Source organism: Microtus pennsylvanicus, chromosome 15 (assembly GCF_037038515.1).
Source record: "Microtus pennsylvanicus isolate mMicPen1 chromosome 15, mMicPen1.hap1, whole genome shotgun sequence".
Taxonomy (NCBI): domain Eukaryota; kingdom Metazoa; phylum Chordata; class Mammalia; order Rodentia; family Cricetidae; genus Microtus; species Microtus pennsylvanicus.
Window position 1 is genome coordinate 2,306,831 of NC_134593.1, and position 71,340 is coordinate 2,378,170.

Below are 71,340 nucleotides of genomic sequence, written 5' to 3' on the forward strand. Positions count from 1 at the left end.
TAGTCCCCCCTCTCTCCTTTCTTCCCTCTCCCTCTTGCCATGTGATGCTATCCACCTTGAAACCCTCACTAGAAGCCCATATCATTACTATGCTCTGAGATTCCCAGCACTGAGGCGAACAAACCTCTTTTCCTTATAAAGTACTCTATCTCAGCTGAGCGGTGATGGCGCATGCCTTTAATCCCAGGACTCGGGAAGCAGAGGCAGACAGATCTCTGTTTGAGGTCAGCCTGGTTTACAGAGCTAGTTCCAGGACAGCCAGGGTTGTTACACAGAGAAACCCAGTCTCTAAAGAATACTCTATCTGAGACATTTTGTTATAGCAACACAAAACAAACCACAACAACCATCACGTATTTGCTCATAATTCTTCAGTTTACAGCATAGCTGGCTAGGTTCCTTGTGACATCACCCGGGGCTGGGACGTTCAAGACTTGTCAGCTTGGCCAATCTCACCACATGGTTGGAGGTAGGTTTCTTCATAGCTCGGGTCTCAGGTCTCGGGGTGCTTGAATTTCTTAAATTGTGATCACTCCTCCCACGTCCCTCCGCTACACCCAGCACAGAAGTGTCAGGCTTGCCTAACATACGTCCAAAAGTGACAGAAATCCCCTATTTTATAGATCAAAACAGCCCAGGTGGACTGGAGATGTAGCTCAGTTCTAAAGAGTTTCTCTTCCCAGAACTGCAAGACAAACAAGCAAATAAAAGCTAGCCACGTTTAAGGAGGCTCCTCTTGTTGGAGGAAGTAGCCAGTTCTCATTGCTATCAAGTTAGCAAGGGAAAGATATTTATTTGTCTGGGGCATCTGGCCAATAAGCCTGCTCCATCCTTCACAGTGGAGGAAGGTAGGCAACTGAAGGGGGAACTCGTGGGTGAAAGAAGCCCTCCTGTTCAGAGAAATCAGCCTGAGGGGAATTCCTGCTGGGACTTCACAGAGGTGCCCCAGCAGGATGGAGCTCAGGAAACCCAGTGTGCACCCAGACTGGGATGGCTCAGCAGTTTAGAGCCCTTGGGGAGGATCTGAGTTCTTTCTAGCACCATGTTGAGCAATTGGCTATTGCCTGGAACTCCAGCTCCAGGGGTTCCAACATTGTCCTCTGGCCTTCTTGGCCATCCACACAGGTGTGCTATACACATATACACAGAGGGGCGGGGGCACATAAGTCAAACTTTAAAATATTTTTTGGTTTTTTGTTTGTTTTGTTTTGCTTTTTGAGACAGGGTTTTTATATATAGCCTTTGTTGTCCTGGAACTCACTCTGTAGACCAGGTTGGTCTAAACTCAAAGATTCACCTGCCTCTGCCTCCCAAGTGCTGGGATTAAAGGCGTGTACCACCTCCACCTGGCTCAAAATATTTTTTTAGTGTATCTCTATTGCCCCTTCTCCTTTCTCCATTATCATCCCACCTCCATTTCTGCTACTTCTGACCATGCCCCAGATCTTGCCTGAGGCCTTGCTCTCCTGGACCCCAAACCAAGACACCAGATTTCCTTGTTTGCAAAAATACCCTTCAGTCGGACTGTAAAATACTGCATCTGTCTGCTTCAACTTGTTGAGCAATCCACATAGGGATGGGTGTGAAAGGGCTTTTTATAAACCAGGAGGCCAGGCACAGTTGTGCATAGCCAAGGAAGGCAGGGGCGTTCCGGAGACACACCAGAAGTGGGGTGGGTGGTGGTGGAACGGAGCTTTGTTCCCATCATCTGGAAACACTGAACAGTAAAGATGGGGAGATGCACAAAAGAGGTTTGGAGCAAACAGTGCTCTCAGGTGGGGAGAAATCGGGTATGCTGTGCCCTGGTCCTTCCTGCCTTCTAGACTCAGGTGACTTGGCATAAGATGAGGTGACTCATCAGGCCACCTCATTCTGCCACAAGGTCCCTCAAGTTCATCCACCTGGCTTTGTTGAGACTCGCCCTCATGGAACAAGCTTTGTCCCTGCTTTGGCCTCTGCCCCAGGAACAGAGGGACTTGTGGGACATTCACCCTGAATTTTCCAAACACCAGAAAGCAGAGCCCCTCTCCACACGGCCAGGCCCTGGTGGGAATGTGGACATGAGCAATCCAGTCCTGGCTACCCCCAGCGAGTGGCTCTCTGCCAGGGGAGAGGGCACAAGAGTAGGAGACAGGAAACTTGAACAGGTCACAGCAGTTTGAACAGAGTTGGTTTCCTGAGGGGACATTACCACACAGGGAAAGAAACCCAGTCCACACTCAGGGAGGGGTAACTAGAGGCTATGAAAAGTTGACAGCAGATAGCTCCATGAAGCGCAGGCTGGTGGAGAAGTGGGTCGGTGAATAAGATGACACCCTGGAGAGTCAGACTAGCTAGCACCTAGGGCCTGGGTCAGTTGGACCTGGCTTTCAAAATTGGGAATCTGGGGCCAGCAAGACAGTTCAACAGGCACTTGCTGTCAAGCCCTGAATTCGATCCCCCAGAACACACATGAGAGATTTGTGTCCTGTAAATTGTCCTCTGACTTCCACAAGTATTTCCCCAAATAAATGCTTTGTTTGTTTTGTCAGTTCTTCAAGACAGGATTTCTCTGTAGCTTTGGAGCCTGTCCCGGAACTCGCTCTGTAGACCAGGCTGGCCTTGAACCCGGAGAGATCCACATTCCTCTGCCTCCCCAGTACTGGGATTAAATCAGGAACTTGTTATTCAAGCATAGAGAGCAGATGGGCAGGGCTGAGACTAAACATGGGGGTCCCCCAAACCATGGGGGTTCTCCAAAGAGAAGTTGTCTTTCCAGAGACCTCTCCTTGGGCAATCTGCCCAACCTGCCCACTGTCTCCCCAAGCAATCATCTTTGCTTTTTCCAGGATGAGGTGACACCTAAGTAGGTTATTCTCTCCTCTCTGCACCCTGGCATAGTGACTCTTCTGGGGTCTCACAGGAAGGCAGAAAGGCAGTTGAGACAGAACTCTCCACTTCTGGCCTCCTTGGAAGTCAGAGCCTCAGTCACCTCCAACAGAAGCTAAGGTGTTTTCCTTATCAGATCAGGGACTGCCAGCGGGTGGTGTGAGGAACAGGAACACAAGCCTGGGCAGGTGTTTTCTGCCACCTCACAGCTGTTTGAACTTAGGGAAGATTACTTTCTTCGGCTTCTTCATTTGTAAAATGAAGTTAATAATACGTTAGGCTTAAAAGGTGTAGATAAAAGAGATCTTGAAGCTTTCCATCACGGTGGATGGTGGAAAACATGTGTCTGTGCGGTGCTCAGCCACAAATGAGACATCTGTAGCATGTTCCCAAGGCTCAGAGAACATTGTGGAAGAGGGGGCAGAAAGATTTTAAGAGCCAGAGGTCAGGGAGAACTGGAACAAACAGTGTCCTTTGGACATGACAGGGCCATTACATGCATAAACTCAACAAGATAGCAGCCTGCACAAGACCCACACAAGATCAACCCAGTCAATATTCCAGCATGGATGGGGTGGGGGCTCGCCAGCCTCCATCACTGAGGAGCTATTGACATCTGATGACTACAAGGGGAGTGGCCCTTGGTAGGTCCACCGTGCTCCAGTGGGTGGTCTCCCACCCAGATGCACAAATTGGACTCGGTGGGTTATTTTTTTAAATGAGGTTATACGGGGCTGTGGTGGTGTGCACACTTTTAATCCCAGCACTCAGGAGGTAGAGAAAGGTGGATCTCTGTGAGTTCAAGGCCAGCCTGGGCTACAAAGAGAGTTCCAGGACAGCCAGGGCTACACAGAGAAACCCTGTCTCAAAAAAGGGGGGACAAAAATGAGGATATGAAGTAGGGAGGGGAGTGAGAAATGAATTTGGGATGAGTTCAGGGAAAGAATAGGGTAATATTCCTAAAGCAAATAATAGAGAAAATATAATCAAAACATGCTGAATGCATGCATGAGATAGTCAAAGGATTGATGAAATGCTGTGGTTTGTTTTTGTTTTTAGTTCCAGGAGCTGGAAAGAAGGCTCGGCAGTTATGAGAATGCACTGTTTTTGTAGAGAACCTGAGTCCAGTTTCCAGCACTCACATCAGGCAGCTCAAAGCCACAAGGGATGTGATGCCCTCTTCTGGCCTGCACAAATACCTGTAATCATATGCACATATTCACACAAGATACGTATATTTAAAATTAGACACACATAATTTAAAATTAGAAAATAAATCTTAGAGAGGAAGACAAAAAGACTAGGAACTACCAAAACAAATGAGTATCAATACCCATCACACACTCAGAAAACTGACCAGCAATATTCTCACTCCCTGGATGCAGGGCCATTTGTCCATCCCACCTAGCAGCGCTAAAAGTGCCTGTACCTCACCCAGTACAGAGCAGTTGACCAGTTAACAGTGACTGCAGAGCAGGGAGGGCAGCCATACTGATGGAGAGAAGGGAACTATCTCTTCTGGAGGCAGCAGGGAAGCAGCCTGTTGGAATAGGAGAGACACCAAGGACTTCCACTGAGTCTGTGGGTCTCACTCATCTGAGACACTGGCCTAGGAGCTTCAGTGGGGGCTGGCCCTCCCAGCCTCAGCCCTTACAGTATGCCCTTTCTGTCCATGACCACTCAGGAAGCTGGGGAGTGTAGGGCTCTCCTGTAGCTGCGGTTCAGCCCCTCCTACTTGTTCAGAAAGCCCCAGATTAAGTTTGACCACAGGAAGAACACAGCCTGACCCTCTAAAGTGTATGTTCTGCAGTGTCTGTTTCAGCTCTGGCCCCGAAAGTCACTCCCTGAGTCCCAGTTCAACTTCTCAGGGCACAGGAACTGCTGCTGTTGGGGCAGAAGGGTTATGCTAGGTTTTAAATGGCAGCTATCCAAGGATTATGTGAAGCAAACTCAAGCAAAATAATTTCCAATGCAGCTGTACAAGTTCCTTATAGAAACCTCATGGTGACTGTGAAGATGACTCGGGGTTAAAGTGTTGCAGTTGGCTGCATCTGTGGACCATGCTTTCGTAAAGATGTTCCTTCCCCGATGCCCCTGCTTTGGCCTCCTGAGCACTGGGATTACAGGTATGAGCAACCATACCAGGCAGTTTTTGTTTCTTCAAGACAAGGTTTTTCTGTGAAGACTTGGCTGTCCTGGAACTCACTCTGGAGACCAGGCTGGCCTTGGAACTTAAGAGATTCGCCTGCCTCTGAGTGGTGGGATTAAAGTCCTATGTGACCACCACCCAAACCTGGTGAATTTTTTAAGATTTGTGTGTGTTTATGAAAGTGAGCATGTATGTACAGATTGGTCAGGACTTCTCCAGAGTAGTTCTCTTCTTCCATATAAAACCACACCGGTTCCGTTCTGTGCTCTACTCACTTGGCACTACGGGAACTAGGCTGAAAAGTTAAAATCATGCACACACACAGACAGAGACAGACAGATGGGGCCATGGGAACATCCTAGACACAAGAATGCCCACCTTAAGGTGCTCAGGAGCAGCTTATGTAGGCCTCTGGCCAAACCCCAGCTCTCGGGATCTTTCAGCTGCAGACTCATCAGAATCCACTCCCCTGCCATCAGGGTCTTGTGCTCAGAGCAGCTGCAGACTGCTCAGAGCAGAGGAAACAAGTTGTTTACAAGAAATTCAGGGTCTGGGGGTCCAGTCCCCAACACTTCCACCCTAGTGTTTGAGGCAGGGTCTCACTATTTCTGCCACTGTGCTGTGCATAGGAGCTTCCATCAGATTCTCCTGTCTCCAGCTTTCATCCCAGCAGGATGCTAGGGTGAGAATTAGACTCCAGCCTTTAAAAGTTGGCTTTTTAAACTGTACTCTGGGGATCAAACTGCAGTCAGGGCCACCTGGCAAATGTTTCTACCTGTGAGTAATCTCTCAAACAAACAAATAGAAAAAACAGGGTGTCCATGCCCTGGCTATATGCACACTCCTTGAGTTGGAAAAGTCCTGATTCACCTCCTGGTGGTGGGAGGTCCTTTCAGTGATGTCAGACCTACCACAAACCTATGAGCCATCTTCTCATCCCATCACAATGGCTGTGGACAGGCCAGGAACTGTGCTGCCTGGGTTCAAAGCCAACCTCCCCATTTTTACTAATGTTTACACAGCTGTGCCTCAAACACCTGTCTGCTTCCTGCTCCATTCACTTTTAGGACTGAACCACTGCAAGGTGAAGATTTGTCCTTTGTGCTTTGTTGGGTGTTAAATCTGGAAAGGTTATCTGGAAGCTAGTGAGGGGCAGACTTGGCTACCACCATCCTTACCTGTCCTGATGAGCCTTGTCAACTTGACACTATCTGAAAGGAGAGCTTCCACTGAGGAATTGCCTAGATCAGATTGGCCTATGGGCACAGCTGTGGAGGACTGTTTTGATTATAATTCATGAAGGAGAGCTCAACCCATCCCTCGGTGGTTCTGGACTGTATAAGAAACCCAGCTAAGTGTGAGGTATAAGTGAAGCCAACAAATGATGTTCTTCCATGGCTCCTGCCTCCAAGTTTTTAGCCCAGCTTCTCTTGATGATGGACTATGGCCTGGAAGTGTGTAAACCAAACTTTTTCTCAGATTGCTTTGGGGCAGGATATTTGTGACGGCAGCAGATAGAACAGATTATCTCCTCGGCCGTGCTCCCGATGCTCTAGCCTGAGTTCTTTTTTTTTTTTGAGGTTTTACTTATTTTTTTTTATTAAATTTATTTATTTATTAAAGATTTCTGTCTCTTCCCCGCCACCGCCTCCCATTTCCCTCCCCCTCCCCCAATTAAGTCCCCTGATGTCTGTCAGTAGGTCAGAAGGATTGTTGTAGAGCAAAGGGTGCGGCCATCAAGAACTCAGGCTTCTCCTAGACTTACTAGCCTGAGTTCTTGATGGCCGCACCCTTTGCTCTACAACAACCCTTCTGACCTACTGACAGACATCAGATTGTCCTAGGTCTTACATCAGACTGTCAGAGTCTCCCGGCCCATCCCACCCACCCCACCCTGCTCCCAGCCCCACACACCACACAGTAAGTGGGCTTGTTCATGTGTTTTATTGTAAAAATGTTAAAATAAATTACATCTGCCTTCACCACCAGGACATGTATACAGTGTGGTTAGTGTGGCTCCAGAACATTCAACTTAGGACACTGTTCACAGGAGCCAGGCTGTCCCTCCCACCCTGAGGCCAACGTGGCCTCTACAACCGCTTAGAGAATGGTGGAGGTATGAACACACACCTCTCACTGACATCATGTATGGGGCTCTGGCCCTATATGCCCCTCGGTAGAATATACATGGCAAGGGAAGGGGCTGAGGCAGGTTATCATCTCCTGCCCAGCACCCAGTGACCTGCAGTGGTGTTGTCCACACACACACACCCCCAGCTCTGCATAAGGCCTTGACTGGCATTACCACAAAAGAACAAGCTGAGTTGGAAGGACAACAGAGTGCCCTCTACAGACATCCATCCCACTTTGCAGGGACCCTGTTCTTTATTGGCTCTGAAGTCAATGACAGATTCTGGGTATAAAAAGAACAATTCATTAAGAAATATTAATAACAAAAACCATTTAGGCCAGAGCAGGCTAGCTGGAGGTTGAGCATCAAGGACTTATACAGCAGCTAGTTTCCAGACCTCACCAGGAATATCTGGTCCAGTAAAATTCACATTTTCTTTTTTCCCCAGCCCAAATGCGCGCACACACACCCTACCACCACACAGTGGTTTAAGAAGGGAGCTCAATTCACAGTTCTGTAAGCCAAGATGTGGCCTCACCCCATAGGACCCACTAAAAGAGGGGTGAGGGAGAGAGGCAGTGAGGGAATCCTCAGGGAATGAGATGGTGGGTTGGGAGTGTGGGTGCCCAGACTGGGGCTGGGACTTGTACTTCCATTAGGAAGGGGCTGAGGGACCTGGACTTCACGTCTAAGCTCCCTGACCATGCCCGGAGTACTAATTTCCATAGTCACCCATCTTTCTCCTGCACCCCCAGGGTACAGCATTGCTGTTGCTTACAAAGGTAATCTGAGACGGGACAAGGCTCTGGGACAGATAGAGGACCCTCCCCCCCCACACACACACAGCCCCTGCCCTGAGGTTTGCAGTAAAGGGCTTGCTGGGCAGAGCAGTGAGTGGATGAGCAGATGGGTCCTGCTACTACCAAACCCCATCATACCTGTGCCTCCCCAGAAGACTCAAGAACTCCTACATGACAACTCTGGGTCTTACAAGCTCCTCCTTCCAAATGCCTAGCTCAGTGCCTGGCACGCAGGAGGTGCCCATTAATACTGGTGAACTCAGAGAACCGTGTGACAGTCAACCAAACAACGGGGGAAGACTTAACCAACAGACATAGGACCTCCAGGGTGAGTGCTACAGCCTACATGCCTCGAGTCAGCAGATACAACTACCTACATGGCAGGCCCAGGACAGCAACCTCCCCATGGGCGCTGTAGAATGGAGGCCTGTCCTGGGCCGACACCACATCCCATGGAAGCAAGCAACCAGCTGGAGAGGACAGAGGAAAAGCAGGGCCCTGGCTCCCCATCTCATTTCCAGGGCCCTCTCCCCAGGGATCTGGCCATCACAGGACAACCCAGGTGAGGGGAAGAAGCCACTGGAGAGCAGGTGGGGAGCCTGGCCTGCCTCACGTGCCTCTAGGGCTATCTGTCTTATTGTACTCGTTCATCAGCTGCTCATAAGGCACAGAGAGCTCTGACTCGGTGCTGGTGAAGGTGGACTCATCTGATGAAGGGAATTCACCCGTGTTCAAGGGTGCCTCAGCCACAGCCTCCTGCTGAGGCTGCTCCTTTGAGGCCAAATTGTCCTCCATGGAAGACTTGGAGGTTTCCTCATCTGAGAGGCCTGTTTCCTCATTTTCAAAGGTAATGTTGGCATTTTGGAAGATGAGCGGATGATAGTCCAGGGCTTCCCATGGCTCAGCCTCCTCACTGATACGGTCCAGTTGGTTAATAAATACTTCAGAGCCTGGGTAGCCATCTTTGGGAGCCTGCGCTTCAGCCTCCACACCAACTGGCCTCGACACATGCCCTTTGCTTCTGAGAGTCTGAGATACCTCTTCTAAGCTGGGCACTCGGTTTTTGGAATAGACCACCAAAGGTACCAGGGATGCAGGGATGTCAGATAGTCCATCCCCTTGAGGTCCCAGCCCATGTCCAGATCCTGGAACCCTCTCCCCACTTGTTTTCATTGCCTTCTTCCCAATCTGTTTGATGAGGTCATTGTAGGTCTCCTCTTTTTTGGAGAGGAAGCTAAAGATGTTGACGTCTTTGGAGGCTGTACTTCCAGCCATCTGCAGGGCCTTCCGGGAGTGTGGGGAGCTCTCAAAAGATTCCTTTCGCCTCCGCCGCCTCTTCTTAATGGCTTTGTGCACTTCCACAAACATGCTGACCTTCCAGTTGACAAAGAGGGACAGCCAGGCCAATCCCAGGTAGATCCAAAGTTCCACAAAGTAGCGGTACAGGGCATGGTAGTTGGCACTGGGATTCACACCTGTGAAGACAGGAAGCCCAGAGTCAGCAGAAGCCTACCAAAATGGCTGACACCGTGCTGTCCTAGTAAACCACACAGAGCACAGTGTCAAAGACAAGACCTGGGGAGACAGCCCAGGAGGACCCGAGCTCCAACATCAGAATCCACGTACGGACAAGAGCGCTGGTTGTCCTCTTAGAGGACCCATGTTCGATTCCCAGCACCAACAGAGCTGCTTACAACCATTTGTAACTCTAGTTCCAGGGGCTCTGACACTCTCTTCTGGCCTCTTCAGGCGTCAGGCACACAGACATACATACAGGCAAAAATCCCCCTGTATTTTTTTTTAGTTATTCATTCATTTATTTTTTGCTTTTTTTTTAAAGAATCCACGTGAAAGGCCAGGTGTTAAGGAGCACAGCTGTGACACCAGGCAGGGCCCTGAGGCTGACTGGCCAATCACCGAGTCTAATAGATGAGCTCCAGGCTAATGAGATTCTGTCTCAAAAGACCCAAGATCGGAGGGCTTCTGAGCAAATGGCACACTTGAGTGTGCACACAGGCATACGTGCACAACAGAGGCCTAGACTACGTCATCTATCTCCTTCCTGAAGGACTGTGGTTCCAGCACAGCCCAACTCTAAACCCCAGTTTCTCTAATTGCAAAAAGTGGGAACTGAGGCTACTTTTGAGTTGAGGGGAGTTAAAGGGGCTCTTGGGGCGACTGTTAACTAACCAGCTCACGCGTATGCATTTTTCTGCTCCTCCCAGCCAGGGAGCACGTCTCAACTCAGTTAAAAACGGAATGGAAACTCAACATTGGAGGTGCTGGCAGCCTTAGATGGTGAGGGACTAACTGATTTACTGTGAATGATGCTGATGGTTGGGTCAAGATGACCCAGGAAGCACTGACCTGGCAAGAACCACTCCAAACCATCTTTACCCTCCTCCAAGGTGGAGTCAGCCTCCCTATCTCTGCTCTGTCAGGGTAGCTCTTTGATTGATTGGCCTGGACGGCTCCACCATTCTGCACACTCCTCTGCAACACCTTCACCTCACGGCTCCAGAGGTTCACCTTTCTTCTAGAATTAGTCAGGGGACGCGGCTCACTGGGTAAAAGTGCTTCCCTGAGGACCCGAGTTTGCACCCCAGGACACTTGGTAGAAGGAGAGAACCAACTCCTGAAACTGTCCCCTGACCACCACATGCACCACAGTCTTTGTGACTTTCTATTAGCAGCTAGCTTGACCTGCATCCTGCCTTCTAAAGAGGGAAGTAACTTAACTGAAGGGCCTAGAAGAGGCAACCTCAACCTCCAGCCCTTATTAGGGTCTTTCCTGGAGCAGGAGCTAGAGCCCCTGACTGAGGAGGCACCCTGATCTGAAGGCAATCTTGCACAGGGCTTCTGATTACAAGTAGAGTCGGATAATGGCAGCAATGCAGCCCCAACCTCACATGGCTGATTTCTACCCTCAGCGCCCAGGAACCAAAGCAGATTCAAGTGTGTAACTTTTCTTACGGACCACTAAAGAAAGGAGGATGGGTCTAGTGTCTCACTGGAGCTCAGACGTATGGCTAAAGGTACCACAGGCTCATCCTCAGCAGGCTCTGGGGCCCTGAACTAAACAATGATAGGGTTGTGCCTGTAACTTTGTGTTCAGACAGCAGGCGGGTCCCAGGAAGCTGGGGTCAGAAGTGTTCACTGTAGCAAGCGTCTTGTTCCCTCCACCCACTCAGCTGCCCCCTCGCAGCATTCCACACAAAATGGGGCACAGGCATGACCTCCACTTGCCCTCTGGGCAAAGCAGCTGGCGCCGTGACCTCTGGGAGCAGAGGTGGAGGTCAAGAGGGAGGGGCACAGACTGACATAATTAGGAATCAGGAGGCTGTGCAGGATGTAGGCACAAGGAACTGAGCATGGGTGGCTGGGACAGGCGCAAGCCCTCCCACAAAGGGGACAAAGAACCTCTTCACTGCCTGTGGGGATTAAGCAGAGGAGGAGGGCAAGGCTGAGGGGGCAGGGCAGTGGGGAGAAGGCCTCCCTTGTCTGGGAGCCACCCTGGTTCAGCTGGTGGTGTGTGTGTGGTTGCATACATGCAGAAGGCAAGAATCCAGCTGTGGCTGGTGTGTGTGTGCGTGCACACACGTGCCTGTGCTGGGGGGGGGGCAGGGCAGGAGAGAGATAAGGATATTTATAAGGTACCGTCGTCAGACTGAAACTGGAGATGGTGATGTGGCAGAGGTCGGGGGAAGGAGGAAGGGACTCACCAGCCACAAAGTCCCCAAAGCCAATGGTGGAGATGGTGATGAAGGAATAGTAGAGGCCCTCAATGTAGTTCCATTCTTCTGTCACCATGAACACAAAGGGCGGGATCACCAGGTGGACCAGGACGCCCCACACGATGAAGATGGCTGTGCATGTGATCTGAGCCTTCCGCTGGTGGAGTGATGGGAAAGCATGTCAGCCATGGGAAAGACTCTAGGATCCCGGCTGGGACACAGAGCCCAAGGTGCTCCAGCAGACCCAACAGGACGGCCGTCTTCTGTAGCAACACCTTCCTCCCCTTAACTGTATCTAGGGTTTGAGACATACCAGACTCACTCCTCTCCTCGTAAGAAACTGGCCCAGCCTCTTGGCACGTCCCCCGAAGAACTTGCCCAGGGCACTGATCCACGTCAAGCACAGCGGCACCCCAAAGAGACCATAGAAGACACAGAAGAGGCGCCCAGCTGGGGTCTTGGGAGCCACGTTGCCATAACCTGAGGGAAGGTAGAGTCAAGTAAGGGACACATCACAGCCACGATTATGGAACCACAGCTGGGTTCTTGCCTCCTGTGTGCATGCACCTACACACACACACCACCACCACCACCACCACCACCACAGCTGGGTTCTTGTCTCCTGCGTGCATGCACTCCCAGGCCCCACACCAGCTTCAGAAGGATACACACTTTAAGATAACCTGATCCTGTTCTAGTAACATAGATATTTAGGCAATATTTCCCTTGATCAAGCTCTGACCCTGGTCATTTTTACAACTATTTCTACACTAAGGGCTTTGTGTCCTCCATTATCCTGGGAGCTCCCTGTGGACAGGCACTAGGCCCACCATCATTAGGTACTCCACTCGCTCTTTTGGTACTGTTATGCAAATGAGACAGAGATGGCCTGCCCTCAATGATTAGACACCAAGAAGCAGTGTGGAGAACAGACTCCAAAGAGGGCCACTCCTAATCCCTCTGCCTTTATGCAAATGCTCATGTCAAGGAGCAGAGTCTATGAATCTGAGTATCAGTGACTTGGTTGGCCAGAGAGGAAGAAATGATATGGCAGCTGAGGCTGGAAAAGCCCACTGCTTCTCCCTGCCTTTAGGCACTTCGGAGATTCTTCCTTTAGAGTCTAGCTGCAGAGCCACATGCAGAGGCCCTAAGTGTCCAGCCTCAGCCAACAGTCAAACAATGGGTCGGAGAAGACAGCATGGACTCCAGGCCGGTGGGGCAGTCACTATTTGATTGCCATATACTGGAGAGCCCACACAATAACTGTCAGCTGAAACTAGCCAACCCCCCAAAGGTGGAAGACTGTAACTGCTTTAAGCCACTGACTTCTAGAGTGGCCAGCCACATAGTCAGATAATATTGGACCTTTGGGCGGTGAGCAGTCTAGCTAACCTGTGTGGCTCTGGCCACCGGACCATGCCAATATTGCTACCTAAAGAGACCCAGCAGAATTCAGAATCCAAGTAAGGGCTGGATGGGTGTGGTGGCCTGCCTATAACATCCCAGCACACAGGTAGCAAAGACATGGGATCCCTGGAGCAAACTGACTAGCTAGATTAGCCAAAATGGTGAACTTTTGGTTTGGTAGAGACCATGCCTTAATACATAGAGAGCAATCAAAGAAGATGCCAATGTCAACCTTGGACTCCCACACATACAAACACACATGCACTCACATGCATGCATACACTACGCATACATACATATGCAGAAATAATACAAATACCAAGTTCAAATCAGGACCTATGGAAGTAGTTGTACAGGTATAACCAATTACCCAGGACTTCCTAAGTCCTTCCTAATCAGGACAGGGTAAAACTGTGTGTGTACTTGATAGCCAACATGGCTTCAGTCACCTAAGCTGGATTCCTCCGAGGTTCTGAGGAGTGAGGATGTGGACATGGGTATACTGAAGGTTTAAGGGGACTCACCAATGGTGGTGATGACCGTGGCTGCAAAAATCATCGCATTAGGCCAGTTCCAGTTGTTGAAAGTCTGGTTACCTGTAATGGCCACACCCTGATCTGCAGCATCAGACACCACCTAAAAATAAACAACAAAACACGGGGAAGGTCAGGGCTGAAATGATTTCTGGGTGCTAGAGAGGCAGCTCAGTGAGAGTCCTCCTTGCCTGGCATGCATACATACTCTGAGCTCCATTCCCAGCACAGCATAAACCTGGCACCATGGCACACTCTTATAAAAGCTGATACTGAAGAGGGAGCAGGAGGAGCCGGCGGTGGTGGTGCTCACCTTTAATCCCAGCACTCGGGACAGAGGCAGGCAGATCTCTGAGTTCAAGGCCAGCCTGGTCGACAGAGCGAGTTCCAGGACAGCCAGGACTACACAGAGAAACCCTGTCTCAAAAAAACAAAAAAGAAGGGAATGAACTATCAGGATCAAGACCATCCTTTGAAGTCAGCCTGGGCTATCTGAGACTCAGCAACAACACACCTCAGAGTATCTTCACTTAACCAATATCAAAGTTCCTAGCAGTGCCGTTGCTATACAGCTGAAACACTTTATAGAGAGGACAAGGAAGGTTGAATGATCTACCCAGGTCCACGTAGCTAGGGAGAGATGTGAACTAGGCACTTGGCTCCAAAATTTGACAGAAACGTGTTTCCAAATCACCCACAAAGCTAAGAAAGCTTTTACCACAGGCTGCCAGGAAGAGGGCTTTTCGAAAGAGTTCCCTGGTGGTGTTGGTCCCAGGACTGAACTCCAAGAGCTCCGTATGCAATGCAATTGCCTTGGAAGTCTCCTATACCTAAGTCCTCTATGGCCTGGGAAGGAACTCCAACCGTTTTCCCTGTGGGACAGCCACTGAGTTCAGCTCTTGGCCAACGATGTGTGTCCTTGTCCTTGGGGATATGCAAACCAGCTAACCATCCTTCCCCCTAAACACACACACACACACACACACACACACACACACACACACACACACACACGGGGGGGGGGGGATGCTCACGTGACCTTCCCCGAAGAGCCTTTCTTCTCTCTGCCCTGGGATAAGCAACTGTTGGGGCAGAGACAGATAAACTGGTGCTGAGTACCCTTCAAGGTGATCAAAACTGTGTTACCAGTCCCACAGAGTCCCAGTAGGCAGGGGGCCCCTGGGCATTCTCAAAGCACCACACCTGCTCCACAAACCTCTATCCGCCTTACTCCAAACTTCCGCTCTGCCCATCACTCAGCTCTCATCCAACCCATGGAGCTGTACCAGCTGCCAGAGCTGGCACCCGAGAGTCCTTTATGGGGAATGGGGGGTTTCAAGTTCTGTCATTCAAGGTCAGCCCCAGGGTTGACCCATCAGACTAGAGACCAGAAACTCAGCCAAATTTCCTATAAAATCCAAGCCAAGGACAGCAGGGAACAGCGAGAGCTAGAAACAAAGGCAAAGTGGAGAAGCCATCATTTCTAAGCCGCCCGAAGCATGACTGAGGTTTGGAGGGAAGGAGGGAACGCATGGATGGCTTCGAAGGAATGCACAGTTTGCAGAAGCAGCAGAGGCCGTGTAAATGGATCTGCGTACTCAGTGAAGAATTTTCCATGATGACATGCCTGCCCGACACCCCATCAGACCACAGGCCGCTTGCTGTTCTACCTCCCACTGTCATTCCCAAGCCTAGGAGACATGGGAAACAGGGGCTCTCACAGTGACATTACCCAGGGCACTTGGAGGTGTAAGCAGTCTATGTATATGGGCATCTTAGATGCTAACAGACCTGTAGGACCATCCAACAGGTTCTTTCTTCAATTCTGGGGGATTGAGCCCAGGGGCTCACACCTGCTGGAAGATAGCTCTGGTAACAAGCCACACCTCAGCATCCAATTTTTAACTTTAAAAATCTATCTGAACAAGAGGATGAGGAAATTCTAGAGCCCCACGTGTTGACATTAAACAGATGAGGAAAAAAGGCAGAGCCATTTCAGCCCCCACCTGTTACCTCAGATAGAAATCTTAAGCCAGACAGCCTGAAATAAAACAAAGTGTGCAGGAATGGGGGTGTGACTTGACTGTAGAGTGCTCACCTCGCCCAGGTGGCACACTTGCCATCCCAGCACTTGGAAGGTGGAAGCAGCATTAGGAGCTTAAAGCCAGCCTACGGTAGAGACTCTGTCTCAAAAACAAATAAGCAAGGAGCTAGAGAGAGGGCTCAGAAGTTAACAGCACGTCTACTCACGGAGGATCCAAGTTTGGTTCCCAGTCCCCACATCAGGCTGCTCACATCTGCCTGTAACACCAGATTCAGGGAGATCCAGTGTTTTTGGCCTCCAGGGACACCTTCATGCATTTGCACATACCCAAATGCACACACATACATAGAATTAAAATTTATAAAAATCAGGTTTAGATAAATAAATAATAGCACTCAGGAAATAAAGGGAGGTGAATCTCTGAGTTTGAGGCCAGCCTGATCTATATCACAAGTTCCAGACTAGTTAGAGTTATATAATAATAACCTATCTCGAACAAACAAACAAACAAAAACCCAAACAAGCAAATCAATCAATAGAATGCCTTTGATTTGGATCTAAAATGACATTGGGTTACCACCTCTGATCATTCCCATTGAAAGATGTCAGAAAGCAAGCTGTCTGTGTGTTTACAAAAAGAAAAAAGGGTAAATTCTAGATATTTTGTTTTTGAAACCATCTCTCTATGAAGCCCAGGCTGATCTCAAACTCAGTTTTCCTACTTCAGTCTCCTGAATGCTGGGCTTCCAAGTGTGACTTCCATCAACTCTGACTCCTGAAACCTTCTGGGAAATGTGAACATTTGGAAGAAGTTGAGTACACTTCCTTCACTGAAGGGTGCAGAGCCTCGATGTCATGTGTAAGGCTCCAGAGCCAGCAAGGCGATCGATCTGCAGTCAGCTTCAACAGTGCAAACTGGAGAGAGGAAGAGTGTCTCAGCCCATTCACAGGCAGCTCAACATCCCTAAACAGGACTCTCATCACCAGCCAACAGAGGACCCCAGGGTCATGCCAAGGCCTGGCTTCTACAATGGTTCCTTTCATTTACTCAATGGCACAGCCAAGTCATCAACAACTTACCACTCCCTTGGGCGGAAGATGCAAAATTAAGAACCAGTGCAGAAAGGGAAGATGACCTTAATACCACAGTCAGAATTAATACAAAATGAGTATATTTTCAGTCTTCACACTTTGAATCGGAAAAGGCCAGTGGAGAAGTGGAGAGGACTGGAGCGATGGTTCCGTGTTTGCCAGGTGGGGGGTGGGGGCTGTTGTTCCAATCTAGCTGAAACAGTAAGTTCCAGGTCCATTAATTGACCCTGTCTCAAACAATGAGGCAGAGACAGAGAAAGACACTCAGTGCAGAACTCTGGCTTCTACTCGTACATTCATATACCACCACCACACATACATATGTGCGAAAAAGAAAAAAAAACTGAAAAAGTTAGCATAGGACGAAGGGGAGAGTCCCTGGTCTCAGCTGACCACAGATCAGCAAACACCAGGGTGAAAAGTAAACCCCGAAATGGATTATCTACCCAGGGTTGGAGATACCAAGTTCATTGCGTTTCAGGGTCAGTTCCACTCTGTGCTAGGCTACACACATCATGTAACCAAGAGCTGACAGTCGAGAAGAGCCACCAGGGAAGCTTTTGCAGAGAACAATCTGCCGCTGCAGTTATCAGCTCCTGGTACTGAGAAGTCCACCAGGGAATTACACACACACACACACACACACACACACACACACATATGAAGAAAGCTCTGCTTTCTGGAAGGTGGAGAGACGGTGTTCCCGGGGTGCATTGCATGTCAGGAGGGGGATACAGTTGTCAACAGACAGGATCTGTCTTCTCACAGGTTTTCTCTCATGGCTGACAGAGATGAGGCTGTCATGACATGGATGGCAGGCTTCAGGATTCACGGACAGCCCTACCCAAGATGCCTACCCACTCAAAGGCCACCTGAGATTTCGAAGTCTTGAGAAAGAACTAAACAGCCACCCAACACAGAGTTGAAGAATACAGGAAGAAGACATGAAGAATGGCAATGCTGGCCTTCCTGCCCTCACCCCACTGGTGGTAAGTCTTTCTGAATAAGAACTTGCAGCCTCAGCCTCTCCCTCCCTGGGTTAACAAGAGCCACGGCTCACCTGCTTTCCCTGTGACTTGCCTGAGTTCTCCTGAGTCATCTACCAAGGACAGATATGGAAGATATGGAAGGTAGGCCTCTTCTGACTCAGAGTCCCTAACCCCATTAACCTTCATGAAGCCTTGCAATGGTGGGAAGACACTGCTGTAGAAGGGTGGCAAAAGGAGTAGATGGGCACACAAGGTAAAGACTTGGACATCTGTGTTTAGAATCTGTGGCAACTCCAAGCTTCCCTCCCTCCACTGCTTTAACAGACCTGGGGCTCTCCAGTGCCCCCTCTCTGTTGCTTCTCTATGCACCCTTCTCAAATGTGGCTGGTTTGGAATCTGCATGGCTCCATGCCAAAGCTGGAACAAAGATGGGGGTGGGGAGGGGATGATCACAGAATGGGACAGAGTGTTGCTGTGGCCAGACACCCATTTGCTTGGACTTTGACACATACAGCACCCGCCTGACTCTTCCCAATTCTGCCAGTCATCACTTGGCACAGAGCTGAGTCTAGATGTGAACTTGGGGAGGGCCAGCTACCCATGTTCCCACTGTGCAGAGCCACGGTTCTGCTGGAGACACATGGCTGGCCATGGCTGGGATTCCACGGGGTAAGGAGGAGGCCTGAACCAGTCTCCCAGAACAGAAGGGCTGACCCAGGATGGAGGTCATTCCTGGGTCAGGGGAGGGCCATGGGGGAGTCAGACAAACCCTGTTAGACAAGGCGTCCTGTTCTCAGGGTTAGGGAAACAGCTTTCACCGGAGGAGGTGGCCCCTGTTCATTCGCAATACTCTTTAACTTGGCTCCTAAATTCACAAGAGACAATATTTTCATTTTCTGCCTAAGCCTGGAGGACGATAGAGAGAGGGGGCTGAGCCTGCACAATCCAGGCCAGGCTCCTGTTTGGAGACGGAATTGAGTTCCCCACTTGTCACCTTCATCATAAAGCCAGTGTGATTTATTGAGGTCTTACTACATGCCAAAGGTTGTGCTCAGCATTTTACATGCCTTTTAGCTCATTTAATGAGGACAGAATTCTGCTGGGAAAGACACTATCATTTTTTCCACATTGCAAATGAGAAACCAAGGCTGAGACAGCAAGGAAGTAGTAACCAGAGGTCATGGTACTAAAAGCTACAAGGCTGGGACTAGAACCCAGGGTTCTAGTCACGGTGATCCTAATCCCATCCCCAACAGAGGATGCAGGAAGGACTATGCACAGTTCCCCTCCTTCCCATCAGCTGAAAAAACAGGGCCCTAAACCCAGCGTGGCCACTCCCATTCAGGCCTCCAGTAAGCCAACATCTATGCCCCGACTATGAATTACGGACACCAGCCACGCACACCATCACACAGTTTAGGACGTTTCTTTGCACAGGGCAGGGGAAACTGTGGCTAAGGCATGAGCCACATCCATCTAACCAGCAATCATGCAGTTATGCAGTCTTGCCTGCAACTCCTGTGGCCACTATGGCTTCCCAAACATAGAACCCTCCTCTACTGTGTAAGATACAACCCAAGTAACTGGCATCTCTTCTTGCCCCTGCAGAGCGACAACCTATGGTGCTCTCCAAGTAAGAACCAGCATCTTTGCACTCTCCTTGGCTGCTGCTGGATCCCTTCCCACGTTCGCATGGTCCCACTGGCCTGGAAAGCCACCTCACCTGCCCAGACTGCAGACGCTGAAACCATTCAGTTTCCTCTCGGTGGCTCCTCCAGACACCATCTCCTAACTGTGTCACTCTTACGCTGATATTTGGGCACATATGGGGACAGGTGCTGATCAAAGTACTTAATAAAACACTTTGTTCAGTGAGTGGCTGCGCCTTGAAAAGCAGGAACCACTATTAGTCTATTGTTAAGATGAGAAGCAGGCTCCAGCCCAAGGTCAGTGGTGGAGCTGGGATTCGAACCCAGGTAGTACCACTATAGTACAGAGGGAGTGGGCAGGACACGTGTTAAGTTGTTCGGTACGATGACGCCAGGCTTATAACACATCACCCCAGGTAATAACTAAGACAACGTTAAATGTCACCAGAAAAGGCGGGTCCCCTGCCATATAAGCCCCAAGAAGGGAGAGATTTTGTCTTCCTGGAGCTTAGGCTCTGCCTAGCATAATATAGCTGCACAATTAAATACTGTTAAGTGAGTATGGATACAGAATGGGGTTCATTTGTCTTCTGATGCCTACACACCCAACATCTTTGAGGATTGTTCTAAAGTAGTTTGCTTTGCTTTTAGGTAGGAACTCATTGTGTGGCCGTGGCTGGCTTGGAATTTGCTATATAGACCAGGTTGGCCCCTGCATCTCTGTGCTAGGATTAAAGGCTTGCACCATCATGCCCGGCTATAATTGCGTTTTAAACAATTTTATCTACAACAAAGTAGAGATTTTTGTCCATTATAAAAGGGGAGATGCAAGCCCCAGAAATGGTAGGGTGTTCAGGATAAGGCTGAATACTGGGGTGGGGAAGACTGATGACAACCTCTCACTGAGGGACAGTGGTTCCCCCAATCTAAGGGAAGGGAAAGGAGTCAGCTGGAGAGGGGATGGGGGGGCAGAGACAGAAAGAGCAAAGGAAAGGCTACAAGACAGCAGAGCAAGCAGTGAGTGAGCTAGGGGTAGGGGAATACCCATGGGGTGACCAGATTGTCCTTCCTGCAGGAAGGACACCTGACACCTCCGGAAACCCTCACAAAGGCGGTGGCTATCGAAAGACCAGGAAAAGGAAGGAATATAGAAGTCAATGAAGACTGATGTATTTACTACCAGCCTGGCACTTCACTGACTCCTTGCCAACACCTCGCTCCACATACACTCACCCCTAGTCACAGACAGTCCACTGTAGCGATGACAGACTGAGTCATCTCACTTGGGAGTGAGCTGGACAGGGTCTCTCAAAGGCCAGCAGCCTTGGCTAAACTACTTGGCTGCTCTTGGCCTGTATTTTCTGAACACACGAGGAGCATCCAGGACCCAGTGAGAGTTGGCCAAGTGTGTCTGTCATCAGCATGACAGGCTCATCTGTCTTTCTCTGTCTAAAGTAAGAGCACAGACACTGTAGACAAGTCAGATCCAAGTAAAAGCCACTCCCCCCCACAAAAAAAACGGGAGAAGTGTCAAATCCTGGACAGGGCGAGAAGTTCAGCCTATGCCTAGAAGGCAGGGTCTGTGAGAAGAGGTGGCAACTGTCTCTTCCTTTTTCTTCCTCTATCTTCTCATCTCTTAGTTTTCTCGGGACACATGGAGAAATCAGTGTCTCCATAGCTGGGCAGGGAGAAACCAAGGCTCACCATCCTTCAAAAGGGAACCTTATCAGCTGCCTCTAGTTTTGAGTCATCCTCACTGTAAGCCAGCCAACTAAGCAAACAGGTAAGGTCAAGGCCAGCAGGGACAGATGGCTACTTCTCTGAACTTAGTTCCTAACTGTCCCCAGCGTCACAATCAACAAAAGTCTGCCTGCCACTGGCCTCACACTCACTCACTGTCCATGCCCACTGGTCTCTAATATGATCCCTTCCAGACAAAAAGCCAGGGGGAAGCAGGCCCAACAGGAATGGAGGCATTCTCTGCACAGAAGTCACAGTTGTTTCGGCCTACTGAGTATAGCAACTGTCTTTTTTTTTTTAAGCTACAGACAGGCATAGGTCAAAGAAGGGAGACCCCAAACCATCCTTCATCCCTCAAAGCAGTTTAGGATTCGGGGAGTCAATGGGGAGTGTTAGTATGCCCAGCTGAGCAGCGGGCACCCACTCAATCTGATAATCCCCACTGAGACTGGGGACATACCAAAACTATCTTGGAAGGGCTAGTGGTAGGTACCACTGCCTCCCCTGGCCACCACCGCCCAGCCTGTTCGCAGATTTTTAAAATTTCTCCCAAAGGTTACCTGGAGGTGGTGGTGAACATCTTTAATTCCAGCACTCGGGAGGCAAAGGCAGGCGGATCTCTGTGAGTTTGAGGCCAGCCTGGTCTACAGAGTGAGTTCCAGGGCAGCCATGGATACACAGTGAAACCCTGTCACTTTGCAGTGGGGGGGGGTCCCCAAAAGTGAGGCATGGTGATGCACGCTTGCAATCCTCACACTCCAGGAGGTAAGGGGAGAATCACACGCTCATGGCCAGCCTGGGCTAACAAAAAGAGACACACACCAAACCAAACCAACAAGAAAACAAATTTTTTTCAAAGCAAACTAAAAACAAATGAAAAACTTTTGCAGCTGCCTGTAGTGCAGGGAGTGGGAGCGGAGAACTAGGGCCTTCTATCTTTCTATCTGAGCGGAGAACATAGGGCAGGGAGGAATTTCTGGTATTTTCCTCACTGCCTTCTCCCCAGCGCAGGGTGACTGGGGTGTGTCTCAGAGGGCAGCCACAGCTCAGATCAAGAGTCCAGTCGTACCACCTTCCTCCCCGTGCCAGCAGGAGGCCCAGCTCACAACATCTTGTCTTACCCAAGAAAGGGCAGGTCTCCTTTGGGGCAGATGGTGGGGGGCCTGGGGGAGCAGTCGCTGCAGTTTCAACGGGCTAGATGTCATAGCATCCTCTCTACCAAGACCTGGAGACTTTCCAGGAACCTTTAGCCTCTCTAACTACATCTTCTCTACAAAAGAAGATCTGACCATGACCTCCTAAAATTCCAGTTTTCTACTGCCCAGACCAGCGCCTTTCCTCACCCTACCCTTCCTCTTCTTTGGCATGTTCAAAATATATATTGCTTCCAGCATGGAAAATTAATACTCCCAGGTCAGGAGCCCCACTGCCGGGCCCACAGTTTTCTGTCTTCTTCCTATACTCTCTTAGACCGGAGAGAAGGCCCTTCCTGTCTATACTCCCAGGTCAGGAGCCCCACTGCCAGGCCCAGTTTTCTGTCTTTTTCCCATACTCTCTTAGACCGGAGAGAAGGCCCTTCCTGTCTATACTCATGTTTCATTCTTGAAGAAAAGTGTCCAGCGCCCACCCACTGAAAAAGCAACCATCTATAGAAGAACTCACAGAGTACAGGCGAGGCTCCACCCCACACACGGCCATGGTAGCCCTGCAGTGCCTCACACCAGATTCATACTCCAAGCCCAGAAACCCAGGCAGCCCATGAGGCAAGGTAGAAAATGGCAGGCTTTAGGGGACCCACTTATCCTCCAAGAAGCAGGGAGCCACAGCATAGTGACAAGTAAGTAATGGGTAGGTAGGGGATACAGTGTGCAAACACTGGATGAAGAGTGGGGATGATTCACATCCCAGGCAGGAAGTAGCAAAGGGCACGAAATTCTACCACGTGACTCAGAACAGTGAGTTAAAGTTCATGAATTACTTCTGGAATTTTATGTTGAATACTTTTGGACCACAGTTGACCATAAGTAATCAGAAATTTATAGAAAGTGAAACCACAAAGGAAGATTACTGTGCTGTGGCTTCTTGACCTGGACAGTACCTAACATAGAGGAGGGGAAGCAGTTAGTCTTCCACCCACGTGTCGATGTGTGAAGGCCAGAGACTGTCCTCTGCTATCTTCCTGAGCTCCTCTCCACCTTCATTTTTCTAGGCAAGGTCTCTCACTGAACCTGGAACTCAGATTCAGTTAGACTGGCTAGCTAGAGGGCTCCAGGAACCCATCTGTTTGTGCCTCCTGAGGGCTGGAATTACAGACACATGTTTCTGCACCTGGATTTGGGCACTGGCTGTGAACCCAGGTTCTCGTGTTTGCATGGCAAGCATTTTTAACGGTTGAACTAGCCCCCCATCCCCTCAACCAATTTTCAAAAACAGCTACCCTGGACCCAAGGTCTGTTTGTGACTGTCTTCCCATCCAGCTTTGGGATTCCCCTGCTGCCCTCCCCGCCCTCTCTCAGCAGCCTCTGTGGAGCTCAGAGACACCACCTGCAAGGTCTCACGCTCTCTCGAACTCCAGAACTCCTGGGAGCAGGCTTGTGCCAAAAGGGAGCAGCAGGGTTTTTAGCAGTTACGTCTGGGTTTCCGACTTTCACAGGCCTGGGAACCCAGTCTGCACTTGGAAGGGACAAAGAAAACAAAGCAGGTGGCCCTGTCCCCATTGTTCTCACCCTGGGATAGTCACCTGCCCTGTTCCCGGCAGGCAGCCGGCCCTCCTCCCATCAATGCAGAGAGGGCAAAGTTTGGCCTGGACTGACCGAACCAGGAGTACAGGGAAAGACTGCAGGGGTCTGAGCTCAGGATGGAATGTCAGCAAGGACCCTGAGGCACCAGTAGAGCTGGAAATCCCTGCGCATGGATAGAGTCACAGAGCACAGCTGCTTGCCCAAGAACCGGCCTTGGGGAGCTAGAAAGCTCCACCCCCCCCCCCCCCCCCCCCCCGCACTCCAGCAGGCTCCTCTGGAGCCGAGCTGGAAGACAGGACAGGCATCTTTCATGGCCCTGCAGCATCTGAGCCCCCAGTTCACCACCACTGCCCTCCCAAACGGTCCAAGTCCCTGCTCTGTACTAGTATGTGTGTGTCCATCTGAGATGCTGACCCTTGAGTTTATGACGTCATCCCTTTCCACCGCCAGAATCTAGACCTCCAGGTGCCCGGCACCTGATGATGATGGAAGGGGGATTCGTTTTCTTAGTGACTGGGGTCCTGGTGGTTACCCATGTGCACATCATAGATAGCACTAGTTAGGGGGGCACATGTTGGCAGGGGTGGGTGGCTCATGGAGAATGTGGGAGAACTATGGTGGGATATGATCAAGAACATTGTATGCATATATGGAATTGTCAAAGAAAGTTTCTTTGTAAACATGACAGCCTGGTAGGAGCATGGTCACACACTCTGATCTAATCTTGACCGTATCTTTAGGGTGCACACATACTTAGGCTCCCTACTTTATTCAATTCAGCATGACCTTGAAGAGAAATGGAAGGAGTGACCACAGGAAGCCATCCTCAAGGTTTCTAAAAACAGCACCTTGAGTAGGCTACAAAGGAGGTCACCGTGGGAACCGCTGACTGGCCATCTCCCCATCCATAGCAGACATCTGGGAAAAAGCTGGTTTGTCTGCAGCTGAGCTGCCCTGCCTCATGGCTGCTTGCATCCTGGCCTCTATAACCCAGGTCTATACAGAACACACATGTCCAGATGGCCCAATAAGATAACTTCAAAGTTCCAAGTGTCCAGTGTGGAGTCTTCCTTTGGGAGAAACTCCAGGGCAAAGATCCTGGCTTTGGAGCAGATGGACCCAGGCTTAACCACACAAGCAGGTGCAGCATGACCTAATACCATGCCTGGCTTACTTATTCATGTCTATAAAACAGGAGGACCATGGTTCCATTTAGGCTAGGCTGGGAATCATGGTTCTGGACAAATAGCATGTTCTAGAAGTGGATCCTGGAAAGTGGATGTGGCCATGGCTGTTTTACACACGGAACAAGGGGCCTTCTATTCTGAGTGTCTATGACTGCTGTGTGTGGCACTGCCTTTGGCCACCTATCACCACCCTGAAAATCAGAGACTGGGACAGTGGTTTGAGCTTGGCACATTTCCACCCATGCTCCTGTAGGCACCAGCCACGGCTCATGATCTCCCTTCAATCATTTCCACACATGTTCCTGTAGACACCTGTCACGGCTCACGATCTCCCTTCAATCAGGTCTCATCTCCACTCTCTCCTTCTCTGAGGGCCATGCTCCAGGACTTCATCACACTTCATCATGCTTCGGGCATCTGTTTATCGGACTCACTATGTATACTGCCCAAATGGGTCAGAGCTTATAAGGCAGACTCCACTCACACCACTAAACCCAAAGCAGGGCCTCCACTGGAGAACACTCCATATTAACCAATGAAACGATGGGGTCTCTAAGACATCTGCTTGCTGGGGCATGATATGAGCGCCCTATGGCTCAGGGGGGTTGAGGTGCACTACCAGTGCAAGGGGTGGTGACTACTTCCAGGTCCCACTGGCTTTCCCCATCCCCAGAGGTCCTAGCCTAGTCCTTGTGGACTTTGGAACTAGATTCTAGAGGAAAGAGACTGGGTGGAGATGGGAGGGTGAGGCTGAGTGAGGGATGTTCAAAGCTGTGGAAGGTCCACTGGTCTTCTGGTGCATGCCCATACCTCAGGCTCTCCTGGAAGGAGAGCGAGCCCTTTCAGATTGTGCAGCATCCCAATTCCAGCAGCTGTCAGTTCTACTCCACTGTGCACAACTCCCAGCTCCTGACTCCCCACTGGGATGCCTGCCCCTAAATCCTGCCACATGTTTCTTCTAGGTTATACCTGCACCCTTAGGAGTTTGATGGGCTCTGTCCCATGGTGTCCTTCAAGATGTCACAGACAATGTAGCAAGCGTCCCAACCCCACCTACACATCCCTCCTTCCACTGTGGCTGGCAGCCTGGATAATAATGAGTAACTAACTACCCATCCTTAAAGGTGCGGGGGGGGGGGGGGGTTTCTGATGATAAAGGGTTATGAAGAGCCCCATTGATTACAATTCATTTAGATGACCAAGTGGTTAAACTGTAAACCTCTTCACTAATTAGAAAATCAAAGCCTACAGGGTGTTAGGTGGTGGTATTAACTCCAGGAAAACAGCCTACCTGGTTGCTTGTTCCCCTCTCACCCAAATCTCGCCTCCAGATCCTGTCTGGAAGGCTGTCATTCAACCATGCTCCAAACATGATCTCGCCCCATCGTCTCCACAAAGCTCTCTGCCCGCTCCTTCTGAAGGCCACCTGTCACAAAACCCTTCCCTTATTGCCCGACTCCAACCTAACCTCCCCACCAGCCCCCGGCTGTGGTCCAAGCCCATTTCCTCTACTTTAGTCACTGGCTGGAGACAGACAACAGCTGGCCTCCATCCTCCCTGGAATAAATTGTACAAGAAACTGCCAGGAACCGGGCACAGGCATCTCGGCACAGACGTACTCTGGGGGTCAGGGGAAGGGGGGCAGTGCAGGAATGCTTTCTCTGCCTCAATGGCTTCTGAGGAAGAAGACTGAGTCACAACTGAGACTATGACACCCCACAACCCCAAAGCTACTGCAGAAACAAGGAGGACTATGACTATCTGTAATATAGATAGGCTCTCCCTCTCAAATCTCACACCCGGAGTCCTGTCCATAGGACTCCCCCCCCCCCCCCCCACACACACACACATTTAGTGACCACATGGATGACATATAGTGTGTGGGGAAAAGTGACCCCTCAGGCATGTGAAGAAAGAGGGGCCACCCAAAATGGCTCCCCCGCCTACCTATCATCACTACCAAACACAGTGTGGGATGTGACCAGGTTAGGAAGCATAAGCCATTTGGTACTGATATGACAGAAAAACCCAGTCCGCATTCTTCCAGGACAGTGGGGCCAGGCTGAGGTGAGGGTTGCGGTAGGAGCTGAAGAAACCTCCCACTCTCACTAACCTGGGGCCCAGGACCAGGGACAAGCTAGGCAACAGGAAATGGAAAGGCTGCTGCTAGCATAGCACAAGAGTCTTACCAGAGACAATGGCCCACTGCCAAAACCAGAGGCCAGACAGAAGTAAGCAGGACCCTACCCTGCTCACACGCCTCCTCACCCCATCCCACCCCAGGACTCGGTAGTTTTGTTTTGTTTTGTTTTGTTTTAAACAGGGTCTCACTAGAAGCCCAGACTGGCCTGCAATTTACTGTGTAGGTCCAGGCTGGCCTCGAATTCTGTGGTCTTCTTGTCTCAGCCTACAGAGTGCATGCTGTGTGTTCTTAAGCAAGAACATTCCTCCATACCAAGCACGTGTCACATCTTAGCACTCAGGAGACTGAAGCAAAAGGACCCTAAGTTCAAGGCCAGACCAGGCCACATAAGTCCTTTTTTTCCCCCAAACAACTATCACAATCAAAGAGACCTTAGAATGTTTAAATCCTTAACTCCCTGAGTTTCCTACTGAGTGGTGAACATTCAGCTGACAAGTCTGCCCAATGTCAGCTACTGTCTGGTCCCCTGAATCATGGCCTCAGTTTCTTCACTTATAAAATACAAACACTACCACCTGCCCACTAGTTCCGGAAATAGTCCTCAGCGTTACAGCAAAAGGGGCCACGGCAAGCACGAAGCCAGGCAGAGGCTCCTGAGCCACAAGCTTACAAAATCCAGATATGAGGGATTGTGGGGAAAGGTGGGCTGGGTGTGGGCATGGGAGACGGAAAAATGAACAAATGCACTGTGCTCCCAAGTCACCCAAGACTCGAGCAGAAGAAGAAATCCTCCCGTGAGTTTAGTTTCCCTGACAGCAGCAGGAAGGGCTTTCTGGGAACTGCCAGAGGGTCCATCTATCCGCACATCTACTGAAGCAGAGGCTCCTGAGCTGGGCCAATGGTCACTTAAAAACTAACCCAGAAGCTGGAGATGGCTCGGAGCATTTGCTACTCTTCCAGAAGACCCGAATTCGATCCACATGCCCATGTGGCAGTTCACAATCATTTGTTAACTCCAGTCCAAAGGATGCAATCCCCTCTTCTGTTTTCTGGGGGAATCAAGCACGCAGGTGGTGAACATGCAGGCAAAACCCCCGTACACATAAAATGTTATTAATATAAAATTAGCCCAGCATCAGACATCAGGACATGGCCTGCTGTCTTCATGGCCCTTAGCCTCCCCATTCTAACATGAGGCTTCTGGCCAATCCTGTGAAAAACAGCATGAGACCAAAGGGAAAGATGGAAGAACAAGGGTTTTTTTTATTTTTTATTTATTTTTGCCTTCAATCTCCCCAGGGGCCTCTGAGCCATTCGCCTCTATGGAGGGACAAAGGGGGCTGTGTCTGGCTGCTGCAAAGGCCACATACAGCCAAGGACCAGCACCCCACCCATGTGTAGGGCGGTCACTCAATCCATTTAACCCAAGAAGGTGGGACCAGAGCCATGACTGGACATTCCCTGTTCCGTGAAGCTTGGAACAGAGCCAACTGATTCATTTAAGTTTTTGCTGAGCCACAGCCATGTGCCCAGAAAGGGGCAAAACAAAGGCAGGGCAAGCTACTGCCTGCCTAGGAGGATCAGTAGCCTAAGCAGAGGCCAAGCTGGTAGATGGAAGAGTTATGCAAAAAGGTTCCTTGAGAGGACAGAGAACATGAACACTGAGGCTAGGACAGTTCCTAGGGCCCACACTGGCCCCTTAAAGAATAAGCAAAAAGTACAAAGACAGCAAAGGCAACTAGGCAAAGCAGCACACACCTGGTATCCTAACACTCAAGAGGCCAAAGCCTCCAGGAGGTTCACAAGTCCAAAGCTAGCCTCGGCTACATGGCAAGAATTTGTCTCAAAAATAAAACAAAGCAAACCAGACAGGAATAAACTAATCTGGCCTCCCTTTCTCTCTCCCCACTTTAGGGTCTTCTAATCTTGCACATGCTGCCAGCCCTCCTTAGAGCAGGAACACAGGATGACTAGGCACACACAGGTATGTGGGATTGCTAGCACCTTCGTATTGTACTCCTGTGGCTTAGATATGATGTGGGAGCCCCCAAGGGATTATGGGATGAAATTTAATCCCCGTGGTGAATTGTTAAGAGGGTGGAAATTGTGGAAATTTAATCCAATTTGGTGTTCTGAGTTGGGCCTTAGGGAAGGGATCAGGACTGGATAAGGTCATCAGGGTGGAGCCCTATGACTGAATCCTAGTAGCTTTATAAGAGTGCCACGCACACACTCCACATCAGTCTCGCACTCTGGTCCTTGTTTTAAACACGTGCTATAATGCACCACTTCAGAATACTGCCAGCAAGAAACCCATCTTCAGATAGAGGCCCTTGGTGGTGGGCCAAAATAAACCTCTTTTCTTCGCAACTTACGAAGTCATCTGTGATATTGCATTATGAGCAACAGAAAACAGCCCAGCATGCAGTCCAGCAGAACTCTGCACGTTGAGATCCACTCATCTGTGCGGTTTGGTGTGGCTACTGAGCACCTGAAACTTGTCAATGCCTCAGTAATGTGATCTGAACTTTCTTCTTTTATTCATTTAAACACCTTCAATGAACAATATCATATTAAGAAATAAAAGCACATCTTGGCATATCCCATTCATAGAATCTATATCAAGCATACCTGACCTGCATCTCCCCTGGACTGTCCATCGTAATCTAATTCATGTCTTGCCTGGGATCTTGTTTCCTGTTAATCTCAAACACAGGATGAGACTCCTTGGGCCCCAAGGAAGGTGGCAGGGTTGGAGTTGTATAGAGGTCAGGACTTCACTTGTTCATAGACCTCCAGAAGAGTGCTCCCCACACCCACTCCTCCAAGACACCAACCAACCCTGGGGAACAGCCACCTGGAAGTACAATGGATGGAATTATACGCCTTTCTTGGCCCATGTCAGGCCAGTTGACCAGTCTTACACCTTGTGAGTGTGTGTGTGGGGGGGGTATGTATGCACGAGCACACATGTCAAAGTTGATTTGGGGTGTCTTCCTCAATCATTTTCTCTTTATTTGTTCAGATGGTTCTCTTAATAAACCCAGAGCTCAATGACTGGCTAGTAGGGATGGTCAACAAACCCCATGTATTCTCTTGTCTACTTCCTCAGTCCTGGAATTAGAGGCACACACTGCTATGGCCGGCTCTTTACATAGTGTGAAAATCTAAACTCAGGTAAGATGACGGAGCCACCTCTACAGCCTGATCTCAAACCTCCACACCTGTTTCCTCCAGTCCCTGGCACTATTATTCATCAGGCTTTCTAGAAAGTTCTTGTCATCCTGAGCACTGACTCCTCAGCAGGTTACACTCATGCCCACTATCCACTGACTACTGAAGAACACTGGCTTTGTGTTCCCCACACATTAAGAACAACCAATGTGCAACTGGTGAACAGCACATGCATGTATTTCATGCCATAAAAAAATTAAGTTCTTTGTTATAAACACAATACACCTGCATTACAGAAAATGCACGAGGCAGAAAGAGAAAAAGTCATCAACAATCCAGTCTCTAAAGCTTGGCCCAGCCTAGCTTCTGTTTTTTAAATTGAATTTCTGTGACTCAGTGCTAAACTTTACACCCCCTGGCTTATTTTTGAAAATCTCAAGTATGCCTAGAACCTCAAACCTGCTTTTAAAACCTCTCAGTGAAAACCACCATGGACCAAGCAGCTCAGGCATCAGGGTTTCCATACCATCTGGGTAGGGGCCACCTACGCCCTGGGCTGAAACACACCACTCTGATCAACAAAGGCAACCTGCAAAAGCAGAGCCACCAGGGCGGGATGTGCAATAGTATGAGGACAGATAAACTGGTTTCAGGAAGCTTAGTGTCCTGAGAAATTTTAAGGTACAGGAACAAAGGGCTGGGGACAGCTGGGGGACAGGATACCCAAGGATACATAAGGACCCCCAACAGAACAAGCAGGGGAACTGATGACATGAAGCTTCAGTCCTTGGCACTCTAAAGACAAGACTGTCAAAACACATCTCTGTTAGTCTTCAGTATACTGTGTAACAATAGGAACTTTCTAGAATAGTACCCAGAAGTGCCCTCCACAACTCTAGAGCTGCACTTGCCCTGGTAGGGGTGGGAGGGCACAGCCAGGCAAACTCTTAGGGAGGTGCTGAAGTCCTCTCTCCAGCAACCTGTGGACCTGCCTCATGGACTGGTGTCCTGGCCAAGAGTGCTGGCAGCCCCCCAGGGAGCTTGCTGGATGGAAGGGCCTGCTTAGATCATCTTCTGGGTTGGAGGTGGGCACAGTGAAATTTGCCAAGGGAAGCCTGGGACAGCGCTGCCACTAGGCCTGGAGGCTGCAGGCAGTGAAAGAGGCAGGAGACCAAATTCGCTTGGCTCCAGCCATTCATTGATGATTGTTCATGAATGATTACCCTCCTATAGGGTCCTCAGTTTTGGATGCAACAGGGCACAAGTCAAGAGTCCCGTGTAGAGCAGTGAGAAAGAAAGAGTGGACATGACAAACCCCAGAGCAGGGTAGTGAGAGATGAGGTTCAAAGAAAGCCAACCCCCAGACCCAGCATCAATCAGGGCATACCATAGCATCCCGACATACATTCATTTGCTTACTGGGAGAACCTAGGGTGGTGACAATATGCTATGCTTGTACCTACCTCTGAGCACTGTATAGCACCACCAAAACACACACTAACCCCACCCACTTCAAAGGGAGATACATGGCATATAGTATTTCTCTTCATTCCCACTGCCCTTCAAACCAGTACTGAGTCTACAACTGGAACCCCCTGTTCAAATGGCCTTGGTGAACAAACCTTTGGCTCAGAAAGGTGCAACAGCCCCGTCACACACTGAATCTTCTGAGGCTCCCCATTATAGTTTAGCTAGTCCCACTCACTGGGCCAGTCATTCCAAGGGACATAGGGCTGGGACCAGAGTTTAGAAGTTGGGCAGGGGGTGTGTTGAAAAGCTATTCATCAGGACACCTTCCTTCTTCCTGTTACCTACACTGGGGGTGCTGACAAGACACTCCCGCACCAGCCTGTCCCACTTAGCCTGCTCACTTGGCAGCTCTGGAGGGGGCAGGGATGCCGGGAGAGGAAAGGCATCTTTCCAAAGCCAACATAGGCAGAATGCATTCCACAGCCCAGGGGACATGAATTTTATTTGAACAGCAGTGATAGGGAGAAATGAGTCTGACGTTCCTTCTACTCCAAGGTCCATGGACAGGTGCCTACTTCTATCCTGCACGAGGAAAGGGGCACAGAAGCAGTAAGGATACAAAGGCCACCCTGGGCAAAACAAACACCCATCAGCTCTCTTCTTCCCCTACCCAGCCCTCAGCATACAACAAGCAACCTAGCTATCCCTAGCAGGGCTTTGTCTGGGTGGCATGTGAACCATCGGAGGAAGGAAAGACAAGATTCTCTACCAAGTGCTAAGAAGCGTCATGTGAGGGTGGGCATCACTAACCCCGGGGAAGTCAAGTGGAGGTGCCTATCACAAGTGGGGCTCTAGCTGACAGAGAGGTAACAGGTGACATCTTACAACTAAGCGAGTACATCTCTCCTCCAACTCCTTAATTCTCTCTTGTGGGGTCCTTTCTGGGGGTCCCCTGGCCCATAGTCTGGCCAAAGGATAGGAGGCCGAGGTAGTGCACTGAGTCCAAGGGCCCTTTAAGGACATTGGTAAGAGGGGTGGGGAATAGGCTGGAGGCAGGGGCACTGTTGACAGCTCTGGTATAACCTAAGTTTTCCTGATTTAAAAGTTTTTATGCCTAATATGGTAAACAAGCCTGCATATATGGTCTATTTGGGCATAACAAAGTTGTACCTGGGATATCAGAACCCCAAAGGCTACCAACAGTAATGCTCAGTGCAATTCCTAAAGCCAGGAGCATCTAGGAAGTGTGGAGAACACAAGGGTCTGAGAACTGGGGATGCAGTTCAGTTAGAATGCTTGCCTAGCATGTATGAAGCTTTGGGCTCCATGACCAGCACTGAATGAGAATGGTCATGGTGGTGTACTTGTCCACGATGCCAGCACTCTGGAGGTGGAGACTCAAGGTCATCCTTAGTTAAAGGTCAGCCTGGGCTACCAGAGACTCTTTGGAAGGAAGGGGGAGGGAGGGAGGGAGGGAGGAAAGGAGGAAGGGAAGAAAGGGAGGGAAAAGAAAGAAAGAAAAAAGAAAGAGAGAGAGAGAGAAAGGAGAGAGAGAGAGAGAGAGAGAGAGAGAGAGAGAGAGAGAGAGAGAGAAAGGAGAGAGAGAGAGAGAGAGAAAGGAGAGAGAGAGAGAAGAGAGAGAGAAGAGAAAGAGGAGAGAGTCTCTAAAAATACAGCGCAGCTTTGCAGCAGTGCTCTGGCTCCAGACTCCAGCCTGTGTGCAGAGCAGATAATTAGCTGGACGATCCTGGCTCAATTATTCAACTCCTGTGCAAGAATCCTTATCTCACCTCATTCGCACGGCCGCAGTGCCTCTCTGCTCTACTCCTCCCTCGAGTCACCTGTAGTTAACAGTGGATCTCAAGGTCACCAAAGGTCACCAGGCCTGGTGGCAAAGGCCTTTTAACTCCAGAACTCCTGAGGCAGAGGCAGAAGGATCTCAGTGAGTTCAAGGCCAGCCAGGGCTACACAGTGTCTTAACAACAACATAAACCTCAAAGGTCTTGGCCAATTGAGGGGCCACGTGCCACAGGCATGCAGGGCTGCAGAAAACCTCTCCTCCCACGGAAGGTCAATTTCCACTCCTGTCTGCACCAAAGCCCACCAGGATCAGCAGAAAGAATTCTGAAATCTCGCTATTACACACAATGCTGCTATGAACATAGTTGAGCATATACTTTTGTTGTATGATAGGGCCTCTCTTGGGTATATTCCCAAAAGTGGTATTGCTGGATCCAGGGGTAGGTTGATCCCGAATTTCCTGAGAAACCGAAACACTGCTTTCCAGAGCTGGCTTTGGGGGAGCCTAGGCAGTTTGGATGCTCACCTAAGGAGACCTAGATAGAGGTGGGCGGTCCTTGGGCTTCCCACAGGTCAGGGAACCCTGATTGCTCTTCGAGCAGAGGAGGGAGGGTGACTTGATCGGGGGAGGGGGAGGGAAATGGGAGGCGGTGGCGGGGAGGAGGCAGAAATCCTTAATAAATAAATAAATAACAAAACAATAAAAAAAAGAATTCTGAAATCTCAAGATCAACAGTCCACCTCCTTACTCCACCCAGGCCCCAGGCTACTGTGAGGGAGGTGTGGCCTAAGGCTTTTCCAGTTTGGGGGCCAAAATACCACCAGGCTGCTGGGGCGGTGACCAGGAGAGCAGGTGTGGTCATCACCTTTGACTGCCTGACCTGCCCTCTGAGGCCGCTGTTCCCAAGAAGCCCTTCCTTAATTGCCTGCCCCCCAGCTCTAATTGCTCCTCATTGCAGGTCCCCACCCCTGGGTAAGCAGTTGTCTTAGACCAAGTTGTGTAACTTTCCCTAAAGGGCTGGGCCTTGGCTCCAGGAGGCTGGTTAAATAACTCCTAGGTTCCTCCAGCCTGGTGCCCTCAATGTGAATCACCTCCTGCAACCTCTAGGACGGGCTGGAGACACCAGTCCATAGCTCCTGGAATGCAGAGTCCCATGCTGGAGAAGTCCCCAGGAGAGTAGGGTAGAGGCTGGGAGTAGGTTTCAGAGAGGTCTCTTCTGCCCCAGACTCTGTCTCCTCTACACCTCTGGGAGCTTCCCACAGGAGCAACAGTTACCTTTCCTCCCATCAGCAGGGAAGCTAGCCCCCCCCCCCCCCCCCCGCCGCATCTCAGGGAAGGGTGTGCTGGGCAGGTTAGGACAAGAAGTGAAGCAGGCTCTGCACCCCCAAATACAATCAACACCTTTGCGTTTGCGACTTCCAGGCAATGCTATGAGGATGGGGGTGGGCTACAAAGATGGCTGTTGCAGTGTAAAGGCCTCAGGTCAGATCCCCAGTAACCAAGTCACGCCTGACAAGGCCACCCTAATCTCAACACTCTCTGAAGTGAGATGGGAGGCAGAGACAGAAATCCAGGGTCAAGCTAGCCTCCTGTGCGAAGCAGCAGAGACTGGGTCTCGAGTCAGGTGAAACAATGAGAGGACTGACCGTCCGTGCTGCACCATGGCAGGCACACACCCGCGCACACACAAGCGTGCAGACATAAACGGGCGTGTGTGTGTGTGTGTGTGTGTGTGTGTGTGTGAACAGGGATAAGAGTTATCTCTATGAAGAAAGGCCCACAATCAGTACTGCATGACTAACCTGAACTTGCCTCTCTACTCAAAACATCAACCTTCAGCCCACAGGTCACACGCATACAGCCCAATACAGCTGCAGATTATAATGCCATGTAATGTGAACAGGCTAGACACCATGCAAGACAGTTTTGCCACCACCTTTAGCTACTCCTTCCCAGGCCCTGGTTTCCAATCCAACAAATGGGATAGAATATTTAGCTATGGGGAAAGAGATTCCCTGCCAGTGTCAGGCCCATGGAGGAGGCAGAATGGAAGAATCAAATGAATGGTTCTGCAGACCCTTGGAAAAGGTAAGGAAACACCCTGCAAACACTTCTACTCCCTCCCTGTGTAGGTAGGCCAAGGGGTGGAAAAGCCCAGTGTGGCTGCTCAACTCTGTCACACCAGACTATCAGCTAGAGAGCCTCCTCCTCCCAGGCAAACAGTCCTGGCCTTCTCAGAGCCCCTCCTTGCAAGGCTCTGAAGATTAAACAAGGGCAGGGGCCTGCACACAGACAGTTGGCTCACCCCAGCCCATCCCAATTTCCCCACAATACAGCCTTAAAGGCAGAACCGAAATTGCAGGAAGGATCAGGACTAGGCATTACTTCCTTAAAGAGATCCAGTCACACACCCCTGTGTGCTTCTTAACTGCTGCAGGAGGGTCTGGACACACGTGCTCTCAAGTTTCTTGAGTAGAAACCACAGCCAGCGGTGGTGGCGCAGGCCTGGTGCATCTGTGAGTTCAAGGCCAGCCTGGTCTACAGAGTGAGACTCCAAAGCTACAGAGAAACCCTGTCTCAAAAAACCAAAACCAACCAACAACAAAAAAGTAGAATAGTGGTCTAGGTTGCAAGGCTCATGTGTGACTAGAATTTACAATTTATTACTGAAGGCTCCAAGTGGGAAGAAACGCAAAGGGTATGGAGCATTGTTACCCTTCTTTGCTGTCCCACATCACGCACCCTTACTGAATTATCATACTGTATGCACACACATATACAACTTAAAAAAAATGAGTCTGTTCTTACCCAGTGCCCCCAGATGTAGTTTGAAGGAGCAGGGTGGGGTGGGAATTGTCTTAGTTAGGGTTTATACTGCTGTGATAAAACACCGCAATCAAAAACAATCTGGGGATGAAAGGTTACTTGGTTTATACTTCTACACCACTGTTGATCATTGAAGGAAGTTGGAGAGGGAGGACCTGGAAGCAGGAGCTGATGCAAAGGAGCACTGCTTACTAGCTTGTTCCATGGCTGGATCAGCCTGCTTTCTTATAGAACACAGTACCACCAGGCCAGGGTTGGCACCATCCACAGTGCCTTCCCACATCAACCATCAATCAAGACAATGCGTCAAAGACTCGCTCCCAGGCCAGTCTGGTGGGGACATTTTTTCCAGTTGAGGTTCCCTCTTCCCAAATGGCTCTAGATTATATCAAGTTAACATAAAACTATCCAGCACAGAAATAAACTTTTTATTGCCTTTAAATTTTTTTATTGTGTATGGATATGTGCAAGTCACGACACACATGTAGAGGTCAGAGGACAACTTCCAGGAGTAAGCACCTTCATTGCTGGGCCATCTCACTGCCCATAAACATCGATCACTTCCCTCCACACTTGTGAGACCAAGGCAAGGAGTATAGCTTTACCTGGCTGGAATTACCTGGCTTTGATCTTGCAAGAGGCAAGATCCTCATCAGACTTTCATGGGAAGGTGTATGCCACTGGGCACCTGGGCATGACAGAACTTGAAGCGAGTACTTACCTTCATGCTGGACATCTTGAGAACTGGACCTGGTCGCACAAGACTGGAAACAGAAAAATGTTCAGCTCTTATAGGGTCAAATTTAAAGGCACTCCAATCTTTCAATAAATGGGTGAACATGGAGTGGTAAATAAAATCTGACGGGGGTCACACAGAACAAACGAGTATGTAGGCAAGATTAAGACTCCAGTTATGACTGGTTTTTGTCTTCACAACGGCTCAAATGGTTTCCTTTCACCATCCCCAAGTATAGGCTGGCTCAGACAAGTGGAGGAGTCAAGGGGTGCCCAGTCCTCCAGACAAGGCTGGTGGTCCCTGGTGGCCCACAGGTTCTCCTGGACTCCGGACAAGTATCCCCCTTGCAGGAAGGAACTGGTTAAACAGCTGCAGTTAGATTACAGTAGGGCACGTGGGAGTGGGTGACAATAGCCAGGGAAGTACACATTCCTTCCTAAATATTTCAGCAGGAAGCCTAAATATTTAGATGGATGAGAGGAAAAAGAAGGCATATTGCAAAGCTAATCAAAGAGCCCTGGCCACCAAGAGAACCCCAGAAGTGTTGGTACTGTTTTGCCTCTAGGGAGGACTCAATGTAGCCTCCAACCCTGCATGGCCAACACCTAGGAAAGACAGTCCTGAGGTCACCTGGACCCAGGATTCTCTGGGAGGAAAGATTTAACCAAGGCTTGAGACTGGAAGGGAGAAACCACACTTTCAAGCATTGATTATACCCATCATGCAGTGAACTGTGAGTTAATTTGAAAGGAATAGGAAATGGTGGGTGACACAAAGAACACGGGCTTGTTGGGTTTCACCATCCTCCTTGCTACCAACCTCTACATTCAGAACCCAGTGTATGGTGAGGCCTGTGGGGCGGGATCAGAGACAAGACGCCCAGAGAAAGGGGGTAGGGAGAGCAACTGATACTTGGGTCACCTGCTGTTTAGTATAAGTACCCTGATACAGTGGCTGAGCCTGAAGACAGTGATGCGCTACGGTCCCGTCTAAGGAGGAGACAACTTGCTCACGCTCATAGCCATCAACACCCTGGATGCCTAGCCCTGAGCACAGAAAGATTCTGAAGACCCCACCCAGGCAAACGTGGCATTTCTCCATTTCTTAACCTTCCTCCATCAACACAACAGAATGTACAGCGAATGTTCCAAGCTTGAGGGCTAGGTGTCAGTCTTCCTCATTCTCACCGCGAGGCCCTAGATATACTACAGCCTCTGTAGTAGTCTTGGTTACTCTTCTTGCCACAGGTCGCGAGCAACAGGAGGCTGTCATGGTGGGGAAGGCGTGTGCACTCTGGCCCATAAGCTCTATTACAGCCAGCGTTCTGGGGCTTCTCACACATACCAGTTTCAAAGACCTCCAGAAACTACCCTCAATTCCTGGTACCCATTTATCTTTCTCACCGCTATGTCCAATAAAACAACTTGAAAAAGGAAGGGTCGGGGCTGGAGAGATGGCTCAGTGGTTAAGAGCAATCGTTGCTTTTACAGAGGACCCAGGCTCAGTTCCAAGCACTGACATGGTGGCTCGCAGCCACGGTTCTAGGGGATCTGAAGCCCTCTTCTGACCTCTGTGGACAGGGCACCAGACAGTCATGTGGTACACATACTATACATGCAAATAAAAAATTGCGCCCATATAAAAATAGAGATAACTTTAAAGGGGCTCACTGTAGCTCATTTTGAGGGTACTCAGCAAGGGAAACAGGACAGTGGAGGCATGAAGCAGCTGTTCCTATTTTGTCCTTTGTCAGGAAGCAGAGACGAAGGCTGGGGTCCAGCTCACTTTTTCCTTTTCTATCAGTCTGGGCCCCAGCGTGATGATACCGACTTTATCAAGGTGTGTCTTCCCTGATCAGTTAGGCCTTTCTGGAAACACTCTCTCAGACATACCTAGAGGTATATTTCCATGGTGACTCTAAAGCCAGCCAAGTTGACATGAAGGCCATCAGTGATCTATTCTGCTCCTGTTGTCAGAAAGCCACAGGACAAAGACTCAGTGAGACTCTGCAAGGCCGTGGTTCTCTCAGTTCATAGACAAGGAACAGTAATGGTCTCCTCCTGGCCCCTGCCCGTGCTGCAGCCACTGGCTCTCCCATGCATGGGCGAGACCAAGGTTCAGTTGACAGGAGAGAGAACCTCAGCCTTTTCCCTTGCTCTATCCGTTTGGGCAAGGAAAAGAGCAGTAACTCCTAGGCCAGTTCTGGAAATATATAAAGTGTGCCAGTCCCGTGCCCGGCATAGATGGTAAGAGCACACGGAACACTCAAAGTCCTGTTAGCCAACACACCAACTCAGCACTCTCTCTTCTTGAATTAGAGAATAAACCCATGTGTCCACAATCCTCAACTGGATGCTCCAGGCACACTCACCAACAACACCAGCCTCCCAGAGGCTCCTTGCTCTTCCTCCTACAGACCAGGATGTCTCTGAGGAAAGAGGCTGGGTTTTGCTCAGAGCCTGATTCCCCCAGAGAAGGGGAGTTCTTTTACAGGGTTCTGGACATGGGAACCGAAATCTCCAAGGCCCCGCAACCCTATCCCCTGCTCCAGGCTCCACCATGTGCTACCCATCACTCAGCACCTCAGCCTGCATCCCCTCACGTCAACACCCCAGTAAATTTCCTCTCCCCAGCAAGATTGAGCTCAAGGGCTCAAAGACCCTCCAGATTCTGAGGTTCCTCTGCACAGAAATACTGACCAGCAAGAGAGGGCACCTTCTCTGTCCCTTTAAGGTTTCCGGTGGCTTGGGGTTAAGCCCCACAAAAGCCTATAGACTTCAAGAAGCAGTGCAGAGCTCAATATTCCCTCCTCTCAAGAACACAAAGGGCACGTGCAGAAAGTGGCATGTCTGGGTAGACTATCCCAGACCTGGACTTCCACAGGGACAGGCCCATAGCAGGGAAAGAGGCACCTTAACTGGAGCCTGAAAAAAAAGGCTGAAGTGTGGCTTTCTGGGAAAAACCACACTCCATCTCACCACAAGTGGAAAGGAAGGAGAAGGCGTCCTTATCAGAACACTCACGAGGTGAATGGCTCGGCCTACGGAAATTTAATTTCAGTCAGAATATTCCACTATTTGCAAGTTGTAAATGGCTGTGAAGGAAAGAACTTTTTGTAACATTGTCCACTCCCCTCCTTGAAAACGGCAAACATTTGATGGAGTTCAAATTCTTGGGCTAAGCTCACAAGGCTTTGTCATCTGACCCTCACCTCCCTAGGCTGTGGCTGCAGCCCAAGCACTATCCTCTAGGGGATATGGAAAGGGAGATCCGCCATTCCCTCTCCACAGCCTCTCATCCAGCTCTTTAACATTCAACTGAGAGCCCTGAAGACTAGGCTTCAACTCCCGGCAGCCACACAGCACCTCACAACCATCTGTAACTCAGTTCCAAGGAATCCAAGGTCCTCTCCTGGTCTCCTCATTCACCACTCACACACACGGTGCACAGATATACAAGCAGTTAAAACACCTGCACACCCACACAAAATAACAATAAAATAAAATACTCAGTTGACAGTTGGGATGCGGCTCAGTGGCAGTTCATTTGTTTGGCATATACCAGACCACGTTATATGGCAGGGCTATCTTTAACTCCTTAAAGAGCCTCCCTACTGTTTTCTAGTGGCTGTGCCATATTCCACACCAAAAGACAAACACCGCACCATCCAGTCTACCCAACACATCTGAGGGCCGCGAATCCACAGAAACAGAAAGCATAATGGTGGTTACTGTGGCAGGGTAGAAAAGGTGGGAAAATACATTAGGTAGGAAGTTTCAGTTCTACAAAAAGAAAAGAAGGTTATTAACACAGATCTGAATCCCAGCAGTGTGAACCTAGCTATCATCACTGAATAATACACAAAAACCTGTGAAGATAGTACAATCTGACATCTGTTTATTTTTTTTAATATTTACTTATAGTGTTTTGATTACATCCCAGGGGGTCGGGTGCACATGAGTGCAGTAACCCTTGGGAGCTAGAAAAAGCAAGGATTCCCTGGAACTAGACTTACAGTTTATAGTTTGTTGTAAGCTCCATGTGTGCTGAGAACTGAACGTAGGTCTTCTACCAGAACAATTCTTGCTCTTAACTGCTGAGTCATCTCTTCAGACCCTATTTTTTTCTTTTAATTAAAATTATTAAAATTTTATAATTAAAATTATAAAAATTCAGGACTGAGGAAGCTGCTCAGTGGCACGGCATGTGTGCCTAAGATGCATGAGGTCCTCCTGTGTGCTCTAAGAAGTCTTGGGTCAGTGAGATGGCTCCGTGGGTACAGATACCTTGCTGCCAAGCCTGACAACCTTGGCTTGATCCCTGGGCTGCACATGGTAGACAAATGGGATCAGCTGCCCTCTGACCTCAGCCATGTGGTCATAGCATACATACTCGTGTGCACCCACATACATACACGTAAAATAATGTACAAGACCTTTTGATTCTTTAAAATACCATTTAGAAGTTCACTATGTCTGTGCATGGAACACTCCATGGCAGAAGATCTGGGAGTTATAGTCCTGAATAGGCTGGCTACCCTCCCTCTGAATATCTAAATTCAAAACTTTGAGTACTAAAAGTGCTGTGACAAGTGGAAAGTCCTATACCCAACCTTATAGGTTGAATCAAAACACAGGTGCTCTACAGTCATAAAAATCACCCTCCGGCTGCGTGCACAGCCTGTGTGGAGCACGTGCACAGCCTGTGTGGAGCACGTGTACAGCCTGTGTGGAGCACGCGCGCAGCCTGTGTGGAGCACGCGCGCAGCCTGTGTGGAGCACGCGCGCAGCCTGTGTGGAGCACGCGCGCAGCCTGTGTGGAGCACGCGCGCAGCCTGTGTGGAGCACGCGCGCAGCCTGTGTGGAGCACGCGCGCAGCCTGTGTGGAGCACGCGCGCAGCCTGTGTGGAGCACGCGCGCAGCCTGTGTGGAGCACGCGCGCAGCCTGTGTGGAGCACGCGCGCAGCCTGTGTGGAGCACGCGCGCAGCCTGTGTGGAGCACGCGCGCAGCCTGTGTGGAGCACGTGTACAGCCTGTGTGGAGCACACCGAGCCTGTGTGGAGCACGTGTACAGCCTGTGTGGAGCCACGTGTACAGCCTGTGTGGAGCACGCGCGCAGCCTGTGTGGAGCACGCGTACAGCCTGTGTGGAGCACGCGTACAGCCTGTGTGGAGCAGCCTGTGTGGAGCACGCGTACAGCCTGTGTGGAGCACGCGTACAGCCTGTGTGGAGCAGCCTGTGTGGAGCACGCGTACAGCCTGTGTGGAGCACGCGTACAGCCTGTGTGGAGCACGTGTACAGCTTGCACAAGAAACAAAAGTTTCATGTTTTGACTTGGGCCCTGTCCTCGAGCTGGTCATATAGCTGCAGACACTCCAAATCTGTGAAAATCCAAATCACTTCTGATCCCAAACACCTTGGTTGGGCAATGACATCTGTGACTGAGGCCAGCTCTGAGCAAGAATGTACTATATAGGCTACGCTCTAACGTGTACAAGCAGCCAGCTGCCTATGATGACGCAGAGAAAGATCTCTGATTAGGGCAGCTTAGACTCAGTCTACCTACCTTCTCCACCTTATTCTAGGAGCAGGGGAGGAGGTAAGACAGGAGCAGGGCCAGGGAGGGATGGACACAGACAAGTCAGAGAAACTGGGGACTGGACTCAGCAAACAATGGAAAGAGATAGCTGTTCCCATGCTTCCTGGCGGGTCACCCACCTCACTTCTCGATGGGTTCTTTCTCAGAAGCCTGGCTCTTCTGCTCCCCAAAACTTCCACGTTTCTCTTCCCTCCCACGTACCCCTCTCCAAGCACAACCTCACACAGAGTTCAGAGGCTGAGCTCAATTTAACAGCAAACAGTCAAATTCAATATGAAAGCCTTTGGCCCCAGGTCAGGGTTAGCCAAGCGCAGCACCCAAAACCAGGGGATCGTGTTTCTTTTAAACACCAGTCTATAAATAGGGCAAAGTCCCAGAAAAATACTTAGAAGTGACAATCATCACCTCCTCTAGGCCCCTCCTGGAAGCTTCTGCTACCCCACGTTCAACCTTTCAACACGTGCAAATAAATGTCTACCCCGGGACGGTTCTCCATGACAGTGTCATCTGAGCATCCCAAAGGCTCCATTAAAACTCTCAAGGCAGCTAATAAAAACTTACTTTAACTGGTAAAACTCTAACCTGTACCTTTAACTAAGGCAGACTTAGGTATTTGAGGTAGTGATTTTGGTTTTTTGTTTTGTTTTCAGTCTTTAACTTAAATGCAACTTGAGAAAGCAAGCCATCAGAAAGGATTGGCTGCGGAGCATTGGTGGCTCACACCTTTAACGCCAACAGTCAAATCTCTGGCTGACCTACAGAGTGAGTTCCAGGACAGAAAGGCCTACACAGAGAAATCCAGTCTCGGAAAACCAGTAAATAAATAAAGGGAGGGAGGGAGGGAGGGAGGGAGGGAGGGAGGGAGGGAGGGAGGGAGGGAGGGAGGAAGAAATGTACCCACTTTCCACCTCGGCAGCCCCAGGCTGTGAGAATTCGAGCAGAGCTAGAGATGTGGAGACCTCCAAAACCAAGACTCAAAAGACTTAGTGTGTTTCTCCAGCAAAGGTGGGTGAAGACAGCCATGAACCTCCGTGTCCACCTGCATTCATTTTAGCCCTCTGTTCCCCTAAACTGAGCCCAGAGAACTTTTTCTTCAAGCCCCACAATACGCCTCATTTTAAACATTTTGGTCAGAAGTCATTATGACAGAGTCCACAGTTTTGTTTTTTATAATTTTGGGAGGGCAGGTGTTAATAATGGTGTCAGAATTCCAAGACTAGGATATGTTACTTCTGTTGAATATGTGTGGAGAATTCAAGGGTTTAGAAATGAAAAGGGAGTGTACATGGAAACCCCTAGAATATGATAAGCTTGGAGGGGTTGGGGAGAACGTGCCCAGCATGCAGGTGGCCTTCTGGTCCATCTCAAGTGCCATAACAAACAAAAACCAAAAAGCAAATTTTGAAATTTGGGTGGGAAAGATCTATAACTTTTTCACAATGGGTCAGTCATATCAGCTGTCCAAGGAAACCCAGGGCTCAGTCTGGAATACCAGAGCAGAAAACAAGACCAATTGCCACTCTATCCCAGTCCCAGGAGACATGAGATTGCCAGCAAGAAGCCTGGTGACCCTTCCTTGCTAGGAGAGGGACACGCACGGACACAGATGGATGGACAGGAACACACACACACACACACACACAGAGTTAGAGCTCTCTCTCCACCTAGTCCAGGTCCCACTCTGGCTTGAGCTTCCCTCCTATAATCCCTGACTAGATTCCATATTAAGTCACCTCTGAGAACCCTCTGCAGGGATGCCTGATGGCTTGGTTAACCTTCTCCCTAAAGACCGAGATGGACTGTCAGCCTGCCTATTCAACCCAGTTTTCTACTTTCGGGGAGGGAAAGGGAAGAGGGGCTTCCTAATTAAGCCGTGCCAAACGAAGGGCAGCCACACCGGAGAAGCCTGTGTGCCAATGCCTGCTCCAGAGGAAACACAAAATAGAACTTCCCAGCTGTCCAAAGTCAAGCTGAACCAATTAACTCAGCTCACTTAAAGCAACACCCCTGAGGTGGGCTGGCAAAGGTGGGTACTGCCTGGGGATGATCCCAAGGTTCTGTCCTTGTGACCACTTTAACTTCCACCCTAACTGAGTGTCGGTTGCCTTATCTTAATGCATGAGGTCACTATAAGCACCTGAAGCAAGCAGGTAAAGTACTTGGCAGGATGCCCTACTCAGGGAGAGCTCCATAAAACTCAATAAATGTTAGCGGCAAGAGCCTGCTTACTTCCAGTCCTCCCTTCTTTCCTGGAGCCTCACCAAACTGCTCATTTTGAAGGTGAGGAAATTGAGGCTAAAGTAAGTTAACTGGTTTGATGAGGAAACGGCTTAGCCAGGAGGCAATACCAGCTTGTGCCTTTCCATAGAATGAGGACGATTTTAACCAGTGTCCAGTCTCCAATACAGTAGATGTACTATCAATGCTAATTCCCCTTGCTGGGTTTAAAAAAAAAAAAGGAAAAGATTACACTTAACAAACAGCTAGAAAAAAACCACAGAGGTCCATGCTTATAATCTCAGTATCCAGGGGGATCAGGCAGGATGATCCAAGGGCAACCTGGACTAACAAACCAGGACCCTATATCTCAAAAAACTAGCTGGACGGTGTTGGCTCACACCTTTAATCCCAGCACTTGGGAGGCAGAGGCAGGCGGATCTCTGTGAGTTTGAGGCCAGCCTGGTCTACAAAGCAAGTTCCAAAGCTACACAGAGAAACCCTGTCTCAAATAAAAAATAAATAAATAAGACCATATAAATGAACCAATTTTGATGCCAGCCTGCTCTGCATAATGAACAGGACAGCCAGAGCTACCTAGTAAGATCCTACTCAACCAATCAATCAAGAAGCCAATAAATAAATATGATCTATTAAAAAAAACTAAAACCAGAGCTGGAGATCCGTCTCAGTGGGTAGAGTGCTTGCATAGGGTACAATTGCCACGAGCTCTACCCCACCCCGCACCTGCAGCACACAAGTGGTATAGTAAGTACAAGAGGTGAAGGCAGGGGGATTGAATTCAAGGTCGTCCTCAACTGTGGAGTAAGTTCTAGGCCAGCGCGAGCTTCTTAGACTCTGCCTTAAAAAATAACAATAATAATGAGGTGCCATTATCACTAGAGTGAGAGTTCAGAAAGTAGGAAGGCAAAGAGAGCAGCCACGGGGTCCCGGGCTGGTGGTGGGTGCAGGGCACTTGGAAGGCACAGCTCACCCTCAGCAGGAGCAGGGAAGGGAAGGTCTGACCCCGGTAACCCCCCACCCAAGCATAGCTACCTCCTGCTCCCACCCCAGGAATTCTCAACTAAGGGGCTTTGTGATGACCAGGGCAACTCAGACCAGCTAAAACCCAGTAATTCAGGTGGAAAATACCCAGGCAGCCTTAGGCAGCCAGATGGGAAGGAAGATTTTCGAGTTTTCATTTTTCCTTAAACCAATTTCCTGAGGCCTGAGGGCAGCACCCCAACTCACAGATCAGAAAGCCGAGACAGGCTGGCAAATGCTTTCACTGGTCCTTCATATCTTGGGTTTTTCCTTTCAAAGGAGGGACTTGCCCAGTTGGAGTTGACAAGGCTTTTTGGGGACTGGTGACAGGGCTGTCTTCATTCATTCAAGCAAGCATCTAGAATCTGTTCCAAATCACACTGGCCTGATGTTGTTCAAATCCTTTCTTCTGAAAGTTACCTGTCCACTTTGGGGGTGGAGATACCGCTGACAGACCTCAAAATAAAGGGCATTTTGTTTTATCAAACACCCTACGGAAGCCGCCCGGCTTGTAAAGCTACCACCACCAGATGTACCCGCCGCGCAACCCCTACTCCCCTCCCTTCTCCTTGTGTTTTGAAGTTTATTTTCCCACATTTAGCCGAGAATTCTTTCCTTCCTTCCCCCCCGCCAAGGCAAGGGAGGAACAGGGGGGGGCACTTTAAAGGCAGCTCAAGCCCCTTAATCCTCCCCTGCCCTTCCCCCCCTCTAAACAAAGCCCTAAGGGCAAACTACACAAAAAGTCTCCCCCAGAGATATTGTTTCCTCCAGGGAAACCATAAACTGACCACCCTCTTCCTTCAGCACACCCAGACACAGCAGGCCCCCAGCAGGGGGTACTTGGGTCTTTCCAGAACCCCTTCAAAGACCAAACGTCTTTTAAAACTCACCCCCAGAAACTGTGTGTGGGACAGATGACCTTATTCAAACGCAACACCTCACCTGGTAGTGTAAACCAGCCTACAAGTCTATCTCTGTGAATGTCTATCTGCAAACTGGAGGCAAAAAAGGAGGTTAATACCAGTAAGATGTGTTCAGATTTTCTCAAAGTTTTCAACAGTCCAGGGTAGGACAATGATGAAGTTGTGTTTGTTCTCATTTGACAAAACAGGAAACTGAGCCCAGAAAGTGAGAGACAGGACAGGTGGAAATAATTCGGGAGGTGATGTCTGATCAGATCTACAATAGCTTAGACAATCTATCCCTGCTCCAATCTAATCCTACCATTACTGATAGGGGGCCATCCACACAGGAATGGATGGTAGGGCTGAGCCCTCAAGAAACAGGTACTGAGAGACCTCTGACCCCAAGCTGGCTCAACGTTCTGGTTGAGATGGTCAGCCAAGTTTACCACGGTAAGGTCAATGCCTTCCTTCCTGGGTGTGTGCATTTTCAGATAAAAGACTCCACAAACCAACACTGAAGAAACTTCCTCTCACCCGCACTCTTCTCCCTCCCAGAAATGGGACTCACTGGGTTTGTGTTCGTTTGTGCAACCTGCTACTTTGACAAAGTTTAACTCCGCGTCTTCGTGGGACGTCTTAACTTGAGAAGACTTCCCGGAAGACTGGGAGCGTCCGCAGCATTCCAGCCACAGACCTTCCTCCGGGGCACTCAGGACAAGTCAGAGCCCCCTGCCCAACTCTTGAGAGCAGCGACCCGCGGGTTTAAGTCTTTGCCCGCGACGGCTCTGGGGGCTTCTTAAGAAAGATCGAGCGGGCGCGGCAAAGGCCCTGAAGCAGGAGGTGGAGAGGCGAGGGGTGGCACCCGGCCGTGCTCCCGGACGCCGGGAGCGTCTCCAAGGAAAGATAAACGCCTTTATCCGTCCCACAGCCTCCCTCCGTAGAGGGAGGCACCCGCACACCCACACTGAGCCACCACAGGGCCCAGTTCACCCTGGATTCAACCCCAAAATTTCTCGGAACGTACTAGGTTCTAACCAAGTCTACGCGCGTGGGGAATCCCCTTGTCTCTAGCCTAGAGACACAGATCTTTTCAACCAAACACCTAATGGGGAATTTTCTCACCACCCGGGACCTCTCATTGGGCCTGGGAGGGTGTCATCTGAAGTCGTAGGAGGGGGAATCTCCACTAAAACGCCGCTGTAGCCCCAAATGTTTCAGGTGCATGTGGGGGATTCAGGCGACCGACGGCTCACCTGTAGGATCTTGTCCAGGCCTTCCTGGCTCAGGCACGGAAACTCTTTCAGTAGAAGCAGTTTCTGTGTATAGTAGTTTTTCTTGGCCTCCTTCCAGTGCGGCTCCTCCAGCACTTCGAAGATCGCCGCCCCGATGGCCAGGTAGAAAATGATGGCCGAGGTGAGCAGGGGACCCCGGTCCACCATGGCTCTTCAGTGGCCACCTCCTAGTGAACGAGTCCCCTAGTTACAGCGGTCCACCAGTCCAGCAGCCCTGACACAGCTGTTTGAATTTGGAGCTCCGCATGCGCAGTGCCCGGTGCCCCCCGCGCGCCGCTCCCGGGACAGTTGCTTGACCAAGTTGGCTCCGTGAGCGCAGTGAACTGCGTGGATCACGCTCACGCAAGCCAGGGTGAGCGTACACCAAAAGGGGTCTGGTCTCGATTCTGAGCGACAGGGTGAAACTCAGGACCCACACCGGTAGACACGTGTGCTGCCCTGTGCGCGCGACAGTATGGTGAGCGCGCCTCCGCACCGCTCTTTAAGCAGTGCTCAGCCCGCCCGCGCCAGACCCTGAAGTGGGTGTGGCCCAGCTCAGGACCCGCCCTTCTCCCCGCCCAGAGAACGCCTGAAGTCCCTGCCCCAGGCACCGAGCTCTCCAAGCTCCTGGCGCCTGTGGGCAGGTCAAGGCTGAGTGGTTCGCCCAGACCTCCACGACCCGTATTGTCGCACAGTTTACGGTCTACAGGAGTCCAGTTGTGTATTAGCAATTGATATAATTAGCTAAAACGGCCGTGCACCTTACTGCCGAGGTCAGAAATACATTGCTAGTGTTACTCTCATGTACAGATATCTCTTCCCAGAGATCTTAGGTTCCTCACCTATTCCTGGGGCTCACACACTTACCTACCAGTCTAGAGTAAAGGGAACCTATTTAAATTAGGATTACCGGAAACTAATCTCAACTACAGACAGGCGAAGAACCCAACCAGATGGTCTGTGTTCTCTCAGCATCTGAGAAAGGCAGCAGGCAGCCACACCCACATTGCTAGCGCCTTACTCCCAAGTCTACTTAAAATTACAACACCTCCCCCCCCCCCACTCCGCGCCCCACCTCCCTACCACAACTGAAATACCAACTCTCAGAGAGGCTAGAAATGTCTTCTGCTCAATGATGCGTCTATCCACAAACCAACACGTAACAACTAGTAATAAACACTCAGTCAGATGTAGTGATGGCGTGCACCTTTAGTCCCAACTAGAGGCAGGTGAATCTCTGTGCACTTGAGGCCAACTTTGTCTACATAGCCTGTTCCAGGCCAGCCAGAGCTACACAGTGAAACCCTAGCTCAAAAGTAAACAAGTCCAATCGTGGCGGTTCTCACCTTTAATCCCAGGAGGCAAACGCAAGCATATTTCTACGAGTTCTTGGCTAGCCTGGTCTACAAAGAGAGGTCCGGGCCAGCCAGGGCTACAGAGTAAACCCTTGCCTCAGAAATAATAAAACACTTGATAATAAGTACAATGAAGGTGTGAGAACATATGTCAAAAAAATCTGGGTTATTTCTCACTTTGCTTGCTTTTCTGGACAGATTTCATGTTTGGGTTTGTTGTTAGAGCCACTTCCCAGTAAAGAAATAGAAGCCCTGGCAGAATAGTTTGTGCAGTCCCCATAAGGGCAAGTCAGAGGTTGGAGGTGCTGGAACCACAAACTGTCTCACCTCAGACCTCTGTGGAGGCAGGTGCAGCAGAGGCCAACCTCCCTAGCACTGTCCTTTTCTTTTTGTTGAGACAGATGATTAATCTTCACAGGCAAGAGTTGCAAGGAGGTTTATATGTGGATCTCCAAATCTTGCTGCAGCTGAAGGACTAAGGATATATCTACATTGCTGATCAATCATTAACTTTTGTTTTGTTCTGTTTTGTTTTGTTAAGACAGAGTCTCAGTATGTAGCTCTTGCTGTCCTGGAACTCACCATGTAGACCAAGCTAGACTCAAACTCACAAAGATCCACCTGCCTCTGCTTCCCAAAAGCTGGGATTAAAGATGTTGCCACCATGCCTGGCATGAGGCCCTGACGTTTGTAGATCTTGTTTGTAGATTCAGGGCATGTCCTGAGGGAGAAGCCTAAACAGGAAATAGAGAAAACCCAGGCTTCCAGGGCAGGAGACATGACTTTGCAGTTAAGAGATTTATTGCTACTACAGAGGACCCAGACTCAGTTTCTAGCAAATAAGTTGCAGCTCACAACAGCCTGTAACTCCAGTTCCAGGGGGTCCAATGTTATCCTCTGACCTGGGTGGTTTCATACACACACACACACACACACACACACACACACACACACACACACATTGAATAAATAAATTAAGTAAATAAAAAAAAAGAAAACCCAGGCTTCATAATTTTGCATCCCAGAGACCTACAGTGCCTGTCTGTTCCCTTGGAACTAGGCTAACCCTGGACCTGGCCTTAGGGAGACACTTCTCCAGAGGACCCCTTCCTATCCTAAGCAGGTTTCTCTTCTCTACCCTTTTCTAACCCTCCAACATCCCTCATGTAGTCTGAACCCCAATCTCACAGCCTCACTCTCCAGACCTCAACTGGATATGGAGACCAGATGTCTGTCGCAGGTGTGCCCAGAACTCTCCATGGCTAGAGCACACCCTCATTGTGATAAAGTCAGGAGCTGTGTGGGATGTGAACGCTTCAACCAGTTTATGGTAAGCACAGGTGGAGAGGTCACCTGACCCTCCAGAAAATTATCTACCATTTCTGTCTGCCCTGGCAGCTGTACTCTCCTCCTGGGAAGAAAAGGGGCCTCTCTTATTTCCACTTCACTGCCTTACAAAAACGCTGCTGCATACACTGGGTCAAACTGATCTTTATTCAAAGTTCTCTCTCTCTCTCTCTCTCTCTCTCTCTCTCTCTCTCTCTCTCTCTCTCCCTCCCTCCCTCCCTCTCGGAGGGCACATACATGCATGGAGGTAAGATGTCGGCCTCAAGTGTAATTCCTTAGCTACTTTCTAGATTTTTAATATTGCTTATTTTTTATTTATATGTCAGTGCGAGCCTTTATGAATTTATATGTACCACGTGGATGCAGGAGCCCGCAGAGGCCAGAAAGTGCACTGGATTCCCTGGAACAAGCAACCCTAAGCCCCCATATAAGTACTGGGAACTGAACTCAGGTCCTCTGCTAGAGCAGCGTGCACTCTCAAACTTTGAACCATCACTCCAGCCCCCAGTTTCACTTTTTGAGACAGTCTCTCTCACTGACCTGAAGCTGGCCAATTAGGTTAGACTGACTGGCCTAGGAACCCCCTGGAGATCACCCTCTCTTCCTGGGATCCAAGCACACTGCCACCCTCTGCTTCTCCTTTAGATGCAGGTCCCGGGTGTTGACACCAGGCCTCGTGCTTCTGCAGCAAACGCCTCTCCAACTGAAAGCTGTTTCTCCTGCTCCATTATTCAAAATGTTTTCATTTTGAGTTTCTCTTCCCTTTCTCTCCCGCCGCCATCTCCTGTTACATTTTTCTTTCTGGCCTTCCCTGTGTCCAGGATGTTATCTGTCCATCTTCCTCTGTGGTTCCAGCCTTCATCTTTCTGTATCTCCCCACACTCCTCTTCTTGGCTTCTCTTCTCCTGCCTCTTGCTCTCTAGTTTGTCTCTTTCCCACTTGAATGTATTTTTCTACTCTTTTTCCTCTTCCTGGTCTCATTTATATCATGCTTTCCCCAGGATACCAGGAGCATGGACACTGCTAACACAAGCTGTGTCTGTTCTCTAAACAGTAGGGCACCTGTTCTGTCCTGTCCCTTTAAGAGACAAGTTCCCCTACTCCCCTCCACCCCCATTCTTCACCCCCACCCCCACCCCCATCCACTGCAAATCTTCCTTCCTGCTTGCAGCTCAAGCTTCTTCCTTTCCTTCTCTCCCCGAAAAAGGTAACTGTTGCTGTGGCTCCTCCCCCGCCTCAGTTTCTCTCTCTCTCTCTCTTCCATAACCCACTAAATAAATATCCAACCTCATTCTACATGGCGTGTCTATCTGTCTCAGTCTCTTACCTACCATGCAGCTCATGCCTATGACCTGCTGGCCCTCATGGCCTGTGGGCCACTCAGGGGCTCTCTTCCTTGGACCCAGCTGCCTTTGTAGCCTGCCATGGTCTTGGGACCCGCTGCCCACTGCTGCCACTTGGGTACTGTGCAGAGTTTTTATTTAAACTGTAACATTGGTACTTGGTGACTCAGCTAGGCTCTCCATGTTCCCTCTCGCCCACAGATGGGCCAGCTGAGGACTCGTGGAACCCTGGGCTGGGGAACCAGGTTTCTTTACAACAGCTCTGCGTTCTATCTGCCTCAACACTGACCTCTCCACACACCAGCAGCTTTGGTGGTGAATTCTCCCATTCCAGCCCCCAACAACAGCCTTCATGGCTATGGGTCTCATGTTTTAAATTGGTATGTACTTTTAAGTCTCTTACATAAAATACTATATGTTTAATCCAACCCTGCTTTACCTGTTAAGTTGAGAGCCAGTACGGTCAAGCTCCGTCTCAGCTCTCCAGGCAGATTCTATGCTATAGTTATAACTTATCTATACCCGGCAAACAGCCTTCATCTACTCAGAGATCTGGGGAATATGGCATTTAAATGCTTAATTATTAAAAACGTTTTTATAATAAAAAGAGACAAGTTGGCTCCTAGCAGCAGCACTCTACTTCCTCCAAAGAAGACAGAAGAAAAATGGGCACAAAACATCCATCCGCAGTTTGCTTCAACTGCCAAGCACTGACCACTGAAAAAACTGCCTTTCATCTAAGCTGAAGGTCTCCAGACGTGGACAGAATCAGTGGAATCGACAGCCTAGCTCCTCAGGTGAAGGTAGGCTTGTCTTCCTACAGATCTCTCAGCCCACAGGATCTTCTGGAGCCTGGCAGGCCCTGCGCTAAACAGGAAAAGAAAAATAAAATCCTCAGCAACCATGGAGGACCGTGAGGAGTAGCTCTAGGTGCCAACCAAGTAAGTTCTCTGTCATTTTTTAATCAATAACTCAAGTAAAATTTTATCCTACTCAAAGATCTCTGATGCAGTTTGATAGCTGAGAGGTTTTGCGAGTTTAAAAGGATAGCCTCACCAAACAAATTTCAACAAAATACAAGTACAAGTTATTAAGATGAGTACTTGCAAGTTATAAAGATGTGATTGTAGAAGGAGAGAGTGCTTGTTGGTTCCCAGCCATTTAGACCCAAAATAATCACACAGAAATTGTATTAAGTGTATCACTGCTCAGCCCATTAGCTCTAGCTTCTTATTGGCTAACTCTTACATATTAGTTTATTAAAACTGCCAGCAGGGGTACAGTCTCTAAGCCAAGATGTGCCTTGAGAAGAGAAATGAGGGAAGGGTTTTTAAAGGAAAAAACCACAAGAAGACTTTTTTTTTTTAAGACTTTTTTTTTAATAAAAGTTTCATTTTATTATAGCCCATCTACCCACAGTCTCCACTTGTACATTTCACAAGAAGACTTTGAGTATCTGCATAAAGAGGTTACAAAAGCCAAAATCAGTAGTTAGTCATGTCCTAACAAGCAAATGGTCATGGCTGTATATTCTGGGTGATTGTCAAGAAATCAAAGTTATAGGAAACTCATCTTTTAGGAACTTGAATCAGAAATAAACCGCTATTAGATGGATGACCAACACAAAATGCAGTTTTTTTTAGCCATCGCACGCTCATGAAGAGTTCAAGAGACAGCTTCTGGAAGTTGGTTCTTGCCTTCCACCATGTGAATCCCAGAGACTGAACTCAGGTTGTCAGGCTTGGAGGCAAGAAGCTTCATCCACAGAGCCATCTTGCTGGTCCTTATTATACTAATCGTCACTTGAGAGTACCATCTCCTAAAATGCAGATGGGCTTTGAGAATGGAGTCGAGATGACAGCAATTCAGACCACAAGATGTGCCCGAGTCCCCCTTGGAGGAGTTGGCAGAGTGAACAGTTGCACAGCCTATGGTCGTGGCAGGCTCTGGCCACAGAAGTATCTACCCCCAGTTTTGTTTTTTTTCCTCATTACAATTGGGCAACTGGATAAAGACAAACACTTGATAATCCCTTTATTACTGTTCTCTGGCTCCCCCTTCGCTGCCCACAACCACTGAGGAGCCCACTGTGGCCTGAAGATGTCTAAAGGTACATTTACAGCCCTTCGCTTGCAGAGCACAGGAACGGAACACGGTAGTCCTGAACACCAGGATGGATCTGTGGTTTCCCATCGGGCCCCAGTGTTGATAAAAGGTGCTGTGGCTAGCTGCAAGTCAGAACCAGGGAGAGGACTGTGGATCTAAACTGGAAATGTAACACTTGCTAAATAAGAATAATTTATATTTGTTATATTTTATTATATTATAATAAAAGTAATAAAGCACTTGCTGCTTCTACACTGCTGTCAAGTGAAAGAACCAGCAAGTCCAACCACTTATTTATTTAAGATTGGTGTGTCTACTAATTTCCCACTGAGAAGCAAGTCTGACCAAAATAGATGTAGAAAAAGTCATGAAAAATGTAAAGTGATTCAGTAACATGTTTACTTTACCTTAAAAAAAGAAATTATATCACCAAAAACTTATGTCCTAAAAAACAAGCAACAAACAAACAAGTACAGAAAGACAGACCAGTGGATGAAAGAGTTGCTGCCAAGCCTGACAGTCTAAACTCAGTTCCTAGGTCCCATACAGTGAGAGGAGCAGGCCACAGCAAACAAACCCACACCCCAGACACAAATAAACATAATAAACAACAACTGCTCCTGCAGAAAGATAAAAACCCACACTTGCTTTGTGTCTGTTGGCCTGTACCTTTGTTTTTGTCAATTTGACACAAGCTAGATTAATCTGGGAAGGAGAGGCTTAACTGAGATAATGCCTCTACAGATTGGCCTGTAGGCAAGTCTGGGGGGGGAGGCATTTTCTTGATTATTGATTGGTGTGGGAGGGCCCAGATTACCATGCATGATGACCTCCTTGGGCAAGTGGTCCAGGGCTGTTTAAAAGAAGCAGACTGAGCAACGCATGAAAACAAGCCAGTGAGCAGTGTTCCTCCATTGGTTCTGTCCCAGGTTCTTTCTCGGACTTTCCTTCACAATGGACTATTAGTTCTAAAATGAAATAAGCCCTCTCCTCTCCAGGGTGCTTTTGGTCAGTGTTTTATCACAGAAAGCAAAAATCAAACTAGGGCAGCTGCTCAACTGAGGCAGGAAAGTTGCAAAGTTTAAACTAGCTTGGGCTGCACAGATAGTTCAGGATAGCTGGGCAAGAAAGAGGCCATGTCTCAAACAGACAAGGAAAACAGTGACCCCATTGCTCTCAGTTCAGAAGGTCAATGAGCAATACATTTATTCTACTTTCGTTCTTGTTGTATTGGAGCAATATCAATGACTTATGAAATCACTCACATTGTGAAATTATCAGTGACGAACTTACTCTGTTTCTCATAGATCACTGAAAAACCTTGTGGCCGAGGGCTCCTGCAAAATGTTCATGTCCCCACCCCCTTTGTCAATTAGAATCACTTTTCAGCTGTGAGTTCAGGACCAAGTGGCACACTTCTTGTTTTAGATTCACCATGAGGAAACTCACAAATAGCAATAAAGTTACAGTTTTTAGAAAGGAGGGGGAGAAGGAAAGAAAGAAAGAAAAGTTAGACAGGCATGGTGGCACCTACTTGTAACCTGGCACATGGGAAGCAGAAGCAAGAGGATGGCAATAAGTTGAGGTCACCTTTGTCTGTAGAAAGAGTTCGCAGATAACCTGACCTCCAGAGATCCTGCGTCAAAGACAAACAAAATAGCAACCACACATGGGATGCATGCCTATAATCTGGGAAGGTTGAGGCAAGAAGATGGCGAGTTTGAGGCCAGCTTGGTCTCACAGGGAAATCTTGTCTCCAACAGCATCAACAAGCAACATAAGTAGAAAAACAATGTTATGCACACATATGGAATATTATCAAGTTTTCCAAAAGGGAGATCCTGACCTTGATAATGCTATATCAAGTGAAATAAGCCAATCCAAAAATAAATCCTGCATAACTCCAATCATATGAATGTTTTTTGGATTTTTTTAAAAGTAACCAAGCACTTAGAAAGTAAAAAGTGGTCATCTAGGGCTGAGCAGAGAGAAAGTGGTGACTGCCACGTGATGAATATGAGTGAGAACAAGGCTTCTTACAATGTGATAAAATTCTAAAGACCTAGAGCTCCTGAGCATCACAAAACACAGAAAGCCACTGGTGGCGATGATAGTGTGTGTGTGTGTGTGTGTGTGTGTGTGTGTGTGTGCACTTGGGAATCAAATCCAGGGCTTCTCATGTACTAAGCAAATGTTCTATCACTAAGCCACACCCCTAACCCACTATGGTAATTTTTCTGTTATGTATTTGTGTGTGTATGTTGTATACCTGTGTACATGTTCATGAATATACATACATACACGTGTTTCTGTGGAGACCAGAGCTCAATATGTGGTGTCTTCCTCTATCTTTCTCTGCCATGGTTTTTGAGACAAGGGTCTCTCATTGTACCTCACTGTTTCAGCCGGAGTAGCTGGATCAGCTCTTGAGGACCCTCCTGCATCACCTTCCCACCCTGTGTTGTGATTACAGTCACATGCCAACATGCCCAGGCCTTTATACAGATTCTCATATGAACTCAGCTCTTCATGTTTGAACAGCAAGCACTTTACCCACTAAACCATCTCCCCAGTTCATGTTTAGGTGTTTTAGAATCTGAAGATCTTCAAAGAAAAACTGGGCTGGAGAGATGGTTCAGTAATTAAGAATATTGATTGCTCTTCCAATGAACCTAAGTTTGAATCCCAAATGATTCCATATGATGGCTCACAGACATCTGAAACTCCAGTTCCAAGGGACCCGACACTCTCTTCTAACCTCTGAGGACACTAAATGCACATGTTGCACAGACATATATTCAGCACACACAAACCATCCATACACATACATTAAAAAAATGTTTGAACACCAATACTCCTCAAACCATTTTATAAAATAGGAAAGAAAGGAGCGCTCTGTTTATGAAGCTAATATTACCCTGACACCAAAACCAGACAAAGATCCAACCCAAAAGAAGGAAGGAAAGGGGAAGAAAGAAGCTAGGAAGGATGGAGGGAGGGAGGGAAGGACAGAGGAAGGAAGGAAGGAAGGAAGGAAGGAAGGAAGGAAGGAAGGAAGGAAGGAAGGAAGGAAGGAAGGAAGGAAGGAAGGAGAAAGGAGAAAATTATTGGCCGATCTCTCAAATGAACATAGAAGCAAACGTTCTCAATAAAATACTTGCAAACTGACTCAAAAACACATCAAAAAGATCTACTGCGGTCAACCAGGCTTTATCAGGGAAATACAGAGACAAGTTAATGGATGTAAATCAGTAAATGTAAATCACCACATAAACAGGTTCAAAGGCAGGAACCACATGATTCTCTCATTTGATGCAGAAGAGGCCTTTGACAAAATCTAATACCCCTTCACGATAAAGTCCTGAGGAATCTAGGGAGAAAGGGAGACTTATATCAACATAAAGAAGGCAATATGCAACAAGCCCACATAAACCAGCATCAAGACAAGGATGCCCACTTTCTGCGTTCCTGTTCAATACCCACAAGACTTCAAAGCCAGGAATAATAGACATTACAAATTCGCTGTAAGACATTGGAAGTTTCAAGAATCAGTCAGGCATAGAGGAGAACAATGTGGCTAAGGGGCAGCGATTCAATGAAGTAAGCATTGTCTTGGCAGGGTTTCAGCTGCTCTGAGTGGCAAATCTACATGCCCTTTGCTCTGAGAGCAACTCAAGCTGCTGCAGTCCAAAGGAGAGCCAAGCACCAGTCCAGAAGGATTAGTGTTTGAAGACTTCACGTAGGCCCCCACCACCCCTTTTTCTTGTGTGTCCATTTATGTGGTGTGCATGTCTACATATAAGCATACATACATACATATATACATATATACATACACGTGTGGGTCCACGAGTGTGGATGTGGGTGTGGAGGTCAGAGCCTGACACTAGCTGTCTTCCTCATTCTCTCTTCACTTTGTTTAGTGAGGCAAGGGCTCTCGAACCCAGAACTTGCCAAATTTGGATAGTCCAGCTAGCCAGCTTGCCCTAAGAATCCCATCTCTGCCCTGCAAGAGCTGTAATTACAGGTTGACTACTATGCCCACTGGCTTTTATAATAAATAGCTCTAGGGATTTGAACCCTCATCCTCAACCTTATCCACTAAACCATCTCCCAGTCCCTCAAAGTCTGTCCCTTAGACAGAAAATAGCAGAATTTCACCTACAATTTCTACCAACAGGAAGAAGCAGCTCAGTTCCAAGAGCACCCCACTCCAGTATGATGGATTCAGAAGCACCTGAAGAAGGTTCTGTACCTGACAGGGCATGGTTGGAGCCCCCAACCCAAAGCCTCTGTCCCCAGGGACCACTGATTCCTGAATCCCATCCATTTGAAAGTAATTTCTTTGAAATATTGCCTCCTCCCTAAGACTTCAAACCCAGACAAGGATGTAACAATAAGGCATGATAAGTTGTATGTCTGTGCTCTGTCTGTTTTCATGAGTACTTCGTGAATCTACAGCCACTGCTCCGGGGAGGGCAGTGTACCTGTGAGCCTGCACATTAGAATTTCACACTGTTTCTGAAGTCCACAAGATTCCTATTCTCTTCTCCCACTCTGAGCCCTTGCAAGATTGGTTCTAACTGGAAGATTCTACAGAGACCTTTGGCAGGGAAGACGGTGGAATGTACTGCCTCCAGATGGAAGAAACGGGAAATGAAGAAAAGGGTTGACTATGGGGGCGAATTCAAATGAACACAATTTGTCTGTTCCTATCATAAGATATTTTACAGATAAGGAAACTGAGGTTTAGGAAGAGGAAACAGCTTGCTCAAGGTATTTGTGGTGAGCACAAAGCCCTTGGCTCTTCTCTGCCGTGGATCAACCACCATCTCTGTGGCCTCTCTACTCCCTGGAAGCCTCCTGTTTCCTGCAACACACTGGTCCCGCCCCTCCTCCTTTCAGTATCAGGTGGGGTGGCAGTTCTTAGGAACATCTTCCTTGGCTCCCTGCCCTGCTGAGAGCAGTTTTTTTCTGTAACATGAGCCATCTCTTTTAAAGATGGCCTGTCCCGCCAGTCCCTGTCAATTGAGTCTCTTTGGCAGTAGCCATCAGTGAGAATAGATGTGCTGAGGACAAGAAGGCGTTCTGTAAGGACAACCGTTCTTTGGTAGCAACTGTTTATGGTGCATTGTATATTTCAATTTTTAAAATTTATTTTACGCGTATGAGATGCACACATACCATGGTGTAAGTGTGGAGGTCAGAGAAATACTTTTTTATTTTTAATTTTTATTGAAATAGGCTGATTTCAAACTCACAAAAATCCACTTGCCTCTGCCTCTCCAGTCCTGATATTAAAGTATACACCAGCACACCCATCAGAGGACAACTTTTCAGAATGCGTTTTCACACTGCCCCCTATTTGAGGCCAGTTTCTTCTTGTCTCCTTTAGAAAATCAGAAATAAAGTAAGTAAGAAAACGTTTTGCCAGTACCAGTCATTTAACATTGTGCTCTGCATGTACTAAACAAATGCTTTACCAACTGAAGCATAAACTCTGAAAAAAATGTTTTGAGACAGGGTTTCCTGTATCCCAGGCTGGCCTCACTATGGAGCTGGGGATAACCTTGAACTTCCAATTCTGCAGCCTCCACTTGAGTTCTGGGATTACAGGCGTTCACCAGAGGCACACTGGTTTATGCAGTGTTGGAAATCAAGCCCAGTGCTTCCTGCACACAGGGCAAGCTCTCTACCAACTGAGCTACATCCCTATGTCCAGCCTGGAAACTTGTGATAGCTTAACTTGTAGCTTAACATAACTGGTAGCCTTTCTAACGCCGGTGTCTTTTATTTCATGTCTTTAAAACCATGATACCTGGGAGAAATCTGTAGTTTCACCAAGACTGCAAGATGGGGAGCACATAGGAAAACTAATTTTAAAAATTCTGCCTGGAAGAGTTTAAGCAGGCAAGTGTTCTGATCACGATAGCTTCCAGCCAGCAAAGGTCCTTTAGAATGGGTGACAACGGATCAGGAGCAACATGCAGAAACCCAGAAGGAAGGCATGAGACAAAGGTCACTTGGAGGCTGCTGGGAAGATTGTGGGTTTTTCTGCTTTGGGGCCTTCTTGTTTTCGCTTTGTAGCTTTGTGCTGTGGTGCAGAACCAACTGCCTTCTGGAGTTTAGTGGCAATGGCCATGTGCCTCTGCCCCTCTGCAGAACCCTCTGCTCATACCTGGGTCTCTCCCTCAGTTTGCCTCTCCTGCCCTGTGGGTTCCTGGCTACAACCAGCACCCAGCAAGCCTCACTGAGTTCCACATTCAAAGCCTGTGGCAGCCTCTTCTGGCCTAGTGCAGCCTCTCCCCAGGCATAGGAAGATCCTGGAGACAATTGGCCACTTGTCTACCAGTGGGGCAAAGGCCTGAGAACGGGTTAAGATGAAGGTGGGGAAGGGAGGAGGATGAAGAGGTGCCAAGAGGAAAGAGGAATTGAGATTTCTGGAATTTCTGCCTCCTTTGCCAACATCCATGAAGAAGCAGGGCAATAAACAGAACTTGGCACGCATAGGACTTTGGCCCTGGAGTCCCGGGACGCGTGAAACCCTCTGAGCAGAAGTGGCTTTATTTGCAAGAGCTTACAAGAGAAGCTTGCTACTACAGGGGAAGATGTTCAGTGTTGGGGACTGTAGACCCTCAGACCCTGAATTTTCTATGAGCCCCTTGCCTGCTGGAGTAAACAACTTGTTTTCCTGTGCCTACAGCTGTTCTGGGCATGAGACCCTCATGAGCTCCTGATGGCAGGGGAGTGGTTTCTGGTGGGCTTGCAGCTAAAAAATCCCAGGAGCTAGGGCGTGGCCATTAGTCAAGGAGAGCCCCCCCCCCCTTTTTTTTGTAAACTGCCCTGGAACATAATAAAATTGGCATTCTGTGTGTTTCTTTAATCCCTGGACCCTTGCCTGACTGCAGTTCCAGGTGGTGCAGGCACCACAGATCAGCCTTGGACCTGGGGATACCAAGGACACTTATGAGACCAGCGACCAGCAAGTTCTCCACAGACGAGCAGGGAGACAGTGTCTCTCAGGTCCCTTGCAGCCTGATGCCCCCGGAGTGACAGTCAGTGGTTGCTGGAAGAGAGACAAGTAGTCTTCACTTATACCCAAGAGAAATATCCAACACTACTCCGGAAGAAACTTGCTAAAACTGGAACTTGAATCCGATCAAATCTCTAAATCCAACAATGGATGGAGTCCCAAGAGATATAGGGAGTGAGTCACTGTACCCCAGGATCTCAACACAAATGCAGGTAAAGCAACCTGAGTTTGGTTCTTCCTCCCCCTCCTTCCCTCCCTCTCTCCCTCCCTTCCTCCTTTTTTCCCTCTGTGTATACACATTTGTGATGACTAAAGAAACTCCATTTTATGCTAGGCATCCATCCTGGTACCCACCAGTGGTTTGTCTCTGACTCCAGTTCCTGGAAGATAAGTTCCCAGCAAGCCTGCCTCAGTGACCCCCACCCAGAAATGTTCAGCCATGACCATTTGCTTGTTATACTATGACTAACTGCTTTTTGGCTTCTGGAATCTGCTTGTGCAGACATTCAAGGAGTATTTTGAGGTCACCTTGACTACCTAATCTTGGCAAAGCAGAACACCCTGGGCTTGTTTGTGCAGATATTCAAGGGCTTCTTGTGGGTTTTGTCTTTAAAAATCTTTCCCTTAGCTGGGTGGTGGTGCACACCTTTAATCCCAGCACTTGGGAGGCAGAGGCAGGCGGATCTCTGTGAGTTCAAGGCCAGACTGGTCTTCAAGAGCTAGTTCCAGGACAGGCTCCAAAGTCACAGAGAAACCCTGTCTCGAAAACTCTTGCTGGGTGGTACTGACACACACCGTTAATCCCAGCACTCCAGAGGTAGAAGCAAGCAGATCTCTGTGAGTTTGAGGGCAGCCTGGTCTAAAGAATGAGTTCCAGGTTTTCAAAATATGACCTAATGATTCTCTGGATTCCTCCATTCTGTTGTTATGTCCCTCTTTCATTTCTGATTTTGTTGATTTGGATGTTCTCTCTCTGCCTTTTGGTTAGTTTGGATAAAGGTTTGTCTATTTTGTTGATTTTCTCGAAGAACCAACTCTTTGTCTCATTGTATTGTTTTCTTTGTTTCTATTTTGTTGATTTCAGCTCTCAGTTTGGTTATTTCCTGCCTTCTAGTTCTCTTAGGTGAGTTTGCTTCTTTTTTATTCTAAAGTTTTCAAATGTTCTGTTAATTCACTAGTGTGGGATTTTTCCAGCTTCTTTATCTAGGCATTTAGTGCTATGAACTTTCCTCTTAACACTGCTTTCATTGCGATCCATAAATTTGGGTATGTTGCGTGGTCATTTTCATTAAATGTGCTCAACTATGTTCAAAGCAGCATTGTTTGTCATAGCCAGAACCTGGAAATAACCTAAATGCCCCTCAACCGAAAAATGGATAAGGAAAATGTGGTACATTTACACAATGGAGTACTACACAGCAGAAAAAAATAGTGACATCTTGAAATTTGCAGGCAAATGGACGGAGCTAGAAAACATATTGAGTGAGGTAACCCAGACCCAGAAAGACAATTATCACATGTACTCACTCATAAGTGGTTTTTAAACATAAAACATAGAAAACCAGCCTACAAATCACAATCCCAGAGAACCTAGACAACAATGAGGACTTTATGAGAGGCATACATGGATCTAATCTATGTGGGAAGTAGAAAAAGATAAGATCTCCTGAGTAAATTGGGAGCATGGGGACCATGGGAGACAGTTGAAGGGGAGGGGAGAGAAACGGAGGGGAGCAGAGAAAAATGTATAATTCTATAAAATCAGTAAAAAATTTTAAAAAATAAAAAAATAATGAGTTCCAGGACCACCAAGGCTACACATATAAACATTGTCTCAAAACAAACAAATCATTCCCTCACCCCTCTTCCCACAACAATCTCTAGCTCAGAGACTGCTGCCTTGCTAGCAGCAATCAATAAATCTTTTAATTATAACTGGATTGAGCCTGTGGTTTCCCCTTGGTGGTTTTAGACTTGATAACACATTCATTTGTGTATGTGTGTGCTGGCTGGTGTGTGTTGAGGTCAGAGGTCAACATCAGTGTCTTCCTCAATCATTCTTCACCAATGGTTTTGTTTGTTTGTTTTTTATTTTTGCTGGGGGAGTTGGTTTTTCAAGAGAGGGTTTTTCTGTGTTGCCCTGGCTGTCCTGGAACATGCTCTGTACATCGAGCTGGCTTCAAACCCAGAGATATCCACCTGCCTCTGTCTCCTGAGTGTTGGAATTAAATATTTGAGCCATTGCCAACTATTTCCACCTTATTTTTTTGAGTAAGGGTCTCTTATTGAATGAGGAGTTCATCAATTTGATTAAACCAGTTGACCAGCAAGCCCAAGAAACATTGAAATTCTGAAGCCCCTGCCTCCACATCCTGGGACAGAGATTGCAGGGCAGGTGCTCCCCACACCTGGTTCCAATTTGGCTTGTTGAACAGGGCCTCACTGCGAGGCCTAGGCTGGCTTTGAACTCATCATCTTGCTGCTTTCGCATCCTGAGTGCTGGGACTGGCCCTGATGCACACTCTCACCCTTGGTAGTACTGCAGTTGGTTTCAAAAGACTCTCTAAGAATGAAATAAAGTTTGTCTATTCTGTGTCTTCACTGGCAAGATAAAGACCTAATTCAGTCTGTGACCTCAAGGCCAGCGCTTACCACCTCCCACAATCTCTCCTTCAAGTCTTCCAGCTCCATGCATGTATCTTCATATCAGAGCTGTGCTCTTAATTTTATTTTACTTATTTGTGTGTGTGTGTGTGTGTGTGTGTGTGTGTGTGTGTGTGCATGCGTGCGTGCGTGCGTGCAGGAGACAGCGTCATAGTTTGTTCTCTTCTTCCACCCTTATGCAGGTTCTAGGGAAGGAACTCAGGTCCTCAGGCTTGTGTGACATATGTCTTCACTCTCTGAGCCATCTTCACCACCTGGCACTTGTGCACACACACTTTTGCCTGAACAAACCTTCTCTAGATTAAGGAAACTTTTTCAAATGTTAGCATGAATGTCACCACAATGAAATGAGCTTTTTATCCTCCCTAGACACTTGAACTATTTGGGAGGGGGGTCTAGCAAAAATGCCTCCAGCTGAAGGCCTGGACTCCAGTACTAGCTCAGGCAGTAAAGTACCATGCAAGCTGTAGAACTGAGTTTAATCCTAGAACCCACATTTAGAAAAAGACGAAAGACATGATGACATGGCTTTGTAATCCCAGTGCTAAGGAGGCAGAGACAGGTGACTCCCATGGAGCTAAATGACCAGCTTGCCTAGCCCAGCTGGCAAGCTGCAGACAAGTGAGAGACCTTGTCTAAAAGCCAACAAGACACCTGAGGGCTACCCCACGGTTGGTGTCTGTCTAGAGACCCAAGCCCACATTGCTGAAGCTGAGGAAGGCTGAATGGAGTCAGGCCTGCTGTACTATAAATATCTCTGAGGAATGACCACTTTGACAAGCATTGTTCTAACTAGCTATTTTTTCTTTTTGGGCAGGGGGGAGGGTAGAGTAGGGTAAGAGGAGTGTGGTGGTGGTGGTGGGTTGGAAATAATTGTCTTTGGCTCAAACCTGTGGAAGTCACCAGTGCCTTCAAGTGAACCTATAAAAATTCAACAGATGAGTTTAGGGTATCATAGGACCCAACTCTACCCTCAGTTCATGCCAAAGCTGTCATTGTCTAGATGTTGAGTAGGGATCAGGAAGTCCTTCTGCACAGGTCCAGACGGTGGGTGCCGTCCCCTCCCTCATCTCCCACCGCCTTTCCCCACACTCTTTGTTTGTTTCTTGAGACAGGGTTAGAGGCTGTCCTGGAACTTGCTCTGTAGACCAGATTGGCCTTGAACTCACAGAGATCCTCCTGTCTCTGCCTCCCGAGTGCTGGGATTAAAAGCGTGCACCACCACCATCCAGCTTCTCCACACTTCTAACTATTGCTTTTCAACTCCGAGGTATCCCAACCTCAACACTGGAAAGAGAATCGAGTCTGAGCCCTCTTCTTACATTTGTTCCTCTTATGAATAGTGTATAAACTCTTTCCCCATGTTGCTGACTTCAGGGGTCGGCTCACTAGGTGGTGGAGGAAAGGAGCGTGGTTCAGTAAGAAGATCTGTACTAGACCTTATACACTGAAGCATTTTCTTCAAAGGACCTAAAGGTTCTTCTGCTCTTCAAAGATAGTGAACCATTTTTCTCAGACTCCTTTAAAAGGTGGACTCTGGACAAAAGACCAAGTGAGTCAGCTCTGCCCCCCAAGTTAAATTTCTGTCTCCACAATGTCTCCCTAGTTCCCCCTTATCTTGGTAAATCCTACATGTCCACAGAGAAGCTTTTCCCAGACTCCCTCCAAGCCCTGTAGCTGACCATTTGCCCCTATGTACTACCACAGCTGAGTCTTCCCTCTGTCTTCACCATCAGACTCTGCTTTTGGTTTGGTTTGGTTTTGTTGTTTGTTTGTTTGTTTGTTTGTTTGTTTGTTTGTTTGAGACAGGTTCTCACTGTAACTCTGGCTGTCTTAGAACTCACTGTATAGACTAGGATGATCTTGAGCTCACAGAGATCCTTCTACCTCTGCCTTCTGAGGGCTGGGTTTAAAGGCGTGCGCCACTACTGCCCAGCTGCACCCTAGAAGATTTCTAAGGGGACTCAGGAAGGAGATGCATATCCTAGCTCTTGAGAGACAGAGGCAGGAAGATCAAAAGTTCAAGACCTCCGAAGTGCTGAAGAGTTGTTCAGTGAACAAAAATACATAATGCTTTTGCAACAACCTGAGTTCGGTTCCCAGCACTCACATCAGACAGCTTACAACTGCCTGTTGTTCTAGCTTCAAGGGAGCCAACGCCCTCTTCTGGCCTCTTCAGGTACTTGCACACATGTGGACACACACACCCATATATGCATACACTCGCATGTTCGTGCAATGCACCCATTATTAAAAATAAAAAGAAATCATAAAAAGTTCAAGATTAGCCTCAGCTATACAGGTCACTCTGGGCTCTACAAGATTCTATTACATACATATATACGTACACACCGTACACACATGACTTATGCATGGATGAAAATAGCACAATAAAAGCCATTATTTGCACAACTGATGTACACTAATAATAAAAAATTTAAATTATAAATTTCTCATTGTAATAGGCAATGCAGTAATAAAAATGTCTAACTTTTAAAAAGATTTAGAAGCAAATGGACGTCAAGTCTTCTTATCATCAACGCATGTTAAACAAGTGCATGAAGTAATCATGTTAATTGGCTGGATTTGGCCATCCACAATGCGCACATATTTAAAAATAGTGCATTGTATACTATAAGTGTGCCTGCTTTTGCCAATTAAAAAAATTTTAAAAACCAAGAAATATTGGCTAAACATATAAATAAAAGTGGGAAAAAATAATAGTCACGTATCAAAAGCTTCCAATAAGAAAAAGGAAAAGAAATCCACTAAAACCCAAAACCTTTAGAGGTCAGCCGACAGGAGATGCAGGGAATAGGAAGAAAAGTGGTACATAGCTGTCTTTGGTTCCAAGGAATAGCATATGACTTGTGCATAGTACTTACGTTCTAGTGTGTTCTCAATGATCAGCTGTGGCTTCAATATTAAAAAGATTAAGAACAGGGCTGGGTATGTGACTGAATTAGTAGCATGCTTACGACCATGCACAAAGCCCTACTTTTGATCCCCAGCACTACACAGACTAGGTGTGGTGGGCAACACTGTAATCCCAGCACTGGGGAGGTCAAGCAGGAGGATTAAGGATTTAAGATCATCCTCCCTTATGTAGAGACTCTGGAACAAGTCTGGGCTACAAAAGGCTGTGGATGTGAAGACAGAAACAAAGGACAAAAGCAGAACTGTTGACTGAGGTTTCTGTCCTACCCGGTCAGTAAGTCCCAAATAAATCACACAGAGGTCTACATTAATTATGAACTGATTGGCCTAGTAGCTCAAGCTTCTTATTAACTTATAACTTATATTAGCCCATAACTCTTCTCTGTGTTAGCCATGTGAGCTGTGAGGGTGAGCCGTAAGCAGCACTCCTCCACTGTCTTTCAGGAGTTCCTGCCTCCAGGCTTCTGCCTTGAGTTCCTGCTTTGACTTTCCATCACGGTGAGTTACAACTGTAAGCTGTAATAAACCCTGTCCTCCCTGAGCTGCTTTTGGTCATGGTGTTTGGCACTGCTCACAGTGGGCTGGGCTCTTTCACATCAATTAGCGATTAAGAAAATGTCCGATAGCTTGCCTACAGGCTAATCAGATAGGGGCATTTTCACAACTGAGGTTCCTTCTTCTCAGATGACTCTCTAGCTTGTGTCAAACCGACAAAAAAAAAAAACAAAAACAAAAACAAAACAAAAAAAAAAACCTAATCAACACAGACCTTCCCTATCAGTAGAAGGTGAGAGTTGGGGTCCTTTTGGAATTAGGATAATCTGGAAGCCAAGAAAGAAACAAGATTAGTTTTTGCTGCATGAGTAGGCAGGTTGCAAATTATAAAATAACATGTAGCTGGTGTACAGTACTTAAGAACTAGTGTCCTTTCGATGAGTACCTTTGGCTTACGCATCAAAAAGAGATGGAGTATGGCACTCGAAGTCAAGCTGGAAGACCTGAATTTGATCCCTGGAACCAACATTATGGAAGGTATGAGCGGGCGCCTAAAAGTTTTCCCTGACCTCCCAACAAATGCCAGGCTTATACATGTTTATGTACACATAGCAATATTTTTTTTTTGGATTTTATGAGATAGGGTTTCTCTGTGTAAATAGTCTTGCTGTCCTAGAACTCACAGAGGTCTGCCTGGCTCCATCTCCCGAGTGCTGGAATTAAAGGCGTGCACAACCATCGCCCACAGCAATAATTTTTCAAAGTATTTAAAGCAGGGCTGGTGCAGACTGCAGATTGTAGCTTAGTTAGTAGAGAGCTTGCCTACAGTGCGTAAAACTCTGGGTCGATCCCTAACACCCTGTAAGCTGCATGTGGCGGTGCATACCTGTGACCTGGGTGCTTAGTATGCAAGAAAGCATACTTTGGATGGGCAGTGACAAGGAGTCACCTGGGACATTTGTGTGGCAGTGGTGGCAAGCACTCTACCTTCGAGCTACATCTCTAGCCTTTGTTTTTTGGAGACAAATCCAGGCTGGCCTCAAACTCTTACTCCTCCTGAGTGCCAGGATGACAGGCCTTGGCCCAAGAAGCCTAGAACACCTTTGACTCTCCTTTGTGTCCCTTGAAAGACAGAGACTCATGCAGACCAGGCTAACCTCAAACTTACTATATAGCTGAGGGTGGTCTTGAACTCTCAGTTCTCCTGCCTTAGTTCTTCCAAGAAGTCCTGTGATCACCAGTGTTGCCATACCTGCATTTAGTTTTTGGATACTGCTTGTGAGAGTATTAAGGAACATGTTTGATGGAGTGTGGGACTCAGCATAGTGGCAGTCCTCAAATGGAAGGCTCCCTGCTTTTCTAGGGGCACTGAATGGGGCTATATTTGAGTCTACAGCCATTAAGGATGAACCACTTCTCAACTACCACCTCTTCAGATTCATCTGCATTGACTTTGATGGAACTCTGCTTCTCTGAGATGCAGACGTTCAGGTGGCCAGGAAACTTGAATGTGGTTCTATTTGGGGCAGGGCTGTTTGGCTGTAACCTCCAGTTCACTCCTGCTTGATCCGGAAAACTTCATTCATCACTCTTCCAACCCCACCCTCTCAGAGAATCTCCAACAGAAAATGGGTGCCAAAAAGCCCAGTTCCATATTCTTGGCAGCTGTGAGAGCTCTTCCCTTGAAGTTGCTAGTCACCCAAGACCCTACCTAGTGGTTACCATTTGACCATACATGGGCAGAAACTCAACTTGTGGAGGACACATCATCACTCCTGCTTACAAAGTACATAAACTCCCTGTTTTCGTTCAGCCACATTGCTTCTCCAACCCCAATCTCTGGGGCTGAGGGCTCACCTGGGAGTTGCTTTGCTCAAATATACCTGCTCTTTTGTTTTTACAATTCATCTGACTTACTGCATCAGTGGAGAAACCTAGTTTCATGATGCACGGAAAACCTGCTAAAGGCCTCAATCACACCTTCCTTTTCCTGCAAGTTGGGACAAATAAACATAATGACCTTGTTACTATGAACCGTAACCACTGTACCCTGGAGTTTCTCAAAGGTACCTACCTGTCTAGAGCCTATTCTGGGGACAGCATTGGGATCAGAAACATGAAAATCCACCAGAAAACTGTATCCAAGATTTCTTAGGGAAACCCATGTAGGGAACAGGCTATATTCGCTACCACTGAGGCTGCTATTCACAACCATTATATACCAGGCCCCATGAGGACTGAGATCTGGCAGGTTTAGTTAGCAGCAGATCATTAAGGGCTTAAATTTTTGTTTGTTTTGATTATTTTATATTCTTGAGTGTTTTGCCTGCAAGTGTGTGTGCCATGTATATGCAGTGTCCACAGAGGTCAGAAGATGGGGTCAGATCCCCTGGAACTGAAGTTAAAAGGATTGTGCACTGCCACCACCATGTGAGTGCTGGGAACTGAACTCAGGTCCTATGCAAAAACAGAAAGCAGTCTTAACTGCTGACCTAGCTCCACAGTTCAAGGTTTTTGTTTTGTTTTTTAAGTGTGCCCAGCTCTTGGCTCACCTGGGAGGAACAAGCACAGAGAGCAGAAACAGATTCTGGGTGGAATTGGGGACCAGGCCACCCGGTGGGAATTGTCTTCTCCCAAGAGAATCATCTTGCCCTTGTTCCTGACAGTCTAAAAACAAAATCAAGACGTTGGGGACTTTCTCTTCAAAGCTCTTGGAGAGGATGAAGCAGTTTCCCCCAGAGAAGGATGCAAACAGATCCAGGGGTGAGACAGGAACTGGGGAGGGCAGAACTAAGCGCTCTGCCTGGTGGACTGGCAACAGCCATCAATTACAGGCGGTGAGTCACAACCCAAGCTGAAGTTTAAGAAAACAAACAGGACGCATAGAGAGGCTGAGCAGGCTGCGAGAGGACATTTTGGTGAGGCAAGAGTCACTGGCTTGAAGTAATTGAGTTGTCTTTCAACGCAGGTAGAAGTTAGACCCACTTCTCATTCTGAGCATGTGAGTTACTGGAAAAGAAGATTTAATTTACAGCGATTGGGTTGGACTGCACCTGGGACCAAAGTGCAGGGTGTGCCTGAAAACAAGCCTTCCAAGTGCAGCAGCTGGAGCTCCACAGCTGCAGGACACTGCACCCCACATCTTGATATGCAGGGTGACGTGCCTTTGGGTGAGCACACAGCCATGCCCAAGGGTCCTATTTCGAAATGCCCCCTCCATTACAGGCTGTTCACTGGCTAAGAGCTTGCAGCAAGTTTTTCTGCCCCTTTTTATCCTGAGGGTTAGGTGGTAAATCTTGAGACAAAGGGGCTTCTTTGGGAGGAGAGCACACTTGTCTGTCATTTTTCTTTTTATTTTCTTTTTCTTTTTTTTCTTCTTTTTTTTTTCAAGACAGGGTTTCTCTGTGTAACATGAAATAGCCCTGGATGTCCTAGAACTAGCTTTTGTAGACCAGCTCGAACTCACAGAGGTCCACTTGCCTCTGCCTCCTGAGTCCTGGGATTAAAGGTGTGCACCACCACCACCTGGCACTGGTCTGTAATTTGAGACCTGATAGGGAATAGGTGTCAACTCTTTCTATTCTTTTTCCCCTTCCCTTTCTTCTTTCCTTTTCCTCCCTCCCCTTCTTTCTCTCTCCTTCTTCCTTTTTTCCTCCCCCCTCCCTCTCTTTTTCTACAGAGTTTCATATAGTTGAGGCTGCCCTCAAGCTCACACTGTAGCTGAGGATAATCTTGAGCTTTCTGATCCTCCCCATCTCCTAACATTTCCCAAATGTTAGGATCACAGTAGTTGACCACTTACCCAGTTCCT

General features: G+C 48.4%; 1 protein-coding gene, 1 long non-coding RNA gene and 1 other non-coding gene across 4 annotated transcripts; 1 reads left to right on the forward strand and 2 right to left on the reverse strand.

The window, feature by feature from the left end:
* Window positions 1–6,948: 6,948 nt before the first annotated feature.
* Kcnk5 (potassium two pore domain channel subfamily K member 5) lies at window positions 6,949–48,736 on the reverse strand. 2 transcript variants are annotated; one of them, XM_075949657.1, is made up of 6 exons: window positions 14,826–15,340; window positions 14,662–14,704; window positions 13,614–13,725; window positions 11,996–12,162; window positions 11,671–11,839; window positions 6,949–9,423 (listed from the first exon to the last, which is right to left on the reverse strand). In XM_075949657.1, the coding sequence occupies exons 1-6, from the start codon at window positions 14,873–14,875 to the stop codon at window positions 8,558–8,560; spliced, it is 1,407 nt and encodes a 468-aa protein (XP_075805772.1). In that variant the 5' UTR covers window positions 14,876–15,340; the 3' UTR covers window positions 6,949–8,557. The 2 variants fall into 2 exon arrangements, with proteins under 2 accessions (XP_075805772.1, XP_075805771.1); XM_075949656.1 differs by lacking the exons at window positions 14,662–14,704; window positions 14,826–15,340 and adding an exon at window positions 48,232–48,736.
* On the forward strand, window positions 17,184–20,138 carry LOC142835853 (uncharacterized). Its single transcript, XR_012907947.1, has 3 exons — window positions 17,184–17,357; window positions 17,527–17,747; window positions 19,356–20,138. It is a non-coding gene; the product is annotated as an uncharacterized LOC142835853 (long non-coding RNA).
* Window positions 48,737–69,662: 20,926 nt separating the features above from the next.
* Window positions 69,663–69,796, reverse strand: LOC142836235 (small nucleolar RNA SNORA70). The gene has a single exon (XR_012908028.1). It is a non-coding gene; the product is annotated as a small nucleolar RNA SNORA70 (small nucleolar RNA).
* Window positions 69,797–71,340: the final 1,544 nt, after the last annotated feature.

Bases quoted from the DNA above. Each gene is read 5' to 3' on its own strand.
- Kcnk5 (XM_075949656.1), bottom strand. From the start codon at position 48,417: ATGGTGGACCGGGGTCCCCTGCTCACCTCGGCCATCATTTTCTACCTG. The intron at 11,840-11,995 runs GTATGTCTCAAA...TCACTCCACCAG, and splicing joins CGAGGAGAGGAGTGAGTCTG to CGGAAGGCTCAGATCACATG. The intron at 9,424-11,670 runs GTGAGTCCCTTC...CTGTCTTCACAG, and splicing joins CTTTGGGGACTTTGTGGCTG to GTGTGAATCCCAGTGCCAAC.